The 71,113-nt window shown below is 48.1% G+C and overlaps 7 protein-coding genes across 7 annotated transcripts; 5 read left to right on the top strand and 2 right to left on the bottom strand.

The window, feature by feature from the left end:
- Nucleotides 1-3,886: 3,886 nt before the first annotated feature.
- PtA15_4A717 (uncharacterized protein) lies at nt 3,887-4,149 on the top strand (the record flags this gene model as incomplete). The annotated part of the gene is made up of 2 exons (XM_053168629.1): nt 3,887-4,036; nt 4,111-4,149. 2 exons carry the CDS (start codon nt 3,887-3,889, stop codon nt 4,147-4,149), a joined length of 189 nt encoding a protein of 62 aa, XP_053019819.1.
- A 14,428-nt stretch (nt 4,150-18,577) lies between these two features.
- PtA15_4A716 (uncharacterized protein) lies at nt 18,578-18,795 on the top strand (the record flags this gene model as incomplete). The annotated part of the gene is made up of 2 exons (XM_053168628.1): nt 18,578-18,727; nt 18,793-18,795. 2 exons carry the CDS (start codon nt 18,578-18,580, stop codon nt 18,793-18,795), a joined length of 153 nt encoding a protein of 50 aa, XP_053019818.1.
- A 9,299-nt stretch (nt 18,796-28,094) lies between these two features.
- PtA15_4A715 (uncharacterized protein) lies at nt 28,095-30,135 on the bottom strand (the record flags this gene model as incomplete). The annotated part of the gene is made up of 10 exons (XM_053168627.1): nt 28,095-28,195; nt 28,260-28,520; nt 28,609-28,859; nt 28,953-29,027; nt 29,107-29,211; nt 29,311-29,397; nt 29,472-29,592; nt 29,659-29,729; nt 29,788-29,985; nt 30,044-30,135. The coding sequence occupies 10 exons, from the start codon at nt 30,133-30,135 to the stop codon at nt 28,095-28,097; spliced, it is 1,362 nt and encodes a 453-aa protein (XP_053019817.1).
- A 449-nt stretch (nt 30,136-30,584) lies between these two features.
- Nucleotides 30,585-32,363, top strand: PtA15_4A714 (uncharacterized protein; the record flags this gene model as incomplete). The annotated part of the gene is made up of 5 exons (XM_053168626.1): nt 30,585-30,852; nt 30,913-30,947; nt 31,024-31,111; nt 31,386-31,540; nt 31,614-32,363. The coding sequence occupies 5 exons, from the start codon at nt 30,585-30,587 to the stop codon at nt 32,361-32,363; spliced, it is 1,296 nt and encodes a 431-aa protein (XP_053019816.1).
- A 354-nt stretch (nt 32,364-32,717) lies between these two features.
- PtA15_4A713 (uncharacterized protein) lies at nt 32,718-33,118 on the bottom strand (the record flags this gene model as incomplete). Its single annotated transcript, XM_053168625.1, has 2 exons — nt 32,718-32,886; nt 33,081-33,118. The coding sequence occupies 2 exons, from the start codon at nt 33,116-33,118 to the stop codon at nt 32,718-32,720; spliced, it is 207 nt and encodes a 68-aa protein (XP_053019815.1).
- Nucleotides 33,119-37,820: 4,702 nt separating this feature from the next.
- PtA15_4A712 (uncharacterized protein) lies at nt 37,821-38,063 on the top strand (the record flags this gene model as incomplete). Its single annotated transcript, XM_053168624.1, has 1 exon — nt 37,821-38,063. One exon carries the CDS (start codon nt 37,821-37,823, stop codon nt 38,061-38,063), a length of 243 nt encoding a protein of 80 aa, XP_053019814.1.
- A 23,205-nt stretch (nt 38,064-61,268) lies between these two features.
- PtA15_4A711 (uncharacterized protein) lies at nt 61,269-62,323 on the top strand (the record flags this gene model as incomplete). Its single annotated transcript, XM_053168623.1, has 3 exons — nt 61,269-61,307; nt 61,393-61,563; nt 61,637-62,323. The coding sequence occupies 3 exons, from the start codon at nt 61,269-61,271 to the stop codon at nt 62,321-62,323; spliced, it is 897 nt and encodes a 298-aa protein (XP_053019813.1).
- Nucleotides 62,324-71,113: the final 8,790 nt, after the last annotated feature.

Raw genomic sequence — 71,113 nt, 5'->3', positions numbered from 1 at the left:
TCGTAAGCAGCCGACTTTTGTCCAGGCAGTGGGCGAGCTTCGCGGTCTTGTTTGTTGGCGATGACGAGGACGGGGATGTTGGAGTGAGCAATGGAGGGATGCTGAAGGACTTTTTCGAGCTCGGCCCATCCTTCGCCGCGTTCTGATCCAGCGGGAGACTCGTTGACAGCTTTTGCTTTGCCCTTTCCCTTCGAATCACCACCCGATCCACCTTGGGCTTCATGGCTATTCCGAGCATTTCCATCTGACTTCCATCCGTTTCGGAATCGGTCCTGACTATCTAACACCCAACATATCGCATCCGCCTCTTCGTAATACTTCTCCCATATCGATCGGATATCTTTCGAGCCCCCCAAATCCCAGAATTTTAGGTACGTCGATGACAGCGTGATTCGACCTATGTTTTGGCCTATGGTAGGTGCAATTTGGGAAGGATTTAGGCCGGGTTGGGAGGGAGAAAATATCGTCTTGACTTTCTCTAACATCGTCTGATATCGTCGTGCGTGTTTTGTTTTTTAAAAATCAGATCGGAAAAAGCAAGAGGGACAGGAAAACAGATCAGTAAGAATTCTAAGCTATTTCACCGAGCAATCGACTGTTGAAACGTGACTTTTTATGGTTCACTTTTCAGAAGGAAGGAAGGAATGAAGAAAACTCTTACAACTACTGACAGTTTTTCCAGCATGATCTAGGCCAAGAATGATGACGTTGAACTCTTCTTTCCGAGTGAGATGTGCATGCAGACCAGACAGAAGACGATACATAGCTGATTATACTCGCGTCGGTATTGTGAGGTCCTCCACTTGAACTAAGAAGCTTGAAGAACGAATGCGTTGTTTCTCCGGCGAATAATCGACCCGTTCTTTCTTTCCGATGTACTGGGAGCGTCACTTGGCGAGAGTGCCAGCCACCGTTGCGGGCAGGGATGGGCCGGGCCTCACAAAATATTCCGGGCCTGACCCGAGTATCATGGGCCCGCACCGAGCGCCTCTCCAGTGTGTAAACGGGTCGGGTTCGGGCCAAAAGGCAGTGTCCAAACCCGACCCAGCAATTATTTTCGGTCTGGTCGGGCCGGGGCAGATTGGAAATTATGCTGCCCGAACCCAACCCGATGCCATTCTAGGTCAAAAAACACGGCGGGTCTTGACCTATTGAGTGCCTATGACTGCCAACTTCACTGTTGGAAACGTTGTGGTTGGGTCTGGGGCCAACCCAATTAGAAAATAGGCTTCCTGAAACTGACCCAATAATTTTGGAAGTTGGGTCATGTGATTTTCTTTCAAAAAGTGCCTGAACCCAACCCACAACCCAACAGGTCTCAGGTTGGTTTTGGGTTGGCCCACCCATTAACACCCTGAGCTTCTTGGCTAAGCCTTGGACAACAACTATGAGACACATAGGATTACCATGTCTGATACATGTGGGGACCAAGGTAAAGTCAAATTGTATGAATATTGATGACCTGTCAAATTATTCACCAGCCAGCAGCAGTGCCTCTTCATTTTTACTGAAACTTCACACCAGCAGTAGCAACTTCAAAACTTGACCCAAACAGGCTGCATATCCTTTGGCTAAGCCTTGGAAAACAACTATGAGACACAAAGGATTGCCATGTCTGATACATGTGGGGACCAAGGTAAAGTCAAATTGTATGAATATTGATGACCTGTCAAATTATTCACCAGCCAGCAGCAGTGCCTCTTCATTTTTACTGAAACTTCACACCAGCAGTAGCAACTTCAAAACTTGACCCAAACAGGCTGCATATCCTTTGGCTAAGCCTTGGAAAACAACTATGAGACACAAAGGATTGCCATGTCTGATACATGTGGGGACCAAGGTAAAGTCAAATTGTATGAATATTGATGACCTGTCAAATAATTCACTGGCCAGCAGCAGTGCCTCTTCTTTTTTTACTGAAACTTCACACCAACAGTAGCAACTTCAAAACTTGACCCAAGCGGGCTGCATATCCTTGTTGATGTAACATAGCAAATTCTGAACTTGACACAAGTGTGAATTACTACACGTATCAAAAGTGATTGCTACAACATGACAATAAAATATTTTTTGGGCTGCTTTTGCTTTTTTTACTACATAGCATGGCAATGCAATATCAATATTTCACAACAAGAAGTCCTTTTTTGAAGGCCATTACAATAAATGGTGGGTTTTTCAAACCCTTCAATTACATAATGGTGTATTTGGTCATTTGATCCATGTGAGGACCAAGGGAAAGTCAAATTGTATAAATATTGATGACCTGTCAAATTATTCACTGGCCAGCAGCAGTGCCTCTTCATTTTTACTGAAAATTCACACCAGCAGTAGCAATCCAAGTGTGGGTCTTGATGCAATTCAAATTTCTCCCACCCTTCACTTTTCAAAAAACAAGAAATAGCATCATCAGCTGATATATCTCATATATATCATTGCATCCAGCAATTTTTTTCAAATAAACAACTAGAATTTTCACTATGTTTTCCCAGTTTCTGGCCTTGTTTGTTAAGTCTTTGCTGTTTCACTTTGTTTAATTGGCATGATGATTTATCTGACTGATTGGGATTACCTATGAATTAGCTTGTTGCAAGATGCTTTGCCATGGAAACCATCAAGGGATCAAAATTGGCCACCTTCCAACCAATACTAGAAGAAGGTGACAATGGATTGGAGCAGTTATCAACCTTGAAATTTCCAATTGATAATCAAATTCTAGCTTCTGGATCCTCTTCAAAAGAAGAAAAACCATTAGATTATGATCATCTTACCAACCCCATAAGATCAATTTTGATACTCTTGTTTAGAGCGGTTGTGGTTAAATAAATTATCTAATGGGGATTATATTATTGGATCTGTTTATACAGGAGGTGGAGGCTCATCCACAGAGCAACATTTTTCAAAACCAAGTGCATGGAAGTTTGACATGTGCAAAGAGGATGATTTCAGAGAAAGATTCTGATATTACATACCCAGCTGCAGCAGAAGTCTTGGACCAGAAAAGTTTCATTTTTCAGGATAAATCAGCTCCTTCAATGGAAATGCAAGAAAAGAACAAAGAAAATGTTGTTATAAAAGAGTTCAAATCTTTAATATCAAGTCTCTCTTGCAAAAAGATTTGTGAAATTTTTATGTATTTAGGCCTTTCAGCTTTTCTTTACATGTTTGGAAGATTACTTCGTGAATTCTCACCCCCCTGAAAAGCAAAGCAATGGGGGCACATTGCTGTGATAATAAAACTGGTATTAAACAAGAATTACTTGGGATTAATCCTGCAGTTACCTCAGTATAACTAGCTTTCAATTTTATGGCTACATTCTAGATTTTGTAATCTGACCACCAATCTTAAATTTCCTTGTTTTTGAGTCCTTAAGTGATGTTTTTGGACCAATTGATGAATATGTGTTTTTCTCTCTTTCTCTGTAGCCATATTATTGAGGTATTCAATAAAGCTGGTATTCCCTTGGAATCATATAATAGAGGGATTCAAAGTTGGCCATGCACAACTTGCATGCACTTCTGCAAGTTGGTGTTCAAGCAACGGTGTAACCATTACACGCCATGTATCGTGTAATGGGCTGTAACGTATCTTAGTGTAATGCCGTTACATTGTAACGGTATCGTAACTTGCACCCGCTCCGTTACATGGCAATTTGAATTATATGTAGCGGCAGCTCGCTGCGCTACATTCATTCTCAGATCTCTGTATTGGGTGCGGCGATGCACTACCGCTTCAATGCAAGTTACAGTTGGTCATGTAATGGCTGTAGCGGTGAATTGGGTCGCGGGACCCAAGGGTACTAGGGGGCGGGAACCAATCGGGGGAACCCTTGTGCCAACGGTGAAACCATTAGTCAGGGCCGCCGCCGATCCCCCAGGAGCATCCACCATGGCTCGATCGTCCCGCGCATCGGCCTCTCCACGGCCTCCATCCTCCGCACGTCCCCCTCGGCCTCCATCCCGTCAATCAAAGCGGGTGATCACTCCAGTCAAGACGCATGGGAACTACGTCCGGCCAAATGACCAAGATTGGACCGATGTTGGCCCATCCTCCCGGTCCCAGAGAACTCCGGTCCGATCCAAACACGTTTCAAAAACAATTTCTGTTGCCAGCCTATCATCGCCGGATCCTACGACTACCCGAAATGGTGAACCTTCTGTTTCCCAGCCAAAGCAAAAGAAAAGGAAGCAACATTGCGTCAGTTACCAATCCAAACTAGACCCGGACGCATACACAATCGATCTTGCCCAGATTTCCGATCAAGAAAATGAAAAAGTAAAGAAAAAGAAAACCAGAGGTGTAGCTGCTAAAGAAACCGATGATGTCGGGTTATATTTTGAGTCTCCTACTCGAGGGCACGGTGAAGTAAGTTTTTCAATCATTCTTTTAATTATTGTTAGGTTTTATTGTTGATCATCTAAACTTCCTATCTATCAGACCGAAGGACCCAAACTACATTACAAATGCAGGTGGTGTCCAAAGATTTACAAAAGGGGGAAGGATAGCCGATCTAACTTACTCAAACATCGGGACAGCGACATGGCACAATCAGCTTGCCCTGGAAGATCAGCTGCAATTGATTTGGGGGCTAACTTACGACGCACCTTGAAGGAACAAGCGGCCGATGCCAAGAAGAACAAATCAAACAGCCTCACAAATTACATCGAAAGTGCCGCCTTCGACAACCGAACTCTCAACCAGATTATTGTCATCTGGCTCATTGGAACGTCTCAACCTTGGATGCGAATTGGCGACGCTGTCCTTGGATTCTCGTACAACTACACTCGCCGTGTTGGAGTCAAGCTCTTCTCGCGTGTTTGGGCTGCCGCCGAGGCCCATCAACTTTACATCAACCTTCAAGAGAAAGTTAGAAATAAATTAAAGGTAAGTTAGTTCCTTTATTATATTCCAGTCATATTTTAATAGCATGTACTAATTTTCTCTTGTGATTGTGGGGTGCAGTCGCTCAAGTCAAAGATCAGCCTCATCCATGACGTATGGACTACAAAGGGTAACCACCAGGCGTTCATGGGTATCTCTTTCACATACATTTCCGACAATTGGACGTTCAAAGTGTGTCACCTATCTCTCAAGCACATCGCTTGGACTCATAAGGGGAAGTATCTTGCCATCCCTTTTGCTCATATCATCACCAAGCTTCACCTTCAAGATAAGATAAGTTTCTTCGGCTCTATTTAATTCAACTTGTCTGTTTGCTAATCTTGTTTTTTCTTCATCTACATACATTATAGGCCAAACAACCGACTCTGGCTCTAATAACCGCACATTGACGACCACACTGGATCAAATTGTCCTCGAACAGACCGGCAAAGAACTCAACCTCGCCGCAAATCATATACGTTGTTTTTGTCACAAAATTGCGCTTATCTTGTCGGCTGGACTCAAGGCAATCGATCTTTCGACTGAGGGCTTAACCCCACGAAGACACGCGACTCTTGGATTTGTCCCTGCGCTGGGAACAATCGATGAACTTGGTGAGGAAGCTGCCGCAGCAGACATTCCACCAGGTGATGCCTTAGACGGTGAGCCACTCCCAGCGGGTGGTTCTGATGGTGGCGGTGACGATTGCGACTCTGATGCAGAACAGGTGCAAAGCGCGGAGCCAACTACGACCGTCTCGGAGATCTTGAAGAAAGTCGATTCTGTGATTCAAAGGATCACTAGCTCAGCCGCCAGAAGGTCTGAATTCAACCTATGGCGCAAGAAGCTTGACTGTGGTGGTCCAACACTCATCGCCGGTTACGGGATTTGCTGGAATATAAAATGGCAGAGCCGGGACCGTGCCTACCAAGGTCGAGAGGTTATCGACAAGCTCATCAAGAACGAAAAAGACAGACAAGAGCGCAAGGAGGGTCAGACCAAAAACTTTTTCCACGAGTATGAGATCACTCGCAGTGACTGGGATGTTGTAAAGCGATTAAATGATATACTTAGCGTGCGTCTTTCTTTGATTTTATATCCTTTGTTCATCCTTCATAATTCATTTCACTTATTCTCCTTTATTTCCAACACAGGAATTCTATTTTATTACTAAAAGGATGGAAGGAGATCATTCCTTGGCATCCCTAATGTTGTGCGAATACAAACACATCATCAGCTACTTGAAAAAACGACGTGTGCCGTCTGAACCCAAATTTCATAGTATGATCAAGAAGACAAAAACTTACCTTGCTGAGGCGCTGAACTGTGATCCTGTGCTCCTAGCCACAACGTTAAACCCGGCGTTCCGACTATCTCTTTTCTCGTTATGGTTTGAGTCGCACTACATATATGCCAAGGGCTTACTTCAAAGGGAATATGAACAACAAAAGATCAAAATGGAGGCAAACTCAGTTCCTACTTCACAACCATCTCCTCCGGTTTTAAGTCAACCACCACCATCCAAACATCGCTGGGATACCGATGACGTGGACCTCTTCCCTGATGCCACCAACTCCTTACCCAAAGACAAGTTGACCACATACCTCAGTGGTATCTACAAGATCCCGGTGGCCGACGCAGACGAATGCCTCAAGTGGTGGAAGGTATGTTATTCTCAGTTAAATCAAGTGATTGTAACCTTTGTTAATCTTTGGTTTTATATTTCATACAGGATCATCACCAAGAGTTCCCGATCCTGTCATCAATGGCCAAGGACTACTTGGCTTGCTCTGCAACCTCGGCAAGTGTTGAGCGCTGCTTCTTGGCTGCGGCCAACATCTGTGGACGCGATCGCAGGAGACTGGCCCCCAGGACCATCAAGAGATCTGTAAGTTCTCACCAATGGCTGCAGCAAGGATATCAGGCCGATGGCGATTTCGAGGCGGCCCAGGAGTTTATCACCAAAAGCTATGAAGAACTGGAGGAAAAGAACAATTGAAAAAAAAGTAAAAGGGTAATGATGAATTTTTGCTGCCAAAATATTGATGTATCATTTTTTACCTGCTTTGACTTCCTCCTGTGCGTTCTCGCTTCCCACTCTGCCTTACTGCCTCATGAACAGCCTCACTCCCCCATGTAAATAGCTTGCCTGCAAAAAATACACAATTGGTGCAAAAAAGCCCAATACATGCGTTACTGTATCAAAATTGCATCGGTTGACCGCTGCGCTACAACGTACTTGTAGATTATGTAGCAAAGATTTTAATACTGTGCATCGGTAGCGCATCGGCACTACGATGCGCTACAGGCTTTTTTTGAAAGTGTGTAATTGTGTCCAATTACGATACATGTAACGGCCGCTCCGCTACATGTATCGTAATGGTTACACCGTTGGTTCAAGGCTTTTATTGAACACCAAATTTCAAAACTACATTCAAGAAGGCTTAGAGGGTGTAGTACAGTGTGGCTTGCATGCAATTTTGCAACTCGGTGTTCAAGAATGAACTTGAACACCGACTTGCAAAAGTGCAAGCAAGTCGCATCTGGCCAACTTTGAAACCCCCTAATATATGAACCACACCCATTCATGAGTAATTTTTTGCTAAAGTGGAACATTTTGTTCACTGGCTATGATAATCTCAAATTTGTACCTCATCATACTATTACTAGCCATCAAATTGATGATGGCTAGTATTGTGCAAGAAAACTGTACATACATAAATTACATTAAAAGATAATTTCCAAAACACATCTATGTGAGGACCTCCAAAAATGACTGTTGAATTTCAGAGGAAGCAGTGATGCAAAGCTGAGGGTGGCTGAAGGTTCAGATATTTTGGTTATATAGGGGAGGAGCTTAAATCAATGTGGGAGGCGCCCCAGTATCAGATCTGGAATTCCAGATCACAGAATTCCAGAGCTGGCTAGATCTCTTGCTGATTCACCTGAACCAGGCTTACCAGTCTCACCTATGTATCTAGCTGTTGACACATCACCAGATGCCAATTGCTATGTATGTAATTTGATCACACCCTATATTGCTCCTCCCACCACCATGAAGTGATTACTTGTTTGAGTGTTCCCGAAGAGCCGAATTCCCATTGAGCACAATTCCAAAGCAAGCCAGCTACTGAGGAGTCCGGAGGTTTGACCAGCTGTATGCCCGCCTCCTTTGTTTTGATTTCCTCAACTTCTCCCCTGGCAACTGGTTGATGTAACAACACATGTGTTTCCATCATCAGCTCCCTAGGATTCAACATGCCTTTGGAAAGCCAACCGCCGGATGTCTCAAAAAAGAAGCTCACCATTTCTGGCAATTGGACCAGCAGTTTCCAAGAGGTGGGCCCGCGTCCTGGGCTCCTACTGCACCCCATGGTACCACCTCACACCTCTCACGTTGCATGCTTTGCGTGTCCTCTCCAGCTTCTCATCAACCTCCCCCCAGGCTTGCCTGTGAATTTCCCTTCTTTGTACCCACCCACTGCGTTGGCCACTGTTCTGAAATGATGCTGTTGTGGATGGATTATTGCTCAACAAGGGGGGATATCTCCACGATAGTGATTCAGTAGCTGACCCCAACTACTGTGATACCCCTTCCTTCTTAGATCTCAGCAAAAAAATCCAGAAATTCAGTCAAACAGTCCACCAAATCAATTGTAGATCTATCACAATCACAGTCTTCTATCACCAGCTCCATCCTATCCTTTTGAGAGCGCCATGTAGGAATTACCAAACCACCCTTGGCTCATATGATCTGAAGCACAAAAGTAAAAGTATGCACCCATAATAATTGTCAAAAGTATAAGTCTTGTGTGCTAACACAATTTTTTGTGATTCCTTCCTATTGTCTATTTTTTCTGGTCTGGTATTCAAACAGGGATAAAACTATAGATCAGACAAAAATGAATTTTAATTTCCCCTATTTTATTTACCATGAAAGATTCAGTCTTCTGCTATTACACCTGATCTCATTATTTGTTTTGCAGATACGTATGAGTGGAGCATGGGCAAATTAGAGCACATAATTAAAAATGGTTAATATCTTTCTTTTTTCACTAATTGAGGATTGATTGGGCTGACCTCTTCCAGATAGAACAAGAGATAAGCAAGAACAGTGCAATGTTTAGAACTGAGCGGTTTGTATGGTGATAGCACACTGCAAGTCAAAAACGCGAGGTAGTTATAGCAAACCTAAAGCAAGCAAAACACGCAAGATATTATGTAGCCAACAGCAGCAATGGGCCACTGCACTACACTAGCGTTATTGGACAATAACTGTTAGTGTAGCCATTTGATTGACTCCCAAATTCATGTTATTTGTTATCTCAGATACAAGTATCCATACTAACAATAACAGGAAATAACAGCAATAACAACAATAACAGGCCTTTTATTGCTACTAACAGGATACAATAACATTTATTGCTGTTATCCATCACTATTTCCTGGGCAAGTTCCTGTATTGTTAGCAACACAAAAAACAAGATAACAGAAAATGTTGTTATTGTTACACCAGGAAAAAAAAATAGTCACTTGATGGCAAGTGACATGATGAAGCTTTGGTTTCTGCTCCAGAGCTACTCCAGCGCTGCTCCAAGTCTGCTCCACCAGCACTTGTAGAGTTTGCAGGACTGCACCAGAGCACTCAATGTGGCACAGTCAGCTGATCCTAATTTTTTCCCAGGAACAGCTGATGCTCATCATAAGCTGAACAGTAGGCATTTACTGAGCCTGGGCCAAAGCTGAGCATTGGCTGAGCCTGGGCCACAGCTGAGCATTGGATATTCCAAGCCTGAATCAAATCCAAGTGTCAGCTGGACCAAGAATATTCCAAATCTGAGCATCAGCTTAGCCAACAATGGTCCAAAGCTGAGAATCATCTTGGAAAAGGCTTGTGCAGAGCTTAGGATCAGATGGGACAATATTGTTCCAAAGATTAACACCAGCTGGGCCAAAAATTTTCAAAAGCTGAGCATCGGCTGAGCCAATGCTGGTACAAAGCTGAGCATTGGCTGAGCCAAGGCTGTTCCAAAGCTGAGTATCAGATTTTTTGAGACTATTCAAAAGATTAATATCACCTGAGCCAAGGCTGTTCCACAGCTGAGCATCAGCTGAGCCAAGGCTGGTCCACAGCTGAGAATCAGCTGAGCCAAGGCTGGTCCACAGCTGAGCATCAGCTGAGCCAAGGCTGGTCCACAGCTGAGCATCAGCTGAGCCAAGGCTGGTCCACAGCTGAGCATCAGCTGAGCCAAGGCTGGTCCACAGCTGAGCATCAGCTGAGCCAAGGCTGGTCCACAGCTGAGCATCAGCTGAGCCAAGGCTGGTCCACAGCTGAGCATCAGCTGAGCCAAGGCTGGTCCACAGCTGAGCATTGTCTTAGCCAAGGTTGGTCCACAGCTGAGCATCAGCTGAGCCAAGGCTGGTCCACAGATGAGCATAAGCTGTTACAGGAGTGGTCGGACTCAGAATCTGAGCATTGGCTGGGCCGAGATTTATCCAAAGCTGAAAATCAGCTGAGCCAATACTGGTCCAAAGCTGAGCATTGGCTGGGCCAATGATAGTCCTAATCTGAGTCTAAGCTGAGCCATGACTGGAATAAAGTTGAAAATAAGCTGGGCCAGGACTGTTTCTGATCTGGGCAACAAAGCTGAGCATGAGCTGGGCACCAAAGCTGAGCATAAGCTGGGAGCTAAAGCTGAGTATCAGCTGACCAGAAATGGGGATCAGTGGTGCCCAGCAAAAACTGAGGATCTCCTGTGGAAATTCTTAAACTGGTTAGATGGTGGGTAGATGGTGGGTAGATGATGATTAGATGGTGGGTAGATGGTGGGTAGCCCGCTGGAGCTGGCATGATGTCACTTGTCATCAAGTGACTATTTTTTTTTCCTGGTGTTAGCTGGTTTTGGCTAAAATACACTGCACTAACAAATAAAGTTAGTGTATTGGCCCACCATTGCCAACAGCAAGCCAAAGCACAAGATAGGAATAGCCAACGTTGAAAGACAGGGGCGGTGATTGTAATTTTTTTCTGAATGTTCAACTGGGGAGGGCTCATGAGGAGTCTCGGGTCTTTTGGCCTGACTAAAGTTCTTGTGTTGGGATGGTGACAGGTTCAAAGGGACTTGCAAGCAAGGAATGAAGCACTGTGTGTCCAGGTTTATTGAGTTAGTGGGTGCTGCGCCATGGGTGGATGAGTAATCTGGTGGGCAACAAAGGATGTTACATAGAAGCTGATGGGATAACGGCGTGAAAACCCTTGGCTACCTCTGAGGATGAGGTTACCGTGTGGAACTTCGGAAGAGCATGTTTTGGACAGATCTTGTGGTGCAAGAGCTTCCAATCTACGTGAAGTTCTCCAGTTGAAGTTGCAAAAAGAAAGATGGGTGCCTTTACAGTAAAATCAAAGCAAGTTAGTCCAACTTGACTGTAAAACTTCTCAAGAAAATTCATGCAATCAGAAAGCTCACATCTATGACTCAGATCGCTAACGTAGACCTACACACATAGACCTACATACAGAGAGCGGTGAAATACTTGCTACTGCACAGTGATTTCTGTGGATATGTGTATGTTTACCTACCTAAAATTTGAAGTGCCTTTTTTGGGACCTGAATTGCTGACTGCATCCAGATTTTGGGTATTTGCTGACACACAAAACTATTCCTGAGCTGAAAGATCAATCACCAAGTGGGAGAACAGCTGCAGGTGACTTCGGCGCAAATCCACAAGCTTGACGGGATATCTGGAGCAACATTGCAACCAAAGGGTGGGTGCAACTGTGAGGCTGACAATAAATCATATACTGCCGGCGTACAGTCTCCTGTCCTGCCATTCCTCATTTCAATTATCTATTAGGGGGGTTCACATTGCAAAAAAAGCAATGCTGATTTTGTCTGCTCATGCACCTGTGAGTAAGGTTTATGCCTTGCAGATTGCTTCCAAATGGGAGCTGCCCAGCCAAACCTATTTGCTTTCTCACGATTTTCAAAAGCTGCATCTGCTGGTTTTGGTTGCTGATTTTCGAAATCAGCCTTACGTGAACCCCCCTATTGAGCACTAACCAATTGGCTGTTGTGCAGCATTTTTCTGAAATGAACCTAGAGAACAAAACCCGCGACCAAATGCAAAACATCGAATGCCTTGGAACCATATGCGGTAATTGTATCATGGTTGAAGGCCTGCGGGAATCAATCAAATACTCAAGTCGTACACGTGCGCCTCTTCAAAGAAGGCACAAAAATGTCAGTGTTTTTACCTGGCCAGCAGCACAAGCAGGTTATGTTGCCGAACCTCTCTCCGGTGTCGTGAGGCAGTTGCTCAGAGGACCTATCGGTACTGTGTCAAAGGAGCTGCACAGCTTTCTGAATCAAAATCCGCATGACCCAACACCCAACAACACATTAAATCCGATTTTTTTGATGGACACTACCCTTGTGGCTACTCCCGCACCGGCTCCTAATTTGAAATTTGTCATAATGCTATTCTGTCATTCTGGTCACTCCGCAGAGATCATACAAATATTTCGCAAAAGCAATCTGAATAAAAGCGGTCAAGGGCTACTGTGCCGAAAAATGTGGTGGAATACCACATTCTACGCACCTCGATGTTGAACAAGGTCGCGCGGCGGTGACAAGAATTCTTGGCTGCAAGACATCACTCTTACCACACCAAAGAGAAGCGCTAGACTTCATTCTGAAGCTAGAATCCCCGGAATCAGTCATTCTGTCCAATTTGTGGAATTCTTCGACTTGTGAGTGGCTCCGGAGATTGTTCAATGATTTGTTTCATATAGGGAAAACACAGCCTGCTAATCACAGCACTCAGGGGTTGATCTTGGCAGACTATATGGGACTTGGGAAGACTTTAACTTCCCTCGCACTGATGAGAACCTTGGAGAATGCGGCGGAAGCCTTCGCTAATCCAAACAAAAAGCTTGCAAAGGCAACATTGGTAAGGGTCAGGCTTTAGGCACGCCAAAGAAATGCCGGATGCACGCCAAAAAAGGCGTGAACTCCGGACCACTCCAAGATTTTTGGAGTGGAGGATTGCTCACTCCAAAACCAGCCCCCATTTGGAGTGCCCAACCCGGCACTCCAGGCTGGTATGGAGTGAACACCCTGCCCCGCCAAAACCAGCCCCCCCTCGATGGCCGGTCTGTGCCGGCCATCGAGGGCAGTATGTACACTCGATGACCGGCACAGGCCGGTCATTGAGGGCAGTACACTCAATGACCGGCACAGGCCGGTCATCGAGAGACACACTCCTCTTGATGACCGGCATAGACCGGTCATCAAGAGGATTCATCCCTCTTGATGGGACACACCCCTCTCAATGACCGGTTTGTACCGGTCATCAAGAGGACACACCCCTCTTGATGACCGGCATAGACCGGTCATCGAGAGGATCCATCCCTCTCGATGACCGGTTTGTACCGGTCATCAAGACATCAAGACAGATCCCTCTTGATGACTGGGATAGACCGGTCATTGAGAGGATATATCCCTCTCAATGACCGGTTTGTACTGGTCATCAAGAGAACACGGATGGATCCTCTTGATGACCGGTACAAACCGGTCATCGAGAGGGATGGATCCTCTCGATGACCGGTCTATGCCGGTCATCAAGAGGGATGTGTCCTCTTGATGACCGGTACAAACCGGTCATCGAGAGGGATATATCCTCTCAACGACCGGTCTATGCCGGTCATCAAGAGGAATGTGTCCTCTTGATGACCGGTACAAACCAGTCATCGAGAGGGGTGTGTCCCATCAAGAGGGGTGTGTCCCATCGAGAGGGATGAATCCTCTTGATGACCGGTCTATGCCGGTCATCGAGAGGAGTGTGTCTCTCGATGACCGGCCTGTGCCGGTCATCGTGTGTACTGCCCTCAATGACCGGCCTGTGCCGGTCATTGAGTGTACATACTGCCCTCGATGGCCGGCGCAGACCGGCCATCGAGGGGGGGCTGGTTTTGGCGTGGCAGGGTGTTCACTCCATACCAGCCTGGAGTGCCGGGTTGGGCACTCCCAATGGGGGCTGGTTTTGGAGTGAGCAATCCTCCACTCCAAAAATCTTGGAGTGGTCCGGAGTTCACGCCTTTTTTGGCGTGCATCCGGCATTTTTTTGGCGTGCCTAAAGCCTGACCCCATTGGTAATTTGTCCATTGTCAACACTCGGTAATTGGGAGTCAGAGATTAAGAAGCACCTCGTCTTGAATCTTGTCGCATATGTTGTGTACCACGGAGAAGCCCGAAAGAAATTGACGGGGCCAATGCTTTGGGCCCACAATATCGTTCTTGCTACTTACAACACGGTATCAATTCAGTATGAATCGGAGTCTGATGCACTGTTTGAAGGAACGTGGTTTCGCACTATTTTGGATGAGGCGCAGTGATTTAATCCGTCATAATCTTTTAGAGCATCCACCACCATCTCTGTAAACCCGCTTGGTAAGGCATATTTACCGAGTATGTAAGCAATTTTCTACCCCCGTGCCCTCTTTAGGGCTCTTTAGCTAAATAGTTGCTCGGTAAATCTTTAAGGCTCGCTAGATTTACCAACGGCTACAGAGCCTCTGTAAGACCATTCTAGCAAGCCTGCCAACTGCCCTCGCCACAAGACCCAGCACATGTACATACACAGCAGATAAATACATACATGCCAGTAGCTTTCCACCCCTCAACCGGTCATCGATCAACCAGTCATCGATCAACCGGTCATCAATGGGATGACCGGTCATCAATCAACTGGTCATGATAGGTTGACCAGTCCTCATAACGGCCAGTCATGACCGGTCATTCAATAGGTTGACCGGTCAAATATTAAGACCACCACACTGCACTTGAAAGACTGCCGTTTGAACGGCCATTGATAGTATGACCGGTCATTTGACTGGATGACCGGTCATTCATCTCATTCATCAATCGGATACTGGACGACCGGTCATTTGACTAGATAACCGTTGATCCAATTGGATGACCGGTCAGTTGACTGGATGACCAGTCAGTCAACTGGATGACTGGTCACGGTCATACAATTTGATAGCCGGTCATCCGATTAGATGGCCGGTCATTCGATTAGATGACCGGTCAATCAATTGGATGACCAGTCAGTCGACTGGATGACCGGTCATTCAATTGGATGACCGGTCAGTCAACTGGATGACCGGTCATTCAATTAGATGACCGGTCAGTCGACTGGATGACCGGTCATTCAATTGGATGACCGGTCAGACGAGTTGATGGCCGGTCATTGATGGTACAATGACCGGTCACCAATAGTATGACCAGTCGATAAGTCGACCGGCCACCTATTGTATGACTGGAGGGTGTCATCAGCGGTGTCGTGTTCCTTACCGAGGGGTGTATGTATGTACATACATAAACACAAGGGTGGAGTTGCTGCTAGTTGGTGTTGTTATCTAAATCCACGTTGCCTACCGAGCCGATACCGGCTGGCGAGGGTGGATTATTTCTTTAGCTAAGCAACCGAGCCTCGCGAGACTCGCTGGCTACCTAAAGATTTACCTAGACGGTGGTGGATGCTCTTAGTCAGTCTTTTTGGATCACTAAGGAGCGCACATTTTTGAATTGGCTTGATTCGCGACACTTCAACAAGGCAAAGCCAGGCCATTCTTGCATTAAAGAGCCGTCAAAAGCTATGCTTAACTGGAACCCCATTACAAAATCAGTTGAGGAACCTTTACACCTTGCTACATTTTCTTTGCGTGGACCCTTGGTCAAGGGAGGACATCTGGAAGACGTTCATCAAGCCTAACATCCAACGGAAATTGCCACAGGCAATTAAGCTGGTTCAACGGCTTGTTGCCACAGTTTCGTTGAGGAGATTGAAAAGTGATATTCTGCAGTTGCCACCTAAGGTAGATGAACGCATAGGACTACAACTAGAGCATCATGGCAAGATGACTATCAAAAGCAATATAATATATTTGCCGAGGAGTTTGGAGTCGACAGGGCTGGTGGAACCTGGGATTTGGCGGAGTTTTTTCAACATTTGACTATGCTGCGACTTTATTGTGATCACCCAGGATTTATCAATGCAAGCCTATTTGACATACCTCAGAGAAAAACAACATGGCAAGACAGCTCGAAAATTATAAATCTGATAACCGACCTAAAGCATCACTTGGCATCCAATCAACGTGGGAAAGTGGCGAAGGCAGTAGTTTTCTCTCAGTGAATTTCCTTCCTGAATATGTGAGTTTGAATTTTGCTTATCAATCACGCAAATTTTGGACATCAATTGACAGAGTAACCATCTCCCAGTGTGGGTGATGCGCTCCGGATGGAGCAGATTCGTTTTGAACAGCTCAATGGATTGTGCTCACTCAATCAGAGAGAAAAGTGCTTGGCAAACATGAGACATGTGCCAGAAGTTCAAGTTCTTTTAGCAACCATTGGAGCGGGTGGAGTCAGCATAGATTTGACTTGCACACAAAAGGTTTATTTGATGGTCAGTCATTTGGAAACACTATAGTTGAATGAATTTGATTGCGGTGTAGACTGAAATTCTCTGAATTAACCTCAAGGAACTGTGTTGGAATCCAAGTGTTGAGGATCAGGCAACGGATTGTTTGTATTGTCTGGGCCAAAGTTGCCCAACTCAAATAATCTGTTACTTCATAGAAGGTAGCATCAAAGAGAACATAATGGAGGTGTGACCTGCAACACTGAGTGATTTAATTCCTGGCATTCCCTGAAATTGTTTGTCTTTTTTGCAGGTCCAAGAAGGAGCTTGCACAGTGAGGAAATTGTGGTTATTTACATTTAGTAGAAAGAATTGACACCGAAACGACTTATTTTACAGGTTGACTTTTGATCAGAAGGATGAAGACAACAGGCAGGTGATACAGCTAATGATGGAGTCAATACATCAACAGCGTCGGCAAAAAGATCAAAGAGGAGGAAATGGGATGGCGGCGTTCTGAGCTTGCAAAACTTCCTGGGCTACGCTAGTTTGGGATTCAAGGAATAGGGCATCATAACAGTTACGGGGCAGCCCAAAGGGCACTGGTTGAATTTGAGAAGTGTTGATAGCGTTTTGTTGTCGTAATTCCAGTAATTTGGCCCTCTGCACGTATCTTGCACCGCGTTGCTTGCAAAGACGTTCAACAGTGGCTTTGTCTAATTTGTGAGTGAAGTTGGTGAATTCCTGGGAGTGCCACGGTAAGTGCATGCAAAAGAGCCCCCCATGAGTGTCTTCCTTGGCATCAGAAGTGCAAGCTGAATCCATGAAGATCTGGACTATGCTGGCTGGGAGTGACAAAGCCACACACTTATCAACACAATGATTGGTTAACTAAAAAGATGCGGGGTGCATGGCATACAAAAAAGTCAAATGAGCATTTGACCAGTGGATGGAAGGAGGTAATCAGGATTGAAGGCGTACCTGTTTGCTTCTTTTACTCCGTTTTTCGCGGGCAGCCTTTGCCAAACGCCAGTTGGGGTTGCAAGATATTTGAAGCAGTTTGGACTGCCGGCCGTTAACCCAACGCAGAAGAACCATATGAGAATTAGGAACGGTATCATTGGTGGGTGAGATCAAATACTTGTGCAGAAGACGGTTGGTTTTTGCAAAAGTCCAATGCTTCAAGATCATGAAGGAAAACCATTTGTTGTACGGTGAATTGGCGGGTTGTTGCCAAGCAAAACTTGCGTGATTTATGTTACCCTTGGCAAGATCTTTGACAAAAAAACGGTGGCAGATCACAGGAATACCTTTGCTTCTCCCTCCCACCTCCAGCTCGGCCAAGCTGTGTTCTGATAGGTACAAACAAAAACGGGTGAGGACAGTGTCACTGGTGTATGTGTCGTTTGACCGTGTCTGAAAACTGGTCAGTTGTTCTGGGGGAGGCAAAGGAGGAAGGTCACTCTTTGCTGCTTCAACACCAAGAGGGATTCTGGTGAAGTCGTAGATGGAGCGTGCAAAAGCCAAATTACTCAAATGAACACCGTTTGCGGTCAAATGTGAGTGGAGGTTGGTGGTATCTGTAGGCAATAAACCCTTATGGAGGGATTTGCGGCCGGTTCTGGGATTCTTCATTCCAATATGAGAATTTGGAGAGCGTGTGGAGGACAGCTTGAGGAAGAACTGGTGGGGGTGGCAAAGATGGGACTGTGTATTTGTCAGGATTGGCACCTTTGTATTTGTTTATTGCACTCACGCGGCAGAATACCCTTTGACTGTGGTGCACCTTGATGCCTGCACCCAACACCAAACAATTGTAATAAAAGTGAAGGCCAACAGGGACAATCAGACGCTTGGACGATTGGCCAAGTGGGCAAGATGTGTGCCTGTGGAATAAGACATCATCAGGAAATGTTTGTGGAGGGAATGAGCAGGGTGAACAGACAACTCCCTGGATAGCTAAGCAAGCACTTGGACAATTGTCCAAGTCCAACAAGGGGTAAGCTGTCAAGACAGAGGCAGTTTGAGTAAGTGGGATGGTCATCCACCCGGGAACCACATGGACGATTGTCCCAGATGTTTGCCTTGGGTGTCATATGGGCTATGGAATGATGACAGATGCTGGTCAGACGGAGTAAAAATTGCACAAGGAGGCTGATGCCTTGGTGCGGCTGGATGATTGGAAGCTGCTTAATTAGATACATACTTATGACTTGGGAAAGTTACATAACTACGTTTGCCAAGCCTTGTGACACTTGAAGAACTCCTTCAATGGCTGCCAATCAGCAGACACGGGTCCGCAAGTGCAGCCACTGCAGATCCAGCATCCTACATCAAGAACCCGGCAATCTAACAAACTTCAGATCTCGCAGGGAGCGCAGTAAGGAACAAGTGATTTGCAAAGATATTGCGGGGTGGCTTGTGAGTGTCTTTTTGCGTGGTTGGCTTCCAAATCAGAAGAATAAATGGCATAGCTGACCTTTTAGTGAACATGTGATATGATAAGTTTTCAAAAATGAGGGTTTGTGATTGTGAAGTATCTGGCTGTGCAAGGAAGGTTTACCCCGACAAAACTGGCGTCAAAAGGATTGGTGTGCCAGTGTCAGATGTGACTTATCAAAAGCACCAGAGGCTTATTTGACTGAATGCATTTTTCTTGCACAAGCACCGGGCTAACAAGCCTGCGCCAAGAAGGCTGCCTCCTGCAACCTCAGCCCAAAGAATAACATCTGCATCACAGGTTGGCCTAGAATCAGGTGTTGAAAATTTGAGCATCCAACGGAACATCACGGACCGCGGCAACAAGAGCAGTCTGACCAAATCCCAGAACCAGTCTCAAAGAACTCAAATAGCCGGAATTGGGTCCAGGGGCGAGCACAAAAACATGGCTGAGCAGACACACTGTAATAATGCATTAGAGGTCAAATTTCGATTCATGGACCAACACGTTCTACAGACTTTACTCCAAGCGGCACGGTTCCACTTTGAAGATTATTTGAGCGAACAGGCTTGTCAGAGATTCCTGCGTGAGGAGAAGGGGAAGCTAACTCACTTGGGGGAACGGTTTGGCTTTGAAACATCCATCATGCTCAAATGCTTACCAGCATCAATGAGTACGGTCATCAGCGCCTAGGGTTAGACTGCACCTTTCAAGATCAGGCCGCGTGCCCGAAGTGTTGGACTCTCTACAAATCCATTTTGGATTTGGACAGTTGGGCGAAACAGAACCCGGACTCCTTGACGATGTGTTGTACTGCTTGATTCTTCACCACCGCCAGGAGTCTCTCCAAGTTGCCGGATTCAGGGAAAAAAACATGTGATGAGCCGGTATTCAAAGAATTCACAGCTGCTGGGAAGGTTGCCTGGCGCCCGATTCAGACCTTTTGCCACCAGAAACTGAAAGGCTGGCTGCGAAAAAAGCTACTGGGGAACAAGTTTGAGGACCTGATTGATGCTCCGTTACGGTATTCAGTTCAGGAAGGGGTCATGAGGGATATATGGGACGGCTTGGCATGGAAGATGTTGAAGTTCCCCAGTCACAAACCACAACCGTACACAAGCGCTTCAGGGAACCTAGTGTTCAGCCTTTATGTAGATTGGTTCAATCCCCATGGGAATAAAATTGGTGGTAAGTCACTGGAGGCCGGTGCGGTAACTCTTGTTTGCCTCAACTTACCCCCAGAACACCAATATCAAGAGCAAAATATATTTCTGTTTGGAATCACTCCTGGCCAGCTGTCCGCAAATGCAATGTTCAATGTGCTCCAACCACTTGTGACCAAATTCTTGGAGTTCGCCACTGGTGTGTGGTTTCCACACACATCACATCATCCGACCGGAAGAAAAATACGCGCCATCATGCTCCCCCTCATTGCGGATCTCCCGGCCTTGCGCAAGGTGGCTGGTTTTGTGTCCCACTCTGCAACTTTGTTTTGTTCACTCTGTAAGCTCCCACGTCAGCAGATGGACATCATCCACCCACACGAATTTCCTCCCCGCAACCACGAAGATCACATGGAATGGGCAAAGAAGTGGCTAGACAGCTCTGATCTGACGCGCAGGGACGCAATAGTTAAAGAACATGGGGTCCGCTACAGCCCATTGAACAAATTGCCGTATTGGAAGCCGCTGGAATACGCAAGTATTGATGTGATTCATGCACTCATGCTTGGTGTGCTCAAGGACCATTCTCTTTTGTACTTTGGATTGGCGGCGGCAGGAAAAAAACTGGATAAAGATCTCATCAAGTTGCAGAGGATGCACAAAAGCACCAAAGGAGCGTTGTTTGAGTTATTGCTTCAAAGGAAAAGAGATACAAAGAAGTGTTCCGCCAAAGAGCCCGAGCATACAGCAAAGCGACGGTTGACAACCAAAAACATTCAAGCCTTGAAATCCTCCCATGAGCAGGGTGTGCTTCTTACCACCAAAAAGGTTCCGACATCATCCCAAGTATCTGGCAATTCTCAATGTTTGTTAGCCGTGGTTCATCAGTATGCCCTCAGAAAGTGTCTCACAAGTTCTGGAACAAGTCAGTCAAGTCAGTCAACTATAAATGCGCGCAGACAATCAGCTTGAGCATCTAGGCAATCGGACAGCGGGACTGTGCTTATGGAAAGAGATACTCAGGACAATGAGGAGAGCCTCCCACCCAGGCAATTAGATGATGAGATGCCTCACCTGCTCCCAGAGGAACTCGAGTGTGTCCGCCGGGCCATTGAACAAACCAACTTGCCATTGTGGGTGGATCGTCTGCCTCTCCAATTGTAAGAATCTCAGCACTGTCACATGTGTGACACTTCTAACCTCCCGTTCCATCTTCCTTCTATCATCCTATCTACCCCTTTCATTCAAACTCTTCCATTTTTCCTCAATCATCGAAATCACCCTTCAAGCTATCAACAACTCTCACCAACCTCAAGATCTATCACAACTCAACTCAACTTCCTCATTCTCTATCTTCTTTTCTTTCTTCTATCTTCTTCTTATCCTCTCGCTTCCATCAAGTCCTTGTCTGTCTGGTGAGATTCCCCTCAAGTCACAACAACTAACCTGATCACTAAACTGATAAACATTGTTCCAGTCTTTGTCCTACTTCTTTCCTTCTTCCAAGTCTTTCCATCAACCACTTCCTGTTCACACAACTCTGTTGCCCTCAATGTTGGTTCTATCTATTTCTTCATCTTATCTTCTCTTTCCTCTTTTTTATTCTAACATGTTTTTGTTCAAGTTTGTCGGCTTTACTTAGGCAATCAATTATCGTTCATAAATCTTTTACCAATTAGGTTCAGCAAGTGCTGGTTCGCTCAAAGCCGCAGAATGGGGGATCTTGTACTCAGTATTTTACCCCCTGGTTCTACTGCCGCTTTGGGAATTTTGTGATTCAAATCCTGATAGGCAAATCTTGTCAGACAACCTGGTCAAAATAGTTCACATAACTCATTTGCTTAGTCACCGTGTGATAACAACTTACAAGGTGACATCAATTGAGGACGCAATCCAACAGTATAGGAAGCACACACTGACCCACTGGACAAAAATCAAATCCAAACCCAATATTCACATTATGCAACATTTCCCTGACGTAATTGGACGATTCGGCCCACCAGCTGCCTTTGCGGAATGGGCGCACAAAAAGTTGAACAGACTACTCGGGAAGACAAAATCAAACAACCATACCAGTGAGCTGAATGGTCTCTTTAATTCATGTGGTGTGCAACAGTACTGACTCCTAGACCGCACAGGTGTGTTAAGTAAGACTTTGTTTTGGACATGGATTCAAAGGGCGGCATTGAAAAATCTTGGTGAAATGGGCAATGTGCAGAATGAAGAGGCCATAGACGGATCCAAGGAAATGGGCGCAACCACGCCAATCAAAGACGAGCTGTTTGACAAGTGGCTTCATCACCTCAACAAACACACATCACAGAAATGGGTCCGGGAGGCGTCAGGAGAAATCCAGAGCGAATCCACTGTCTTACACCCAATGGTAATGTTGCGGAAGAGCTTTAGGGATTTCCAAAAAAAGGAGTATATGGTGGAAAAAGCGCACCAGGGCAATTCTTACATACATTTTAGGCTTGGCACAAGCGACCTCTTTGGCAGTGTTCAGACCGTGTTCCAGTCCGCTCAAATTCCCAACTCCACCTTTTTGGAGGTCGCTGTGTTTGTTGACCTGGCCAAGATGGACAATTTCCCAAAGCCTTTCCGCAAACTATCTAGCCTCCATTATCAATTATTACGACGACCAAACCCTGCTCAAACATTGGTGTTAACCCAGGATGAGGTCATGGGACATATAGCATGTTTGACCAATCCTCCCGGGGTGTTTGGGGTTGGAACTGAAACCATTTCGATTGCGGTTGTTCATCATTTGGTCAGTGCAGTCCGCATCCCCCCCTGGATTCTATCACATGACCCCACTATTACTCACTTCATGGCCGCATCCTACAGGGCCTTACAACAAGCGGCGGGCCCGTGTAGCTGTATGCCACCAGCTTGCTTCCCCCACATCCACACCTTTCCGGCAATCTCATTATGGACGATCGTCCAACATATCCATCCCACCCCGGCGACATATGCGCCTCCCTCCTTCATATCTGTCGTATGGATCCCGCCCTGTTATGGACAATTGTCCAAGATCTCAACAGCCCACCACTTGCGCTCTCTCCCAGCCACTTCTTCCCTCCTGCCCCAAATACTGTTATCACATTCCCGTCTGTTGGGCGCAGACAGCCAGTCAGACCCGTCAGACCCGCCCCATCATACGTGCCCTGATATTATCATTGCCCCCGTTGTGAGATACACTTCTACAAAATTCATGCAAGCTGCAAGGATTCACTTCCGACACCACCATTGGTGTGTGCCCTCAAACTACTGGGCAAACCATTTTCCCACCCCCATGTCACATACTTGTGCATGCGCTGGGGACCCCCAACAGACCAAAAAGCCCTGTGTCTCACTTTGGACAATCGTCCAAGTCCAACACAGCCCCATTTCCGGGTTTCCCCCCCCAATCTCATCCCATCCGTCGTGGGTGATTGTCCAAGTTGATCCGGACTTCCAGCCATCATCCGTAACACAATAGTGTATTCAATTGCCGCTGAAAGAAATCACAAAACACCATCCAATCTTGACGGAGGCAGCCAACTTGCAAAGTACGAGAGGGACCCCCTCTGAAGGTGAAGAATTAAAGTGGTGGGGGGTCTGTAGACGTTTTTTTTGCTTGCACGGACTTTAGCTCCCCGCTTCCCCCGGGTATCTCCAAATATAAGGGGGATCGGGTTGGGTTAAGATCGTCCACTTATGATAAGATCTGACATAGAACCCAACCAACAAATAACATATCCTTCTTTCTATCGGCATGAACTTGAATGCTGCCCTCCAGGACGACAATACCGAATGGGTATTAGAGATACTATCAGCCATGGGACTAGCGGGAGATTGTAATGTATGCTTTTGTGGAACATCTGTTTAGGATCACTACTAACGTTGACCAGTTGTCCGATATTTCAGGTTTCATTGTTTCATCACCCAATCCTAAGTTTAATAACCCCCCAAATTTTTAGAGGGTTTGAAAATGTAACACAAAAGTTATAGAGTTAGCCAGATTTTTCTTATTAAGACTGCCATGCACCCCTTATATCTCATGTTTTGATGCCATCCCATTTCTAAAAATTTCAGGGCACAAATTTTATACAAAGATTCAGAATCCCTGAAACTTCTAGACTGTTTGAAGATGTAACAAAAAAGTTATACAGTTAGTAGGAATTTTGGTACTAAGCCCACCGCGCACCCCCTACATATCCCAAAAAACTCTGGAAAAGCAGAAAATGCACATGTGTAAGTGCCCCGAAATTTTTGTGGGGCTGGGATGTGTAACAAAAAAGTTATTCCCTTGGTATATACCCCAGAAAAGGGGGTATGCAAAAAATAATTAATTAATTAAGAGTTGGTTTTTTTGGAAGTTTGAATGCATGATAATTATTTTCAGGATTTTAGATGAATTTTAAGCCTATTTGCGTCGCGTAGAATTAATGAGTAGAAAAAATCTGGGTGTGAATGCGGAAAAGGGGGTATAAAAAAACCGGGTACAAATGCGGAAAAACCGGGTATTTTTAGTAACCCCCTTTTCCAAACCGCATTGAGCCGGTGTGAGTAATATTCACAGAGCCGGAATAAGTGCGCATTGTCTTGTTGATTGGTTGAAGATTTGACAAGAGACAAATATCCAAAACTGTAAACTTTGAAGCACTGGTATCAAGAACCAACCAAATCTTCTCACTGTCAATGGGCCCCACTTGAAATGTGTTTTTGTCTTCAACAAAAAACCCAGTATCTTCAGCCTCGCCAGTTGAAATGTCCGAAATAGCCTTGGCAACATCTTCATCATCTGATTCTTTGATAGAATTGAATCTTTGAGTACGAAGCTTTGACAAAGACTGAATTAATTGATCGAGCTCCTGATCATTCAACTTGATTTGAGAATTCGGAACATTAGACGAACTAGTTCGATTCTTTGTTGGTACAACATTTCGGAATTTTTTGTTGATTGCCTTGAACTTTTCTTTGTTGGGCCAAATAAACAGCTTGGATGACAAAGCGTTAATTGAAGCACTACCCGTATGCTCTGTGCGACTATGTTCAACGCCCATTTGAGTGGCTAGCAATTCAAAAGTAAATGGCTTTAAATCAAAAAGATTTTGAATGAGAGAGGTCAAATTGTTGTTGAAACAAAAACTTTTCAGGAAAAATATTCCAGCCATAGCGGTATCAATTTGCGTTTCTGCATGAGAGTTGTGCGGATTTTAAAGAGGTGTATTTCATTTGAAACTTGCTGATATGATCAGCAATTGATGCTCCGGGGACGTAGTCAAGATGAACAAGAGCATAGATTTTGTTGCCAAGTTTTATCAACGATTGTTCACCACATGCAGAAGCTAAATCTTCCATAGCTTTGGAAAAAGTATTGACAGCTTGTACAACGGGGTATAACTCGGCAGAGACACACAGCTCGAGGAGAGTATAAGCGTTTGAAGTCTTTTTGCAAAAAATTTTCTCCTTCTTGTGTGCTTTGCACCAGATCGGATCAAATACCTCTTCATCACCACGTCCAGTGACCAGATGAGTGAAAGACTTCTTCCACTCCGGCCAATTATTGCAACGGAGCTTGGTGATACAAATCTTATTGCTTCAATGATCATTGTCACTTGAGGAGGATGCATCGACTGGGTTCATTACCGGAAGGTCTGCCATCTTGTTTGTATTAATCTAGAAGTGTGTTCTTATTTTGAAATCTTTTAACTGTCAAGTAATGACTCTTGCTACCATGTAAAAATGGTAGACGAATTACTTTATTGTAACAGTTATTTAACAAAAGAATTCAATAAAAGTAATACACTTGAAAAATAGAACCACAACGGTTAGATCTTGTTAAGCTATAACTATTTAATGATAATGAAAAGAAATACCTAAAAGAAAGAACCGGTGCAAAAACAAATCTTGACCAGGAACAACAATCGGCGACAGCAAGTACACGGAGATATCACAACGTAATAGCCTGGAAGAAATATCAAGTTGATTTTCAACACTTGGTGTCTCCAGATGTTGCAGATAAGAAGCATAATCTCGGCGAGCAGGGATGTGTATGCCTCCTCGCCAAGAGGTTATCTGCACGCGCGTACATGCCCACGCACGCCCATACAGGGACGTCTAGGGACGTGCACACCCTTCGACTCGCACGCACTCAGCAAATATACGGCGTGCGACCATCGGCGGGCGTGCGGCCCCACACGCCCTTTTCGAAGGGCGTGGGCATGGGCGTGCGCATTTATCAACGCCCCTTACATTGGGGGGTACCCCGGGTACCTGCCTTCCACACCTGGGTACCTCCCCCTCAGCACCCGGGTACCCCCCCTTGCGGGTGCCGGGTGCGAGTATGGGTGTCTCAAAATGGGTGAAAATCGAGGGGGTACCCGTACCCGCAACAGGTACCCGGGTGCCATTTGCCATCTCTATCCTGTTTTGCGGATCAGGGGAAGTATTTATGTGTGTAACAGCACAAACTTCTGGCCTTTGCTGTATGTACATCTACACAGCAAGAAGCAGGCTTGTTGAACTTGCACCCAACAGTCATAGGCTCATAGCTCAGTGGCTCACTGTTAGTGCAGACCCGTGCCAGAATGAAAAATGCTGGGTGGCACTGGGGATCCTTGAGCTGGGCCAGTGAGCACTGAGCCATGAGGATATGTATGTACATAAACCACTAAAACACACTGAGCACCAAGGATACAGGTGGCACAGGATCAGAGCCACTTTGGAGCTACAACCAATGCTGTCAAATGTCACTTGTCTCCAAGGGACTTTTGTTTTTTTCCTGGTGTATAGGTGCAACAGAGAACCCCAACCACATGTACATAGGACAATATGTAAGGAAACTGTGAAAAAATTTGCAATTAAGGATCTACCATGCAGCTGAAGGATACACAGACTTCAGACACCCAGAAACACACACTCAGGAGTCAGACCACCCAGAATCACCAACCAGACTATACTCTCAGGACACCTCCTGTCACACACCAAGGATATTGACAGTTATTGCCCTCCTTCACTAAGCCTAGTTTATTTCAGAGTGCAACTCTGTATCCCTGGACTGTTTCCCCCCCTTTGCTCTTCTTCTTCAACCCTATCAACATACTTCAAACACGCCCTCTAGTCCAAAAACCAGAGCTGATCAGGTCCAGCGTCCTCCTCCCAGTCTCCTTGGTGTTTGCAGAGGCTGCTGCACTCATGGGTTTAGCACAGCTTGCATCCAGCTTCTCCAGGCTGCGGATTTCCAGGATCCTCAGATCAACTGACTTCGAGTCACGGAACAGCTCTGTTTCTCTTCTCTTTTTATCCCATTTCTTCTGTCCTTGTATCTGATTATCCTTGGAAATCCCACCGGAAGTTCCTCTTCTAATTTCTTGTGTCCTGTTGTTGCTTTAGAGACACAGGCTCACACATATGGTGTCACTAACAAGAAATGAAAAAAAAATCTATTTCCCTGATTTGCTCAGGCTGTGTGGCCAGCTTAGCACACAAGTTGCTCCTGAGGAGGGTCCCTGCAGGATAGTGCCCTCCCCCTGCACTGAAGCAATGGATTTCGGCTCCAGGGAAGTGAGTGCTTATAGCCGGCCTGGCCGACTTTGCAACAGGGGAGATTTCTTGGCATTGTGCAGAGAAAGCCTTGGTGCTAAATGGCTTCTGCAGAAATATCGTGAATAGGTATATGAGCAATACAGAGGTGCTAGAACGTATCCAGGAGTTGAACTCCCCATGCATTTGGGGCTGTGTTGAGCCAATCTGACCAGCGGTGCAGCTGGCAGAAATATCCCCCAGCCGACGGGCAGGCATCCCTCCTTTGGGAACGTTGTGCAACCTGTTGCTGGCCGGAAGGGCGTGATCTCAGGCGGCAAGCCTGGACAGTCTTGACAGCCAGGAAGGCTTCCTGCGAGCTCGCAAGGGCATTCTCGTTGGCAAAGACTAGTTGCACAGCCAGAGAGGGTGGCAGCTTCCTCTACAGGGACCCGCTGACCGAGCGGGCAAGCGTTACAAGGGGCCAAGGCGTGGGCCGAAGTCCGTGCAAATCAGGGGCTAGAGGACCTCTGGGCTGAACATTTGGGAAACACAACAGAAAGGGTGCAAAGGGCGCGATGACAGCCGGGGGTGAAGGGCCCCCTTTCTCCCGTGTGCATTCAAGAAGCCCTGCATGCAGTGCTGTCTGAAGGATCTCGATTATGTGTGGACGGATTTATGGGGGAGGAAGCGGCTGCAAGTTCTGGATGATCAGCTGGTTAGTCGGGTTGTCTTTGAGCAGATACTTGAGCAAGACGATCGCGTGTTCTCTGAGATCTGTGCGTCAATCCATGTGAGCGCCTATGCGGGGAAGCGGAGGAGGGGGAGGAGCAGGACGCACAGGGGAAGTCGACGTCGAATTGGGTGGCGTTGAGGATGAGCGGGAAGCCGTCGAGCGTCCGCACCGCGTCTTGGATCTTCACGGCCCCGTTGGAGGCCGCAGTGACGCTGGTTTTGAGCTCGATCAGGTTCGTCAGCAGCTTGATTACGCCGATCATCAGCTGGTTCATCGAGCGTCTCTTGTCGGCGCTTCCTTGGTCGTCAGGAGTTCCAGTGGAGCGGCGTAGGTGGGCCCGTTGCTCGGATAGCTCTTTCAGGATACCTGTCTTGAATAAGGACTCAGAACTCCACATTCCAATTCGGGTTTCCTCAGGACTGATGGAAAGCCCTCAAGAGAGAAGACGGCGCACGGATGGATACTTGGACGAGCGCCTCGACCTCGGTGTCAGAGACAGAGTCTTCGGCGGCAGGCGCGGCGACAGCGTGAGTGATCCAGGCGACCAGGGTCTCGCAGACCAAGACGAAGCCCTGCCACGCCTGGTCGAGGCGGGCAGCGAGCCGATGGAACTGTGCGATGAGGAACGAGGAGGGGGGAAGGACGGGCGAGGTTTCGAGGACCTTCAGGACCGCGAGCTGGGCCGGCGACAGCACTTGCGACGGCCTTCCCCGCGTGCCGTCCGGGAGACACAGACGTGCATCGGGCGGCTATCGTCAGCGGTCGTGCGCCGTGCGGGCTCGGCAAGGGCGTGCTCACGTGGCTTGCGATTCATACAGCTTCGACACATGCGTCCCCGGGTCAACTCGGACGATTTCGCGCACAAGGGTCACGCTTTTCGGCGCGCCGGAAAGGGAAACGGGCGGCATCAGACGAAGGACTGCACGTCGGGGAGCGAGGGCAGCCGGCGTACATCACGTCAAACACCTCCGCCGTCTCGTCGTCCAGCAGGCCGTCCATCCGTTCGAGCAGCATCGTCATCGCTTGCTTGCCCACGCACGAGCCCATAAGCGACTCACTCCAATTTTTTCAATCGAAACAAAGGGGGGGGAAGTTTTTTTTTTTTGAGACAGATGGGACGAGTGTCAAAAAAAAAAAAGCGCGGAAATCAACTCACATCCGGCCTGGGTCTTGGTGGACGCAGTTGAGTATGAGGACGCCGATGACCAGACACAGTCTGTTGTTGGTGGTGTACAGAAGTCTCCTAGCAACGCAGCCGGTGTGTGTGCGCCTAGAGATGAGTAATGAGTGGTGTCCGGAAAAAAGTGATAGGCGCACAGGAGGATCGATTCGCGGGGCTCGCAGTGGACGAGTAGCGGCCACGTGTGCGCAATCGAGGCCGGGTTTGAGGTGTTCAGGTTCGATAGGGCCTGGACGCTGCATAGGTTGAACGCCCTGACTGGGGAACGGCGCACAGAAAGCCCGTCAGCCCGGCTCTGTGGGTGTGTGTGTAGGCTGGACTGACAGTTCGGGTGATCGAGCCTTGCGGCGGCCGACGTGAGCCATAGGATCTTGATGATGAGGGGGATGGCAGGACTGCGCTCAAAGCATCGTCAGCATGTGTGCCTCATTCGGTGATCGAGGATGGGCGGACCGAAGAGGGGCTTGGAAGCGGTCGGCCGCCGCGGCAAGGTCCCTGGTGAGCCGGGCCCAGACGGTTGCGAGGCGGGTGGCGTGGCTGGCGGGGGCGTCCGGGTCGGCCAGGTGCTGGTCGAGCTGCTCGGGATGGCCGACGAGGAACGTCCAGCCGCGCAGGATCCATGCGGCGACCGCCGATGGCTCCGCGTCGTCCCTGCTCGACACGCGCTCAGCCGTCTCCTCGGCGGGCCAGGAATGAGGAGGGTGCGTACCTCCACGACGGCGTGTGCTTGAGGCCAGCCACCAGGCCCTCGATGTCTGCGATTGCGATCAGGGGGAAGTCGGTGTGTGTGAAGTCGCCCATGGATGCTTCGTCGTGGTTCCCGGCATGTCTTGGTCTCACTCTCGCGCCCAACTTACACCCAGCAAAAACTCAAGTGCTTCCGAGCGCCCCACTGCCCAAGCCTCGCTGCCCGGGCAACACGCGCACGCGGATGCGGATCTGGCGACGACAGATGCGCCGCTGGATCAGCTCGGTCGCGCCCGGCATCCGGTCCACTCTCGGCGAGGAAAGACGCCTGGCGAGGTAGACCACAGCGAAATGTACATGCGTAACTAATGATCAACTAATGTTCGACTAGGTTACCTCCAACACTCCCCTCACGCAATCAGCCCACTTCCGGGTCAGCGGCGTCCGGCTCGGAAGCTTCGCGAGCACGGCAAGCTCGGGAATCCTCTGGCTTGCGCTCAGCATGACTAATAATAGTCCGCTGTTTCGTCCCCATACTCTAGCCTGAAACACAAGCGCGTTTGATGACGGACAAGGGCTGCCTTTTCCCCCTTGCCAGCCTGAGGCTTCTATCTAGCGGCTACGGGGCAGGTCCGACGCGTCGCGAGGCCCCTGTCTCGGCTAACCGTCCAGTCCACGCCACGCGGCGACCTGGCTGCACCCGGCTTGCTCCATTTACAGCCCAATCTGGATCCGAAATGTTTCGCGGTCATATGGAAGCTGAAGAATGGATCAACCATCAGCCGGATAAGAAACAGTATCAAAGACCCGCGGGACAGGGGAAGAAGACTAGTGGGTAGGTGGTCCATCGACCACGGCAAACTGACTGCACCCGCCTTCGTTCTTTTACAGCTCCATCTGGATTAGAAACCACCCCGGGACCACGGGTGCGTTTCGTTATCACATGGAAGTCCAGGTTACAAGCTAACTGTTTGTACAAATCCTCGACGGAACACTAACCAGTATCGATGCCCCGCGGGCCGCCATGACGCTGCCAAACCAGACACGCCCCAGGATTCGTTCGACAGTCTTCTTGCCTTGAGCCTCGCTTGTGAGCCGAGGCCCATCGGTTCGGGGCATAAAAGGGGATCCAGTGCTGGCCCAGTGGTCCTCATCCCCCATCAACAATCGCGCTTGGCCATCCAGCAGTTCCCTCTCTTTCCATCATTCGCTTCGTGAAAAATGTTGTCCATGCGCCTCGCTGTCGTTATAGTCCTCCTGGTTAGCCCTCATCCATCTTCACATTTGTCTATATACCTCACCAATCGCTTTGTCCCGAAACTTAAGCTGATCGTTATGTTTCCTTCGTAAGCTCGGGCAGGTAGTTCATCAATCGTCTGCGGCCCCGATGAACACGCTCACGAGATCCAAAGCGCCCCGCGACTCGTTAACCGACGCGATTGCGCAGAGCAGAGAGTATGACGCAGAAATCCTACCAAACCCGACGAAGAAGAAGTCCGGATGGTCGAAAATGATAGGCGTGAGTTCTTCTATGAAGTCTAGGCCACGCTAGGACGCCGACCACTGACACTCGTTGGTGACCTTGGTTATAGTTCGGCTCGAAAAATAAATCGAAAAGCAAAGACAAGCAAGTTCTAGAAGTAACACAATATCGAGAAGAGGTCGAACATCCAGCAGCTTCCTTACCTCCTTCGAATCAGGGCTCTCCCGCACGCGAAGGAGAACGCGAGCTTTCTGCAGAGGAGGCCCAAGGGTTGGAAATGGTGCTCTACGATGGTATTGCGCCCAGTGAAAACGCCAGTCCCGCCGAGCAAGTTGCGCAAGGTCGAGACCCGAATCGCCGCCAACGAGGTGCGAAAGGTAGGGGCTCTAATCGCGGTGGCCAAGTTCCGCAAGGTGGAAGCCCCGGATACAACGACTACGGTGCAGGCACTCATGACACTCCAGTCTCTAATTACCCAGCTCTTACCTACGGTGAAAGTACTCATGACAGTCCAGGCTATGCCCCACTTTATGATGCCTACGGTCAAAACAGCTATAACACTCCAAGCTATGGTACCTCATCCCCTGACTACAGCTCAATCAGAAACTGGGGCAATCCCACGAGCGGCGGTTTTCAGGAATCGTACCCCGAACATTCATACGCGAATGACCAAGGTTACCAAAATTCGCAGAACAACTACCGGGTTGTACCGCCCCAATCCAGCCCTCTACCTGCAGATATTCAGCAAAGCATGAACCTTCTTGATCTAAATGGCCACCCAAACGGTCAAGCCAATTGGGTGAAATATTATGGCCACCAGGCTGACGCGCTATGGTTTTCACGAAACCATCAAAATTAAATACGCGATCGAAAAACTCCAGCAGCAGCCGCAGTCTCTCGCAATTGGGTAGGATCATCCTCTCGACTCGAATTCACACAGTCCAGGATAGCTCTTGGACCGATCAATCAAATATTCCCGTTCTTTTCTTCCCTCCATGCACCATTTTATCCCTTGCTTTGTTCTTGCCAAATACTTTCATTTGCGGCTACGCCGATTTCGAGCTGTATAGTCCTCTCAGAGATACTATCTCGCCTGACCCCTAATCATGTTACCTGGCTTGTTCTCATCCACTCGTTCAACTTAGAAAACAGCTAGCAATGTCCATAGTCTCCAGCTTCTCCCATACATTTTGAACTTTCTTTGTGAATAGTGTTATGCTCGGCGACCGGAATCAAATTGGTCGTCATTTTTCTGTCCTTTCCGGCCGCTTGTCAAGGTAGACATGTGACCGGTGGTCTGTGTCTGCAGCCCGATCACTGCTGGGTTGGCTCTGTGGTGATCGACGCGCAGATCGCCAGGTATTTCTGAGGGCTGGAGAGGGCTGGAGGCATCACGAGTCGACAACGCCTCTTCGCGAGGGCCCCGCTGGGTCTCTGTCACACAGAGACTCTCAGACGGGAGGTCGCACTTCAAATAAGTCACTGGCCGCTGCTACCCCCAGTAACCAGGAACACGTGCCAACTGTGGTTCGGTGGTAACGTGGTTGCTGAATGGGTAGGCAATTGATCGACTTACTTCGGCGGGGGAAAATCGAGTTCCGCGGGCTTGAGCATCCCTCTCCTCTAACTTCACGAAGTCCCGCTATTGGAGGGGGGACGCGCGTCCCGCAGGAGGACTGTTCCAGGCATCAAGTACTCTTCTTGATGACCGGGACCGTTCCGGTCATTGAGAGGTGTGTTTGCTCTGATGAGCGGGACCGTTCCGGTCATCGAGAGGTGTGTTTACTCCTCTTGATGCCTGGAACGGTCCCGGTCATAGAGAGGTGTGTTTCCTTCTCTCGATGACCGGGACCGTTCCAGTCATCGAGAGGAGTAAACACACCTCTTGATGACCGGTGATTTGCACTCCCCCTGTGTGCTGGCCGGTCATCGGGGGAGTGTGCATGTATTCCGCTCCGGGACCAGCCTGTGCCAGCCATTGGCACGGCGAAGTCATGGGGTAGCATGGGGTACTTCTGCCCCTCAAACTCTGTTTTTGAAAATCCCCGGGGAGGCGCCTCACTTTTTTTTCGTATTTTTTTAGGGGGTTAATAAACGTACCCGGTTTTTCCGCGTCTGTACCCGGTTTTTGCGCACCCCCTTTTCCGCGTACGTACCCGGTTTTTTTCTACTCATTTCTACGCAACGCAAATAGGCTTAAAATTCATCTGAAATCCTGAAAAGAATTATCATGCATTCAAAATTCCAAAAAAGCAACCTTAAATGATTTAATTAACGGACTTACTTTGTGCACTGCCAAAAACTCTTCGCGCACTGCACAGTGCGCGCAGTTTCAAACACTTTGCGCACTGCGGGTGAAATACACAACTTTTTCAAGTTTTTTTTTTTGACCAATCAATAGAACACCTTTTAATTGGCCTCTCTGAATCTTTTGGGAGTTTTTTAAAGCATTCTTCCATGTTAAAAAAAACATGAAAAACTAGAACAAATGTAGGATGTGGGGGCCTTAAAAACAAGGTTCCCATTGCCCAAAAATTCCAAAATTTTTATTGAGTAATTAAAGATATGAGAAAAGCTCTTTTGAAATTTTTTAGCTAATTTGTGCAAGGATAAGGGTCTGAAAAATGAGGATATTTTAGATGCAATTTGCTATCATGTGGTGAAATTTCCTCATTTTGCATATAACCCTTATTTTTGCACAAAGTGGCTCAAAAGTATCAAAGTAGCTTTTCTTATACATTTCATTACTCAATCAATGATTTGGAATTTTTGGGCTATGGGAACCTTGATTTTTAGGCCCCTACATCCTAACTTTGTTCTGGTTTTTTATGATTTTTTTAACATGGAAGAATGCTTCAACAAACTCCCAAAAAATTCAGAGAGACAAATTAAGAGGTGTTCTATTGATTGTTCAAAAAGAATCTTGAAAAATTTGTGTATTTCACCCGCATTGCGCAAAGTGTTTGGGACTGCGCGCACTGGGCAGTGCGCAAAGAGTTTTTTGCAGTGCGCAAAGTAAGTCCGTTAATTAATTTTTTGTGTACCCCCTTTTCCCAAGTGTGTACCAAGGGAATATATTTTTTTGTTACATGTACCAACGGTGGGCCGCTACGCTATTTCAGCACTACGTGTTAGCGTAGCGACAAAAAGCGCCTGCCAATTTTGAATAGCGTTAGCGCGCTGTTAGCGCCGCTACGCTGCGCTAATTTTTAGCGGCGCTAACAGCGCGCCGCTACAGTCGCTAAGCTGCGCTACGCTGCGCTCTTTCGCGCCCTCTGTGTGTAGCGTTAGCGCAATTGCTCGCATCTGCGCCAGGGAACACTTAAACATGCCTTTAAAGCTTCCTTTGAAATTTTTGAGAGAAAAAAATAGGTACGTGGCAGGTACGTGGTGTACTTAGTAGGAAAATGACTGCTACCTGTATAACTTTTTTGTTACACATTTAAAGAGTCCAAAAATTTCAGAAATGTTTCTTTGGTGTATATCATGTGCGCCATTGAATTTATATCAATGTGGTCAAGTCCAAACATGATATATAGGGGGGGCGGGCAGCCTCAATAGGAAAAATCTGGCTAATTGAATATTTTTTTGGATAAATTTCCCAGAATTCTAAGGACTGCAGGGGGTATATAATGATGCATATTCTCTGCGCTCTGAAACTTTTGGCAATATTAGTACCTCAGAACATCAGATATAAGGGGTGCGCAGTAAGGCAATATGACTACCACACACCCCTTATATTTCATGTTCTGAGGTAGAAATATTTCCAAAAGTTTCAGAGCTCAGAGAATATGCATCATTATATAACCCCTTCAGTCCTTGGACTTCTGTGAAATTTATCAAAAACAATATTCAATTAGCCAGATTGTTCCTATTGAGCTGCCCGCCCCCCCTATATCTTGTGTTTGGACTTTACCCCATTGCTATAAATTCAATGGCGCACAGAATATACACCATAGAAGCATTTCTGAAATTTTTAGACTCTTTAAATGTGTAAAAAAAAAGGTATACAGGTAGCAGTCATTTTCCTACTAAGCACACCACGTACCCGCCACATACTTGTTTTTTTCTCTCAAAAATTTCAAAGAAAGCTTCACATGCATGTTTAAGTGTTCACTTAATCTTTTGGAACCCTGGTACATGTAACAAAAAAGATATTCCCTTAGGACACACTTGGGAAAAGGGGGTATGCAAAAAATTAATTAAATCATTTAAAGTTGCTTTTTTGGCATTTCAGATGCATGATAATTTTTTTCAGGATTTTGGATAAATTTCAAGCCTATTTTCATCGCGTAGAAATGAGTAGAAAAAAACGGGGTACGTATGTGGAAAAGGGGGTACGCAAAAACCGGGTACAAACGCGGAAAAACCGGGTACGTTTATTGACATATCATCTCAGGTGACAGCCAGCAGGGTCAAAGCCGACGATCTTTAACACCTGATGGCGTTAATGCAGTCTTGAAATCTCATTAGACATAATTATCCATCACGGTCCCCCTAGCAGTGGCTTTTGTTTGCCTGAATCCTCTTGTAATGCAATGCTCCAGATTATGTTGTGATAGAATAAATGATAATAGCATAAACTACAAGCTGTTTATTTCAGAGTGAGCCCAGAATTTTTAGATACTGCTCATGATAATGGTTGCTGCGTTTGGGCCTACCAATGGGCTTGATCAAATTGATTTCCTCTTGATAATCAATCCATCATTGACTCCTTGCTTTGTCTGCCTGCTATTGAAATCATAAACACTGGAGGGAGTATCCCAACTGTCTGTTATCATGGACATTAATACCTATAAAGGAGCACTTGAGCCTCCTGAACCTCTTGGCCCTCTGGATTCGATGATACTAACGGTAGTCGCAAGGGTTGAGATTATGGTGTTTTGTTAGGTTGTATTAACCCGTGAGCGTCCCTTGACACCATGAAAATTATGCCCCGGCAATTCTATATGCACGTGAAAATCTAAAATGCAATGTTTTTCCTGCCGGGACATGTTAGCTTGGGCCGACTAATGGCTTTGGTTAAATTGATTTTTTCTTGATAATCAATTAATTTGCGACTCCTCGCCTTTGCCGCGGCCACATGTTAAATGGGGTTTGGAGTCCTCAACACTATTACTAATGTGAAGTCGAATCAGCAGGTACCAGTATTTGCTAGCCATAGCTGTGTCCTTGCTCTCTACAAGCGGTTTTGTAACAGCCGCCAAGAGGAGGTAAATTGGCCAGGACTGATCAAGGTGGCAACTCCATGAAGGCCCATTTGGGTCTTGTTCCCCAGGCGTAACACACCTTTCTTGTTGTGCACCTTAACAACAATATCAAGGTGATTTCTTGGCCCGTCTCAGGTTAGTAATGACAATGTTAGGGCCTAGCTGGTCGGCGGTTTTTCAATGTGTTCATTGTGGGTTTCACTGATTTTACTACAAGAAGAAGCCTCTTTCAAGACAGCCCTGAGTGCATCATTACCACTTGCCCAATAGTCCCACTTTGACTACAACTAAACACCTAGTGCAACAGCCACTTCATGGTTTCGGTCTGTCGTGTTCAATGGCTCAAAAGACTTCTCCTCACCTGCTGCTGTGCACAGCAACACCAGCTTGGGCTCAACCAAGTTGAATTCATCAAAGTTTGGTCTCAAAAAACCTCTCCAAGAAAACACTTTTCAATGGTTTCTGGGTTTCTGGATACCATGGCGTTGGTATTTGCAAGCAGTGTGAGGCTGCCTGTATGTGCTATAGCAAAGTTAACAAGGCTTAGCATTGGAGATGGCAAGGCTTGCTGGCGAACGGGTGTTTTGTCTGGGCAAGTAATGGCAAGTATAAAGTGGACTGTTTGAATGCGGAGAGTTTGTCCCTTTGTTGAGTCAATCATCCAGCAATATCATGTCCTACTGCGCTTGCATAGGCATGGTTTGCTTAGGGTCATGCTTCAAGCACTACCAAAAATGACCATGTGCACTCCAAAAAGTAGTACACAAAGTGCACTCCAAGGATCTTGGAGTGCATGGTCATGCACTCCAATTAATTTGGAGTACATAAAATTCCACTCCCAAATAGAAATATCTTGGAGTGGAGAATCATGTACTCCAAAATTCTTGGAGTGCATGACCATGCACTCCTTCTTTTGGACCCCCGGTCATATGAAGATTGGAGTGCATAAGGTGCACTACTAATAATTTGGAGTACACCCCTCACACACTCCAATCCGCATTGTGCTCCCCAACACTCAAGTCCCCCTTCCACACTCACCACCGCGCAAACCATCCAAAAACCAACCACACAACCTTCCAAACCTACGACCTTCCCCAGAACACGCCATGTCAAATCATCAGCAGACAAATGGTGTGACCTTCACACCCAAGATGTGGAATCAAATGCAACAAATGTTTGCATTCTTTCAGACATCACAACAGAACGTAATGGCCCCTCAGACCCAAAAACCAACTCCAACAAACCCTCAGACCGCCCCTCAGGCACCGCTACCAACAGGATTGGCCCCTGCACAATTGCATCAGGATCTTGTTACCCCAACCCGGAACGTTCCAGCAGAAAATCCTTGAGATCCTTCACACCCACCACCCTCACCACTCATTTCCAACTTTGTTACCCCTGCATATTTTGCATCCAAACCCAAAAGTCCCAGCAAAGATCCTTGTTTGACTACTGAATCCAATCCCGAAAAGCCCAGAAAAGGTCCTCTTTTGATCACTGATCCAAGCAGCTTCAATTATTTGAGCGGTGGTAAGATTTGATGTTTGAATTGACTCATTTGTTTTCAAAACTTTCTGAATTATTGCCTCTGGTATGTAGAACCACTTGATCCCCCTCCGGAGGCTCACTTTTTATCCGTCAACAACTTGTTCAATTTCTGTCAAACATGGGCCAGACACCATGGATATGCAGTGGCTAAAGCAAACTTGGCTCCTGGAAAAAACTTATATATTCACTGTGATCAATCTGGAACGTATTGCCGAACCAAGGTGAACGATTCAGCACAAGAAACTTGCATAAGCAAGATTGAGTGCCCTTTCAAACTCTATGGTTCAATCCCGACTAGCAGAGAAATTTTGGACAAAAAATTGACCCTTCAAATCCGTGATGCAACACATAACCATGATCCTTCACCTGGAGCGTTGTTGCACACTGCTCACAGAGCACTTCTTCCTGAACAAATTGAAGAGATCCGCAAACTTTTGAAATCAAATCTCAAGCCCGCACAAATTTTACTAAAACTGAGAACGTCTGATAACGGCACATTAGCAACCAACCAAACGATTTCAGATGCCCTGCAGAGGATCCGTCGAGACGATCTGGATGGGAGGACCCCAGTCAAGGCGTTGCTCTGTATCCTTAAGGAGACAAACTGGGTCTGCAATGTCAAGGTCAATGATCAAGGGTCAATCTTGAATCTTTTTTTTGCTCACCTGGGTTCAATCCACTTGGCTCAAATCAATCACCATGTGGCCTTGATTGATGCCACTTACAAGACAATCCAATACCAAATCCCCCTCCTGCACATTATCAGTCAATCAGCAACCAATCGATTGTTTTCAATAGGCTTCTGTTATATGGTCAACAAGGACGACAGAAACTACTTGTGGGCCATGAACACGATGAAGCGTCATATCTGGCACCCAGATTGAGTACCCAAGGTCTTTATAACCAATTGTGATGCGGCTTTACAAAAGGCTTTGCACAAAGCTTTCCCCGGCTCTCAAGCCAACCTGTGCACCTGGCACCTCAACAAAAACATCACAAACAACTGCAAAAAACACTTCAATTTGGTTGTTGTGAAAGCTGACAACAAGAAATCAAAATCAAAAAAACTTGGAGAAAAAACAAGACTGCTGGGATACATTTATGTCTCTTTGGTTTCAGGTCACCAACTCAAAGACACCTACAATATACAAAGAGCAATTTGCAGAGTTGAAGAAATCCCTCTCATCTTGTCCCGCAGTGCTTGGATACCTTGAAAAGAATATCCTACCTGCGAAAGAGCTGTTTTTTGCTGCTGGGCCTGTCAACATCCTCACATTTGAAACCTCAACACATCTCGCCTCAAATCAGCACATGCTTATCTGAAGCCGTTCATCCAAAGTTCCACTGGCGATCTCCTCACAGTATTTCAATCTTTGTCCCTTGCTGTCAACAATCAAATCAATTAAGTCCACGAAGCAATAGGCTCTGACACCATCAAGACACTTGTCAAAGTCCCAAAACTTTTCATACCTATCATCGGCAGCATCTCCACGTTTGCTGTCAAGAAATGTATGGAGCAATATGATTGTCTCAAAGATCTCGACGCAACCAAACCATGCTCTCAGACACTGACAACAGGGGTGGGAATACCTTGTGCTCATAGACTTGCCAAACTTATGGAGGAAGGACGTTTCCTATTGGAAGCAGATTTCCATCCGCAGTGGAACTTGAAGTACAATCCTGAGACAACAGTAAGTGTCGTGACCATGAACCATTACTTATATTGATGATCTCATTGAACTTATGTTTTTTTCTTATGTGTGCTAGATATTGGAGGTGAGCAAGATCAATTTGGAGGAAGAAATGAGGAAGCTGTCCTTGTGCCTTGCAAGCAAAAGGCCAGAAAAGCTTGCCAGGTTATTCAAGCAATTTCATCAAATTTTTGCAGTCACTCACACTACAAATGTTTATTATTTTGCCCCCAAAAAAAATAAATGTCAACATGAAAAAAATAAAACCAAAATTTCACTGAGGGGAACAAACTGAGCATGCTAAGCCAAAAAAATAAAATGTCCCAAACTGAGCAAAAATTGTCAGACAATGTTTTGCGATGGTTTATTTTCACGGGCCTGTCGGGCCTGGAGCAGGCTTGAGCGGGCCTGCCCCAAAAGCACATTGGGTCAGTATTAAAGGAGTTTTTCCTTGCCCTGGGAGCTTCTGGGGCTTTTGATGGGCCCAAAATCTCAACATGGGCTTTTGGTGGTCTAGAAGTATTAACCTGGGCCACTGAATAGCCCATGGGCCTTTGAATTCACAGAAAGCCCACCATGAGCCCCCACATAGCTAATGGGCTCTTGGTGGCCCATGAAGATCCCTATGGGCCAACTACTTTCATCATGGGATCCCATGGGCTTTTTGCTTCCTTTCTGGGCCACAAAAAGCCCATGGGGAGCTTTTTCGACCACCAAAAGCCCATGAGGATATCTGTTGGCCCATGGAGATCTTCATGGGCCACTAAAAGCCCATGAGGGTATCTGTTGGCCCATGGAGATCTCCACGGTCTCCCAAGAGCCCATTAGCTATGTGGGGGCTCATGGTGGGCTTTCTGGGAATTCAAAGGCCCATGGGCTATTCAGTGGCCCGGGCTGATACTTCTAGACCACCAAAAGCCCATGTTGAGATTTTGGGCCCATCAAAAGCCCCAGAAGCTCCCAGGGCAAGGCAAAACTCCTTTGATACTGACCCAATGTGCTTTTGGGGCAGGCCCGTCTCAGGCCCGCTCAAGGCCCGCTCAAGCCCACTCCAGGCCCGCCAGGCCCGCAAAAAAAAACCATCCCAAAACATTGCCTGAAAATTTTTGCTCAGTTTGGGACATTTTACTTTTTAGGCTCAGCATGCTCAGTTTGTTCCCCTGAGTGAAATTTTGGTTTCATTTTTTTCATGTTGACTTTTATTTTTTTTTGGGTTTACTTCGCGCACGGAGGGAAACTCGTTGCGCACGGGAATTTCCGTTGACTCAACGTCACGTGACGTCAGGCCCCCCTCCGTGCGCGCCACCAGCTCCCCTCAAAAAACTATCCGCACACGGGGGTGCCGTGCGGTGACAGGTGGCTGGGGTGAAGCACTCCGGCCACCCGGAGGAAACAATCCCCTCGATGACCGGCACAGACCGGTCATTGAGAGACTACATCCCTCTCGATGACCGGATTAGACCGGTCATCGGGAGGTACATCCCTCTCAATGACCAGAATAGACCGGTCATTGGGAGGTTACATCCCTCCCAATGGATGACCGGAATAGACCGGTCATCAAGAGGACACATCCCCCTCGATGACCGGTCTGTGCCGGTCATCGAGGGGACACATCCCTCTTGATGACCGGTCTATGCCTGTCATCGAGAGGGATGAGTTCTCTCGATGACCGGAATGCCGGTCATTGAGAGAGATGTGTTCTCTTGATGACCAGAATGCCGGTCATCGAGAGAGATGTATCCTCTTGGTGACTGGTCTACTCCGGTCATCGGGAGGGATGTAACCCCCTGATGACCGGTCTATTCCGGTCATCGAGAGGGATGTAGCCTCTCGATGACCGGTCTATGCCGGTCATCAAGAGGGATGTAGCCTCCCGATAACCGGTCCATGCCGGTCATCAAGAGGAATGTAGCCTCCCGATGACCGGTCTATTCCGGTCATCGAGAGGATTTTGGCCTCCCGATGACTGGTCTATTCCGGTCATCAAGAGGATTTTGGCCTCCCGATGACCGGTCTATTCCGGTCATCGAGAGGATTTTGGCCTCCCAATGACCGGTGTGTACCGGTCATCGAGAGGGATTTAGCCTCCCAATGACCGGTCTGTACCGGTCATCGAGGGGGATGTGTCCTCTCGATGACCGGTCTGTGCCGGGCATCGAGAGGGATGTACCTCCCGATGACCGGGCTATTCCGGTCATCGAGAGGGATGTACCTCCCGATGACCGGTCTATTCCGGTCATCGAGGGGGATGTAGTCTCTCGATGACCGGTCTGTGCCGGTCATTGAGATGATTGTTTCCTCCGGATGGCCGGAGTGCTTCACCCCGGCCACCTGTCACCGCACGGCACCCCCGTGTGCGGATAGTTTTTTGAGGGGAGCTGGTGGCGCGCACGGAGGGGGGCCCGACGTCACGTGACGTTGAGTCAACGGAAATTCCCGTGCGCAACGAGTTTCCCTCCGTGCGCGAAGTAAACCCGTTTTTTTTTTTGGGCAAAATAACACGGGCTTACTTCTCGCACTGCAGAAAAATCTTTGCGCACTGTGGGGGTTGTTGTCTTGACATCCAGCCCCCAGTGCGCGCTTCTGCCACGGCTCTGCGCACTGCATTTCCCCCCAAAGAATTGGCTTGCATTTCTTGAGATATTTTTTGATGAATCAATAGAATGGCTTTTTATGATCCCCCACAAAAATAATCAAGTCATTTAGGGGTCTCCTTGAGCCTAGAGAAAATTGACATGAAAAAATCATATTTTAACGCAACAAGCATTTACAAAGCCACTTTCTGCGACCCAGTAGCCAGAAAAACTTCACAGTACGATAGTGCATGTGCAATTTCACAGCCTGATAATTTTCAGAATTTTCATCAGCTTTCCTGTAGCTCAAATAGGTATTGCGTTTATCATTTTGCGTATATGTATAACTTTTTTGTTACACACACCAAAGGAACAAAATTTTGAGAGCACAGAGAAATATGCTTCAAATTAATTCCCTGAAATTCCTAGCAATAGTTTGTAATTACAAAATGAGATATAAGGGGTGCGCGGCAGGCTTAGTAGGAAAATTACTGCTAACTGTATAGCTTTTTTGTTACACACCCAAACAGTCCCAAAATTTCAGAAATGTTTTCATTGTGGATATTCTCCGCGCTATAAATTTCTTGGCAATAGTGTGTCATGATAAAATGAGATATAAGGGGTGCGCGGCGGGCTTAGTAGGAAAATGGCTGCTACATGTATAGATTTTTTGTTACTTGGGGGATCATAAAAAGCCATTCTATTTATTCATCAAAAAATATCTCAAGAAATGCAAGCCAAATTTTAGGGGGAAAATGCAGTGCGCGAAGAGCCGTGGCAGAAGCGCGCACTGGGGGCTGGACGTCAGGACAACGACCCCCACAGTGCGCGAAGAGTTTTCTGCAGTGCGCGAAGTAAGTCCAAAATAATAAATGTTTGTAGTGTCATTCAGCAGTGCCCATTCAATTTCCAATTGTCAAGAAAAACCCCAAAGGCCGTCTGCAAATGAATAAGCCAACTCAGCCCAAATTGAAATCAACATCCACAAAAAGAGACCCTTCAGCTTTTGGGGTGGTTGAAGCACAGTTGAATTCACAGATTGCAGCCACAAAGCAGCTGCCAAGGCATCCGGACAACAACCAGTGCAACAGTCCAAGCGACTCAAGAAAGAGGAACCAAAAGAAGAAGAAAAAATTCAGAAGACCTACCGCATATAGGAGATATTCTCAAGATTTCTGATCAGAAAGACTTCAACAGCCAATCTTCAGAATCAGAATGGCCATCCAACCATTCTTCCAAAATTCCTTCCAATGCAGACAAGGCAATGCGAGACTGGGAAAAAAAGGAAAAATTCAGTAGCTCATCAGGTGAGTTTTTCATACTCATTTTATATACAGTTCAAATGGATAGATAGCTCATTGTTCCTTTCTGTTAGAAAAAAAATTATGTTAACAACATTCCAACCCACCTGCGCAGTTGGGTGAGTGGCCTATATGATCCACGCGGCGATGGGCACTGTGGCTTTTGATGTGTTGCAAAAGCACTGGGCTACGACTACAACAACAACAACAACGGGATTTTCAGGGTCAGGGAGGATATGATTAACAAAATCAAAAAGAATTGGCCGACTTCCGTTCAACTTCAGGGAAGTGAACAAGAAATCAATAAGATTGTTGATGGCCTCACGGTGGACAAATCAAAAAATTTCTGTGGTCAAAAAAACTAGCGCATGGTCAAATTCTCGCAAATGCGTTGTCAGGCTCGGTGATGCCAGGAGTATGAATACTCCTCTAGCTACGCCGGCGACAGAGCACGGTGCGGTAGCGCGCGCAGCAAATGCGCGGCAGAAGTGCGAAGTAGCTCAGAAAAAACTACTTCTAATGAAACCAAAAAAGGGGTTAACGGAGGGGCCAGGGGCGCCTGGGGTGGTTTAGTGCCCTCCGCAGTTCTTACAGGGCCTGCGCACGATATGCGCAGGGGTATTTGTAGCCTGTGACGTCTGGGGCCCTTATCAAGGGGGTATTTGCGCGATGGAACACTCCCAGGAGATATAAGGGGATAAAAATCCCAATAGAAAGGAAAAAAACGCAGACTTACTTGTAAAAGGAAGTCTGCGACAAAAAAACACGATCGATCCAATAAAAACCGAAGTCAAGGCGATGTCAGGCTGGCGAACTGGTCGGTGAGACGAGTGGCGAGACTGGCGAGGCGTCGAACTGGTTATAAAAGGTATCTGAGGGGCCTTCCTTCGCCCAAAGGCCCTCAATTATATATTCGAGCTACAACCGGTAGGGTTGTAGCTCTCATTGCAAATACTTCCTCGGTTTCTCGGCTGGAGGAAGGTGTGCTTCTGACAAGAGTGACGGGAGTGAAGGGGAAATCTACCAGTCTCTTCGCTCCCGTTCATCTTTATTTGTCATGTGATCTTTTTGCTATTCCTCGGCTCGAGGAATAGCGTGGTTTTGTGTTTAATCATTGGCCGGGGGAGGAGGAGTAGTATGGTTCTGTTTCTCTCCTCCCCGGCCGAAGTATTTCTATTTCTCATGGAGACTACTCTTGGTTTAGTAGTCTCTTGAGATTGTATGGCAACCCGTTCTCTTGGCTTGAGAACAGGTTTTGAACTATTGTTCTTTCTCCTGCCGATTCTGCGGCCGAAGCTATTATCCCTACTCGTCTAAGGGATCTTGTTATTATGTATGTAATTATTTGTTGTTTTTATTCTGTGCGCGGCGCTCCGCGCCGCAGCTAAGTCTTTCCCAAGAAAGAAGTTTTACTTGTACGCGGCACTCTGCGCCGCTATTAGTACATACAATTTTTGTAATGTTACAATAGTTAGCCGGGATCTAACTTATTATAGTAGCCCGGATGACATGCGTACACTTGACCCATAGTTTTTATTTCATCTGATTCCTCTAATAGTTATCTCCCAATCTTATCCTGTCCCAAAGACTCTGCCTGGGATCCGGTTTACCTTCTTTCTGTATGAGGCGATCACTGGGTTTTACCTCAGGTGGATGCAAGAAATGGGGTCAAACCCATCCCCCCACCCATTCTGGCTAGTAGATTGACTTTTCAAGATGCCAATGGCTGGCTTGGGTCTATACAGAACGGCCTAACTTTATACCAAGCCCTTGTTTCAAAACGTTTCTGATTTTTTTCTTTTTCAACTTGTGAATTGCTCTGCACTCCAAATAGTGCATTATTGTAGTACTGTGTGTGCACTCCCAATTGTTTGGAGTGAAATTCAAGCACTCCATTTTTTTGGAGTGTTTCAAAATGCACTCCAATATTGGTTATGGTGTTGCAAGCGCATCTGGGCACATACCCAACTCCCGCTTGGCCAAGTGCCTCCGGAGGTTGGGTATGTGCCCAGCAGGCTTGATTGGGCAGCTTGCGCGGGGGGCAGAGCTTGGCACACAGCCAAGTCCCGCTTGGCCAAGATCCAGCTCTGGGCCAATGGCAACACGCCGGTCATCAGCCCTTGTCTCTGCCTCAAAAGGCAAGGAAAACGTGCCCTTCAGGAGGGGAAACGTTCTCCCTTCTCGACATCGCACATCGGACATCAACAAGGGAGCTTTGCCTTCTCAATGGTCGGTCTGTAGGCTGGTCATTGGGGAGGAAAGACTCCCTTCGCGGTGGGCGATACTTGTATCAATCATCAAGAAGGGAGTCTTCCCTTTATGATGACCGGTTTGTAGACTGACCATTGAGGAGGGAAACTTCTCTCCTTGGTGGCCGGCACAGTTTTTGGTGTGCGTGGCACCCTCGCTTGAAATGCGCAGCGGGACTTTGTACCAAACCCCGCCCACTTTGCAATATGCCAAGCGGGGGTTGGGAGTGTGCCAGGTGGGCTTGAGGATTGGCCAAGCGGGCTTTAGCGTTGGCCACGCGCCCTTGGCCTTTTTTTGGCCAAACTTTGGTGAGTGCCCAGACAGGCTTGCAACGCCATATGTCAAAAATACAAAAGTAGTGACTTTTTGTGAACTCCAAGAATCCTTGGAGTGCATGGTCATCCACTCTAAAAATTTTGGAGTGGATGATTCTCCACTCCAATATATTTCAAGTTTGGAGTGCATGGTCATCCACTCCAAAATTCTTGGAGTGGATGACCATGCACTCCAAAAATTTTGGAGTGGATGATTCTCAACTCCAATATATTTCAAGTTTGGAGTGCATGGTTCTTCACTCCAAAATTCTTGGAGTGGATGACCATGCACTCCAAGAATTCTTGGAGTGCACTACATTTTTGGAATGCATGTGGTCATTTTTGGTAGTGCGTGAAGCATGACCCTGTCAGCCCTTGGCTAGTCCAGACAGCGCCAAGGCTGACACCGCACGCACCACAGAAGAACTGTACGCGTATAATGCCTCTCCAAGCACAGAACGCGCAGAAGAGAACAAGCGCGCGCACGTGCGCAACTGAGTAGAGTGCCATCGAGTGTCATACCCGGCTGGGTAACACTCACGGGTTGTCAAGCTCAAGTGAGCGCAATCCACGCGTGGATTTAGTTGTCAAGGTTTGAGTGAGTACAATCCACGCGAATGACTTACGCGTGGATTTAGTTCAACAAGAACGTCGTGGAGACACGACACCTAAGTGCGGTGTGGTGACTTTTTTCGTGGCGCCCATGGCGCAGTGGATCCCTCAACTTTTCAGCCATCAAGACATCAGCTCATGGGCGTCAAGGTCAATTAGCGCGCGTCGCGCGCGGTGGAATCCGCAAGACGTTTCAGGATTAGGCCTTGGTTTTCTTTTGTGTTTGCTTGGTTGCTTTTCATTTTCTTTTCCTGTCTTATGTTCTTCCATTTCTAAAAAGCGCGCGTTGGAAAGGTTTTTGTTATGCGGAGGGTTGGTTTTTCTCCTGTTGCTGTTGTTTCTTGCTTCTTACTCTTCCGTGGTTGTTGCTGTTGTTGCGCGCTTGTGCGCGCGGGTGTATGATGACTTGTCCGCAGCATGTCACAGTTCCCGGAGTCTGAGTTCAGCTCGAACTCAGAAGATGGGGCGGCATGGGAATTCGTCTGAACCAAAATTTTCCTTGTCAGATCATCTCATCAACTCGAATCTAAAGTTTATTGATCCTTTGTTCACCAATATACTCGCGGAGCTTCTGAGTTTCCCCTCTCAGCCCCGCGCCGATCCTCTTCAAGATTCTTTTCCTCTAAGATCACGGTTCCCGGTCCAGTTCGCCGGCTCTTTTCCCAGATTCCCAACAAATAAACTACCGCCAACGGGAATCTACCTCCCGTCGTCTCAAAACAAAATCCCCTTCCATTTCCGCTATCGTCGATTCCCCAGACTCACACATCACCCGGATCACCGTGAAGGCAGCGCACCAGCGCAACATTCCCTTCTAGTAACTGCCGACGGCCCAGCACCGGTTGGAGTTCCACATTTGGTCCCCCGAGCCGGGATCGAACCAGCGACCTCAAGATTTACAGTCTCGTCTCTACAGGATTTCGAGACGCTTGGCTGTCAACATTTCTGCTCTTCCACTGAGCAACTATTCTTATCTTTTTTTTTGCTCTGGTTTTCTTTTCTGTTTCTTTTTTTTTAGTGTTCAGCGGCGGAGGCGCAAGGGAGCAAAAGTAAGTCCTCCCAATTGTGCACCTCCAGGGTTCTACTACGCATCGTCGAAGCATTACATTTGCCACGTGCTGTGAGCCACTTCGGACCCGATCGTCTTTTCTTTCAGATTCTCCTTCTCTTTCCCGCTGCGCAGCGAGATGGCCGACCCAATAGCCGGACAGCCTGTTAACCGAAGAGTGAAGATTAAGCCTCAAGATCGATCGCTGAAGTTTACCGGCACGAGGATTGAGGCTTTCCTTCGTGAATATGAATTAGCCGCCGACTTGGATGGCGCCTCTCAGGAGGACATGGTTCTCCAAGTGACCTCGTTTCTTGGCAGCGAAGATCTCAAGGACGCCGTGTGGGATATGGGCGGGTACACAAGCAAGTCGTGGCCTGCGCTGAAAGAGCAGATGATCGAACGTTGGGGACAGGTTGATGTAGTCCGATACACAGTCGCTGATTTGCAAGCCCTCAAGGATTCGTGGATCGCTAAGGGCGGGATCTCAACGCTGGAAGGCTATCGGCTCTTCAAGTCGACATTCGATGTCATTTTATCGTATCTGATCCGCTACAAGCACCTTTCATCTGAAGATCTGTCAGTGGACTATTTCTTTTTTGCGTTCTCACTCGGATTTCAGCAACGCATCAAGTCGTATCTCATCAAAGAGAAGAAGATGCTGAAGACTCTAGACGGACGATACCTCCTCCCGGCCCTTAAGGAACTTCGTGCGGCCGCTACTTCTGAGATGGAGGAGGAGGTAGCGTTTACCTCGGAGCAAATCAAGCCACAAGCGCCTCTCCCGTCGAAATCCGAATTTAAAGAGTCCAACGAGATCATGAAAAAGATGGAGGCCGACCGGCGCCCTAAGGATGCCCCTGTTCAGTCGCAGGCGCCGGCCACAGTGGACGATCTATCCCGCATGCTTCAGTCTTTCGAGCAGCGGCTGAAGAAGGAGCTGGCAGTTTCTTCTCCCGCCGCTGCTGCGCCATCAGGATCGCGTGGACCTCTCGTCTGCTACTATTGTCACCGCGAAGGTCACGGGACGGCGCGTTGTTTCGAGCTCAAGAAGGATAAGGAGGAGAAGCTGGTGGAGCAAAAAGGTACCAACTTCTTCCTCCCAAACGGTGCTTTAATTCCGTTCGATGCTTCACGCCCGATTCGCCATGTGGTGGCATCCTTTCAACCCCAGTCTAGTTCTGCGACTACAGAGTACCGAGCCACGTGTGGCTCCTTGGATCCCTGGTATCTCCCTGCCGTGTCATCTCAATCTTTTTCGGGTGCTTATCAATCCGACCCGGCACGCAAGAAGCACGAGGTGCCTAAACCTTACAAGGCCCCGACAGTTCCAGCTTCTGCCGCTAGGAAGACCCCGAAGAAGGTGCCCCTCCCTAATTCTGGATCAGAAGCTGAGGATATGGACGAAGAGCCCGAGCTCTTCGAACGTTCCCCGGCGAGCCAGCCTCCGCAGCCAGTGCAGGCTGAACCTGCTCCTTCGCCGGCCGCCACTAAATCGGACGGGGGCCCCTCAAGAGTGAGATTCGAGAGAGGGATCGCCAAGGATCATCCCAAGGCTGTGGAAGGTATGCTCCAGAGGATTTCCGATCTTCCGTTGACGGTCACGGTTGCAGAGCTATGCGCCGTCGCGCCGGCTATTGCGGATGGGATGAAGCGTTGGGTTTCGAAGCGCCGCGTGGAAGTCAACTCGGAGGATCTGAAGGTCCACTCCGGAACGCTTCTGGAAGAGTCCCTGCCTCAAGAGGAAGAGAACCGGCTGTACTCCTGTCCGCTGGGGTATTTACCCTGCCTGCTCGGAGAAGAAGAGGGCAATGCGGCCCCCTTAGTAGATTCAGGATCCCAGCTGAATTTGATCTCGGATGCGAAGGCATCAAAGCTTAACCTAAGCCCCCGCGTCAACTTCAACTCTGCGGTGTACGGGATTGGCAATCAGGCGTGCGAGTTGGTCGGTGTCGCCGAAGACGTTCCCATTAGGATTGGGAAGTTGATAGTGGGCACTTGCCACTTTTGGATCACGCGCGTGGACGGGCCCATCATCTTGGGAAGGCCCTTTCTCATGGATTTTGATGTTACACTCGACTTCTCTGGTCAGACGGGCGAGAAGATCCTCCTACCGGACGCCAATGGTCGAAGAATCGAGTTGACTCTTTGCTCTGTGGATTCTGGGCGTTGGGAGCGCGATTTTCCGGGCGGCGGTCGCAAGGCGATACTGACGCGTAAAGGGAAAGCTCGCGACGATCCAGTGGAAGGCCGGCATTTTTTGTAGAGCAGGTTGGCTCAGGAAGCGGCAGACTTAATTTAGAGTCTCGCAGTCTCGCCGCGGAGTCAACTTTTAATCCAGAGTCTCATGGGCGCTATTCTTCTTTTCCTTCTGTTACTCGTCAAAACAATAAAGCCAAAAAACAATTCAAAATCCTGCAAAAGTCTAAAAACAGTTCTCCTATCTCCAAATCAGTTTCATCAAGTTTTTCCGGCCCCTCATCAAGATTCTCTGATTCCTCAAGCCTTCCTTTGGCTATTTCCTCAAGTCTCTATTCTCTGGGCAGTTCCTTGGGCGATGGTTCGCGGTTATCAGCATGCGAGGAGGATAATGGTGTTACATGGAGGCCGGGAGGAGTCAAAGTAAGTTCCTCCCGATTATGCACCTCCGGGCTTGATGCCATCTCGTTGTCAAAAACTCTACCGCGCGCCACTGTCGTGAGCCTCGAAAAACCCCCGTTCTGCCCTTCAGTTTCAGACGGCCCGTCATCCCATCAAACACGGCTCTCTTCTCAAGTTGCGCATCAAGACGCGCTGGCGGCTTCGTTTCAGGAATTTCATATAAATGGCGTCGAACCGCCCCAGGATTCTGGCGCAGGCTCTTCGCCTCACAATTCCGCTGCGGTTCACCTTCGTCTCCGCAATGAGATTAAACTACCTACTAAATCACGTCTCCGCGAAGAGAATAAACTCGTCCTACCCATTGAGGTCCTCCGCAACAAGGTTAATCTAGTTCCGTCTTTCGAGACCCTCCGCAATGAGGCTAAACTTCCGAGCCTCCGCGACGAGGATAAACTAAAGACCCTCCGTAATGAGGTGAAACTATCTTCTTCGATTGCGAGTAACTGTGCGTTTGGGGAAGATTTTGGGCTTCCGCGGAGGTTGGGAGAGGTCGAAGTAAGTTCCTCCCGAGTATGCACCTCCGGGCTTGATGCTCCTACGTCGTCGCAAGCATTACATGCCACTGCTGTGAGCCGCACCCCAAATTTCGGTTTTCTGGCATCTTTAGGTGGCGCGACGGTCATCGGAAGCCTTCTCCGGAACGAGGATAAACTATTTTCTTTGAGATTGGATTGCGAGGATGGAGTGGTGGAGTTTGGTATGCCGTGGGGGTCATTGGGACTAGAAGTAAGTTCCTCCCAATGTGCACCTCCGAGGCGTGATGCTTCTAGCCCCGTCAAAGCCCTACCACGCGCCACACTCGTGAGCCACAAAAGCCCTTCTGGTTTCTCGTTTTCAGAAAAGGCTCCCTTCGAAGACGGCGCGGAGCACCGCACCTGGCAACTGCTCGAGCACGGTCTCAGTCATTGCGCTCAGTTGGCGCTTGTGGATTCCTGGACGGAGGGGTCTCTCTTGTCATTTGCGGCAAAGTACAAGCCGGTATCCCAAAAGGTCAAGCCGGTGAACCAGCCAATGCCTCAGAGCCTCAACCCTCCACTGCAAAGACCGCTCTTGTCGCGCGATCCGTACCGCAGTCTTCCCAGATCTCTCGCACGTGCCTTTATTCCGCGCGGTCGGGTCACAGAAGAGAGTCTTCAGATCGTCAACTTCGGTCCGCCCGGATGGTTATGGCCGGCGGAGCTAGACTTGATTAAGAATGTGCTGGCGGAGCGCGGTTCGGCTATCGCGTTCAACGAATCCCAGCGAGGACTTTTGAAGGAATCTTACGGTCTTCCTTACATTATTCCGGTGGTCGAGCACGAGCCTTGGCAGAAAAAGAAGATTCCGATTCCCGCAGCAAAAATGGAGGAGTTTATCAAGATTGTTCGAGAGCGGGAGCGCAACGGGCTGTACGAGCAGTCAACTTCTAGCTACACTAGCCCGGTGTTCTGTGTGCTCAAAAGCAATGGGAAATTGCGCATCGTACACGATCTCCAACCCCTCAACAAAGTCACTATCCAAGACGCTGGTGTGCCTCCAGCTACAGAAGAGTTCGTGGAGTCCTTCTCAGGCCGCGCTTGTTATGGCCTTGGCGACATTATGGGCGGCTACGACGAGCGCGCTCTTCATCCAATCTCGCGTCCTTTCACTACATTTGATACGCCATTGGGGCGATTTCAGCTCACCAGGCTCCCCCAGGGAGCCACGAACTCTGTCGCGGTCTACCAAGCACAGATGGTTTGGATTCTTCAGGACGAGATTCCGGATCATGCCGGGATCTTCATCGACGACGGGGGTATCAAGGGCCCGGTTTCTGATTACAACAACGAAGCGCTGGCGTGGCACTCTGGGATCCGACGATTCATTTGGGAGTACGCGGAAATTCTTGAGCGCGTCCTGTTTCGGATCGAAGAGTCGGGCCTTACGGTTTCCGCATCCAAGCTAGCGGCGTGCGTCCCGGCCTTGGAAATCGTGGGCCATGTGGTTTGTAAGGAGGGTCGACGTATGGCTACGACCAAAATCAATAAGATTCTCTCCTGGCCGACCCCAGTTAACGCGACTGAAGTGCGGGGCTTTCTGGGTGTGGTGGTGTACGTTAGAATTTTCATCCCTTGCCTGTCCCAGATTTGTCTGACGCGCAAGGACGCGGATTTTGTTTGGACGGAGGGCTGCGAGGAGGCGTTTGAGGAGCTCAAGGCTATCGTGGGAAAGGACATTGTTCTAGTTAAAATCAAATACGGACCCGACGCTGGAAAACTCAAGCTCGCCGTCGATTCTAGCTTTCATGCCGCGGGCGCAGTTCTCACTCAAGAAGACGCAAACGGCCTGGATCGCCCTGCCCTTTACGAGTCTCTGCTGTTTTCCGACGTAGAGTCACGGTATTCTCAGTCCAAATTGGAGTTATGCGGCGTTGCTAGGATCCTCAAGAAGCTCCAGACCATCTTATGGGGGCAGTATTTCAAGCTCCAAGTCGACGCGCAGTCCCTTATTCAAATGATTAACGCGCCAAGCCTCCCCGACGCGCCAATGACGCGCTGGGTGGCTTTCATCCAACTCTTTTCCTTCAACATCACACACCGCCCTGGAAAGTCCTTCACCATGCCGGACGGTCTCTCGCGGCGCCCTCAAGGCGATGACGACAGCGATCCCCCTTCCTCTGAGTTTGATGAGGATTCTCCAGTGATTCGTCCGCTTCAATTTTTCACCGTTTACTCGGAAACAGGCTATTCTGGGTATCAGGAGGGTTTTTGGCGCCGTATGGAGATTTTTCTTGCGACTTTGTCTCGGCCAGAAGGTTCCGATGCGGCTGAGTTTCGCGCTTTGAAGCGCAGATCTGCGGACTTCTTTTTGCAAGCGGGCCGGCTCATGAAGCGCGGCAGCCCGTTGCCGCGCATCGTCGTAACTATCCCATCAAAGCAAGATTCGATCCTATGTAAGCTTCACGAGAACTTGGGCCATCGTGGCACCGCGGAGACCTATCGACGTGTCTCTGAGCGCTTCTGGTGGCCGGCTCTCAAGCAATCTGTGGTGCGTTGGTGTCGGAGCTGCGAGGCTTGCCAGAAGAAAGACCTCAGGCGCCCTCAGGAGCTGCGGTACCCAACCGGAGAATCAACGGTTTTCGGGCGTGTTTCAATGGACGCAGTTCATCTCAAGGCTAGCGGCGCTAAATATTTAATTGTGGCTCGTGATGACTTCTCAGGGTGGGTCGAGGCTAAGATCCTGAATAATCTCACTTCGGAGGCAGTTGCAGCCTTTCTTCAAGAGAACTGGACGATGCGCTACGGACTAGCGCGCTCTTATTCGACAGACGGCGGATCCGAGTTTGGCGGCGCCTTGGCCGAGATGCTGCGTGAGCTCCCGGGCCAGCACCGCGTCTCTACACCCTACTATCCCGAAGGACAGGGCATGGTCGAGCGCGGCCACGGACCCCTCAAGTCCGCGTTGGTAAAGCTGGCCGGCGAGAGCGGGAAGAATTGTCGCAAGTACCTGCCCCTCGTGCTTTTTTCCGACCGAATCTCCACCAAGCGGACGACCGGCTACTCCCCCTATGAAATCGTTTTTGGCCAGCGCGCAGTGCTTCCCCTGGATCTTGAAATAGAATCTTATCTTGGCGTCGACTGGGACGCGGTGAAGGATACGTCTGACCTCCTTGTTGCGCGCTCCCGGCAACTAGAGCGCAGCGAGGAGACTCGTGGGATTGCTTACAAGAAGCTGATGGACGCGCGGGGCGACTCTTTGCGCTACTGGGAAGAGAAGAACGCGGCGCGGATTCGAGAATCTCTAAAGCCTGGCGATTGAGTTCTTGCCTTCAACAGGTCCTTGGAGACGCAGTGGGGGCAGTTGTTTGCCCACCGATGGAACGGCCCCTACCGCATCGTGAAACAGGTTCCTGGAGGTTCCTACGTCCTGTCGGAACTCGACGGCACGGAATTGAAACGGCGTTTTGCTGCGGATCAGGTAAAAAGGTTTTATTCTCGCGAGGACTTTCCTGACCAGAAGTAAGTTCCTCTCCTGGTATGCACTTCCCGGGTAGTTACTACCGTTATGCGTCGAAACCCTACTTCTTGCCACACTTGTGAGCGTTGCGTTGGCACCCGGTTTTCTCCTCTTTGTCTTTAGGATCCCTTTCCCCCTCTTTCTTTCCTTTTCTCTCCTTTTAGTGCGCCGATGGAAGACAAGCAGTCTAGGGACAGACTGCAAGTGTGGTGGAGATGTGGTGACTTTTTTCGTGGCGCCCATGGCGCAGTGGAACCCTCAACTTTTCAGCCATCAAGACATCAGCTCATGGGCGTCAAGGTCATTTAGCGCGCGTCGCGCGCGGTGGAATCCGCAAGACGTTTCAGGATTAGGCCTTGGTTTTCTTTTGTGTTTGCTTGGTTGCTTTTCATTTTCTTTTCCTGTCTTATGTTCTTCCATTTCTAAAAAGCGCGCGTTGGAAAGGTTTTTGTTATGCGGAGGGTTGGTTTTTCTCCTGTTGCTGTTGTTTCTTGCTTCTTACTCTTCCGTGGTTGTTGCTGTTGTTGCGCGCTTGTGCGCGCGGGTGTATGATGACTTGTCCGCAGCATGTCACAGTTCCCGGAGTCTGAGTTCAGCTCGAACTCAGAAGATGGGGCGGCATGGGAATTCGTCTGAACCAAAATTTTCCTTGTCAGATCATCTCATCAACTCGAATCTAAAGTTTATTGATCCTTTGTTCACCAATATACTCGCGGAGCTTCTGAGTTTCCCCTCTCAGCCCCGCGCCGATCCTCTTCGAGATTCTTTTCCTCTAAGATCACGGTTCCCGGTCCAGTTCGCCGGCTCTTTTCCCAGATTCCCAACAAATAAACTACCGCCAACGGGAATCTACCTCCCGTCGTCTCAAAACAAAATCCCCTTCCATTTCCGCTATCGTCGATTCCCCAGACTCACACATCACCCGGATCACCGTGAAGGCAGCGCACCAGCGCAACATTCCCTTCTAGTAACTGCCGACGGCCCAGCACCGGTCGGAGTTCCACAGCGGCCATCATCTTTGGCTATAAAAGACCTGGGGCCTCCGCCCCTTGAAAGGTCCACTAGATTATTTTTAGATTACAACGCCCGTCATCCTTGTTTGATACAAAACGACTGGGGCTTTTTATCTAGCTAGATCTCACTTCCTTTTACATCTTCAATCCCGTTCTCCTCTCGCCTTCCTCGCCTCCGCTTCCGCCGTCTCTTCCGCTACCACCACTCCCTCCGCCGTTACCCGCTCTCCATATCTTCTGTTTCTTTCCACTCGCTACCGTACCCGGTAAGCTAGAGTTTCTTTTTACGAACCTTCTCAGGTTCAGGTACGACTCAGCTCTACCAGCCCCTCCACCGGAGGCGCGGCTTTCTCCTCCCGCTCCGCGGTTGAGTTGAGCGTGTTTTCCTTTTTAGGAACTCACTACTTGTTCTGTTCCATTCAGGGCGTCGCCACTTTAGAGACGCGCCCTGACAGACCCTTTGCTTATTGGCCCCTCTCCAGCTCAGCACTTGCTGAGCACAGGGGGTTCCGCCGGCCTCTTTTTGCCTGTTGCTTGTGCACCGGCTGAGGGGTCAATCCAAGGCACTTTGGTGTTTGGGGGTTATTTATTTTGAACTTTTAGTTAGAAAATTCATTCTTTTTTTTGTGTGTTTTCAACAATTTGCAGGCCAAAACCACGCACCTAATTTCTGTGAAACTCTGTTTTTAATAAACTTGGATAACACAGCAGTCAAACGGGGCCTTAAAAATAATTGGGGGGAAATATCCTGGAAAATATTTCCTAAATTTATGGAAAATATTTCAGAAACCACTCAGAGTGGTTTCTGAGATATTCTTGAAATATCTCAGGTGCGGATGCTGTGACTTGTTCCTGGCAACATCTGTTCTGAATGGACTGGAAATATTTTGAGGCCAGATTCAATCTGGCTTTGGAATATCTTTTTGCATGCGTGGTGTAGAGACTCACTACCAACTCCTCCATCCCCCCTTGACTCCCTTTCATGGAACAAACGTCACATGAAACTACAGCTCACCCCATTGGTCACACCCCCAAACACAATATACACTCCCTCACTTGATAGCCAAGGCAGACCAGCCATCAAGAGGTACTCCCATTGATGGCCCATTTGTTCTGGTCATCAAGAGGAGTACATACTCCCCTCAATGGCTGTTTCCTCCCGGTCATTGAGAGGAATAGCATCCTCATGATGACCGGAACAAACTGGTCTGTTTGGATCACCAAGGGGACTCCCCTTGATGGCCAGTTTGTTCCAGTTATTGAGAGGAGTATATACTATCCACAATGACCGGAACACCTGGTTTGTTTGAATTATCAAGAAGAGAACTCCCCTCAATAACTGGGTGGATGCCTTTCATATGATTGACGTGGAGTGGACCAGAGGCAATGTATGCCTTTCATGACTTTTTAGAGACTCATGCGGTGTATGCCGCAGCAGTTTGGGGCACTAAAATTGGCTGCGCACTCTCAAAGATCAAACTTTAGCGCCCCAAAAATACTGCCCACGGTGGGAATGCTCTAAGCCCGGCCTTGTAATCATACAGGGACTCAATCACCGGGTGCAAAAGTGGGACATGAATATGGATCAGGTTACCCTGTCCTGCAGGTGTTACATGACATCCAGCACCTGTGAAACCAGGCACCTGCACAAAAGCTGCCTGACCTGTCACATGCACAGTGACTGTGCACTGGATTTCCCAGAGCTGTCATTCTCATGACAGCTACATGACTTGAAGTCATGCATTTCTGACAGGTCATGGCACGCGCAGTGACTTGTGACAGGACTGTGTAACCTGTAACTTAGTCATGACATATTTTTGCACGCGGTGAATGGACTCTACTCAGGTCGTGACATCTGAATTAGCCCAACAGTTGTAGCACGGCTACGGTGCAAACTCTTGGTCTCAGTGCGGCAAGGTTCCACAGAGCTTAACTAAGTCTCTCCAAGGAGGCGCAAAGCGCCTCCAAAGGAGAGGCTTACGTCTAAAGTCACACCATTGGCCCCACAGACTCAAGAATTTCTGGAAAAAAACACCTATTTTCTTTTCAAAATGTTTTTAAAAATGTACACAGCGGGGCAAGTGGGATGTCAGCAGGGCGGCCGACCGGACGCCAGCAGGGCCCTGCAGTCGTCGGACGCCCTGATGGCGCCGTTTTGCCACACGCCGCCAGGAGGCCATCCAGCCACGCCCTGCGGCCATCTCTGGTGGCGCACCTAGGGCAGCCCAGATGGGCGCCAACCCAACCGAGGCACAGGGGGGGCGAACTCAGGGTGCCAGGGCGGGATATCCCCCGGGCGTCCATGCTGAGATTTTCAGGACATCTGTTTGGGGGATGGCCTCAGGGCGCCTACGGGGATGCGAGGTAGACATGCTCTTTGACGGCATGCTCCCGCGTCTGTGGTTGCCATGAAGACATGACTTGAGGCCGCTGTGAATCTAGCAGGTGGATTGGTCCCCGGAAGGTCATCTGGGCATGATATTGACAGCAGTCATAGAAGCTGACTGGGGTAGCATCTGTGCATTGGTGTGACACAGTGGACGCGGGCACTGAGCTGCCAATTTGCATGGCTAGGGTCTCACGGGCAATGGCGCCTGACTGAAATGCTTGCATTTATATATGTAATTTTTACTTCTACAAACAGCAAGGAAGGGGAAATCTGAGATACAACAAGGTGCACGGCAGGGATATACATGGAGGGGGAGGGAAGGGGGAGCTACATAGAATAGGGATGGGATCTTCCGGAGGACTCTTAATGGGGGGAAGGTGACATACATATCTGCAATCTCGGCAGCAAGGGCACTGGGACAAGCATCACTAGTACAGGAGGATGTTGAGGAAGAGTTGGGAGAGGTTGGGATGGTACCCCACGCATGGGGGTATTCAAGCAGCTGAATATCAATGAGGGGAGTTTTCCAGGGCACAAGGAGAGCAGTCTTTATATAGCTGCGCATGCTGACTATGAACCACATTTTTTTGTGGCATGATTATTGCATATGCATATGAACTAAATCCAAGCTGGCTGGATTGCAACATGGGCCCTTCAATGGCCCACACCTGGCCAGGGCGCCAATCAGGTGTTCTAGCACCTTGGGCGACCCCAGGACGCAGTGGGGGCCTCCCATATCCAGTGGCGCCATCAGGACTGCTGCGTCAGCCAGGCAACTGGCATGGACGACCCCATGACAGCCGGTGATGGCGCCTCCCCTACCAGTGTGTCACGCAGGCATCTAACTGGGGCAGCCATCTGGTGCCCAGTTCGATGGCATCTCATTGGCGCACCAGGGGCGCCACCAATGCCCACAGTCCCGGTGGCGTCCTGTTGCATGACGGAGTGGCGCCAGTATGGCTCTGGGTCCCTGTCACGCCACCATGGCGCATGGACTGCTGGGACGCCTTCTGGACACATTGGCTTTTCCCAATCTGCCCCGCTGTGTAGTTTTTAGTTTAAAAAAGATCTGAGTAGACAGACTTGTAGACTGCAATCTCAGCTTCCATTTCACCATTTTTTTTACCCAACTAGCCCCCATGATTACTAGCCCACTCCTCCTGCCCTGAAGTGGTTCTGGAGTGGTGATCCAGCCGTTTTTGGGCTCAAAATTTGAAATTCCCTGAGCCCGCGCGGTCTCAAAGGGAGGGATTGGTCACATAAATCTGCCATGTAAAAAACATTTACAGGACGTTTCTTGCCAGGGGGGATGGATATGGGGGAGTTTGAAGTGGGCAAAAATAAGCTAAGAAGCTTGCCATTCCAATGGTGCAAAGGGCGCGGGATGAATCAAGAGGAAACAGGGAGATATTGGGAAAAATGGGGGAGCGTAGGGTCCTCCCTGCCATTTGTCTTGATCCTGTAGGGCAAGACATGCAAATTTAGCGAGGCAAGTCCCTCCTTCGGAGGTTGCTACACTCCCCCAAGGAGGGTACGCTTGTGTTAAGTTCGAGGTTCCACAATGGGTGCAAAATTGTGGGCCTTGATGGCACTTCCGGTAGGGGTGTAAACGTTGGGTTGGAAAATGGTGCCCAAACCCAACCCAATGTGAACCCTGGGTCGGTTTGGGTCAGGACAAAAGTGCAGATACGCTGCCCAAACCCGACCCAATTTAAAAGGTGTTGGGTCTGGGTTGGGTCCGGGTCGGGTCTCGGGTCAACCCGGCATTTTTTGCTCAGCAGATCCCAGGAATGAGTGCCCAGTTTAAAAGCACAAGAAAAGAAAAGAAAAGCTTTGTGTATTGCTTTAAAATAGACAAAAAAGAAAAACATGGAAATCCTTAATCTATGAGTTCATCTGTTTCCAAAGGGTCTGGGTATAGGCCTTTGTGGCTGCGGACCCAGTCTTGCCCACATATGAGAGCCTCAAGTGTTTCTGGCTTCATCCTGGTTCGGTAGTCACTGAGCACTCTCCCGCTGGTTGAGAAGGCAGATTCCGAAGCAATCGAGGTCATCGGAACCATCAGTACAGTTTTTGCCAGCTTGGAAAGGTTCGGAAATCTTCCCTGGTGGGTGCTCCACCAGGCAAGAACTGAAAACTTTTGAGATTGAGTTGCGACCGGTGGTTCTTGAAGGTACAGATCAAGCTTGGCAGTGGTTGATACAGCGTGGATGGCTGTGATGTATTTCTTGAAGCGCACGTCACACTTCGGAAGCGTGGACTCTGGATTGTGGAGCAACCTGGAGCAACAGCCTCAGGTACATAGCTTTCCTAATTGGGTCTTAGTCGGGTTCATGGGCCGACCCGAATGGAAAAAGCCCTGCCCAAACCCGACCCGGTTTTCTAATCGGGTCTCAACGGGTCGGGTCGGTTTCTCAAAGGGAGGCCAAAAGGCTGCCCAAACCCGACCCAGAACCCATCGGGTCACGGGTCTTTGCGGGTCGACCCGACCCATTTACACCCCTAGCACTTCGGGACCCCGGCCGCAACCACTCCCATTTCCTGGGAGTGATTCCTGGGTCCAATTACCTGCTCTTGACCATTTGGGGGGTCTCAAACTCCAGGGTCCAGGAGTTTTTTTTTTTTCCGGCGGATTTTTACTGCAAAGTCCGACCTAGAAGACTTCCTGGAGGTGGTCTTTGAAACCCCGTATATTTGGAAGCTGAAGACCGATTGTATGGATCAACCATCAGCCGGATAAGAGCCAGTATCAAAGACCCGCGGGACAGGGGAAGAAGGCTATGCCATCTGCGACGCGCCCCAAGGCCTGTCGCTGCCCGTTTGGTCCATCGGCCACGGCAAGCTGGCTGCACCCGGCTTCCTTCATCTGGATTAGGAACCACCACGGGTGCGTTTCGTTATCAAATGGAAGTCGAACTCACAAGCTCACTGTCTGTACAAATCCTCGGCCGAATACGAACCAGTATCGATGCCTCATGGGCCGCCCTGACGCTGCAAAACCCGACACGCCCTAGGATTCCTGAGTCGTTCGACAGTCTTCTTGCCTTGAGCCTCGCTTATGATTCGATGCCCATTACAAAAGGGGAAGGAGTGCTGGCCCAGTCAACCTCATCTCCCATCAACAATCGCACTTGGCCACTCACCAATTCCCTCTGTTTCCATCATTCGCTTCGTGAGAAATGTTGTCCATGCGCCTCGCTGTCGTTATAGTCCTCCTGGTTAGACCTTCTTCACCTTCATATATAAACCGCACCAATCGTTTTGTCCCGAAACTTAAGCTGATCATTATGTTTCCTTCGTAAGCTCGGGCAGGTAGTTCATCAATCGGCTGCGGCCCCGATGTACAGCGAACCGGTCTCGACATTCGAACGGTTCCCCAAAAAGTTAAACGACGCGATTGCATTGGCGTACAGCAGACCTTTTGACCCAGCAAACTTACCGAAGAAGAAGACCGCATGGTCGCGGATGAAGAATGTGAGTTCTTCTTTTATGTCTAGGCCACGCTAGAACGTCGACCACTGACACTCGTTGGCGACCTTGGTATTAGATGGTCGGCTTGGGCAGGAAACCGAAAAACAAAGACAAGCAAGTTGAAGAAGAAGTAACAGAAACTCGAGAAGAGGTCGAATCCTCAGCAGCTTCTTCACCTACTCCGAGTCATGGCTCCCCCGCACACGAAGGAGGACACGATTATTCTGCAGAGGACCCAGACTTGGTCCAAGCGCTGCGAGACCGTCTGAATCTAAACACGAATCGCGGCGGAGAAGTTGCGCAAGGTGGAAGCTCTTACGACGGTGGCCAAGCTGCGCATGATGGATACCCCAGTGCCGGTGGATACGCCGGCTACGGTGCAGGCACTCATAACGCTCCAGCCTATAATTCCCCACCTCGTACATACGATCAAAGCACTCATTACACTCCTGGCTATACCCCACCTTATGGCCACCATCAACCCATTCTAAGCTATAATATCCCACCCTATCGCTACAACCCAAGCAACAACTGGGACAGTTCCTCGAGCGGCGGTTATCAGGTTACACATCCCCAATATTACGCGAATGACCAAGGTTACCAAAATTCGTGGAACAACTACAAGGTTGTACAATCCGACCCCATCCATGTAGATCAAGATCTTGTGAACGCACTTGACGTTTTTGGTCCAGATACCCGCCAATACGCTGAAGCCAATAGGTGGGAACAATATGGCAACCATCCTAACCCGGGATACTATTAACCAAGCTATCCAAAGTAAATACGCGATCGAAAAACTCCAGCAGCATCAGCAGTCTTTCGGAATTGGGCAGGATCATCCTCTCGACACGAATTCACAAAGTCCAGGATAGCTCTTGGACCCACCAATCAAATAATCCCGTTCTTTTCTTCCCTACATGCACCATTCGTATCCCTTGCTTTTTTATTGCCAAATACTTTTATTTGCGGCTCCGATTTTGAGTTATGTATTCCTGCCAGAGAGACTATCTCGCCTGACCCCTAATCATGTTACCCAACTTGCTCTCATCCACTCATTCAACTCAGACAACAACTAGCAATGTGCATCAGCTTCTCCCATACATTTTGAAGTTTCTTTGTGAATACTGCTCTGCTCGGCGACCGGAATCAAATTGGTCGTCATTTTTCTGTCCTTTCCGACCGCCTGCCAAGGCAGACGTGTTATCGGCGGTCTGTGTCTGCAGCCCGATCACTGCTGGGTTCAGGTTGCAGGTGGGCTCGGGCCGGGCCTGGACATTCCAATTCAAAAAAAAAAAAAACATCATCAGCCCGGCTCGCAGAAGCCCATGCTTTTCCCGGGCCGGGCCTGGACACCCCAGCCGGCCCGGGGCGGCCCGCCTCCTTTTTACCCCATATATACAGCAGATCTATTATGCCATACAGCCCAAAAAGCACTGTGCGCGCGGGCCGCGCTGGAGGGGAGCCCGTCAATCATTCATCAAACAATCCAAATCCTGATGATTCCTGATTTCATTTCTCTGTCATCAAGGGTGGGCCACTACGCTACACTACGCTACAGGGCCACTTAGCGTTAGCGTAGCGGCAAAAAGCGCCCGCCCATTTTGAGTAGCGTTAGCGCGCTGTTAGCGCCGCTACGCTGCGCTACGTTTCAGCGGCGCTAACAGCGCGCCAATTGTTTGTTAGTGTTAGCGCGCCGCTACAGTCACTACGCTATGCTACACTGCGCTACAGCGGTTTTAGCGGAAAAAAAGGCCTTTTTTTCAGCTAAAAGCACTGTGGCGCACCGTAGCGCGCGCTCTTTTGCGCCCTGCGTGTGTAGCGTTAGCGCAATAGTGCGCATCTGCGCTAACGCTACGCTAACAGCTAAATTAGCTGCGCACCCTTTGCGCGTAGTGTTAGCGCAGAGAAGGCGCAATTCCGCTAACGCTACGCTAAAATTTAGCGGAATTCCGCTACGCTACGCCACGCTAACGCTACGGTTAGCGTAGCTGGCCCACCGTTGCTGTCATGTTTTATATACATTAAACTTAAACACCCGGTGCTGCTCCTGAGTACTATCTAAAATATCATACAAGATTTAATTGTGGTTTCTTGAATATTAGTGACCTCAAGAGAGAGAAATAAGTGCCTCCGGGCATCTAAAACTTAGATGCCCATGAGCTGGGTGACCTGCCAACCCGACTGGTAACTACATTACTCAGAGCCCATGGGCCAACCCAGGCCCGGCCCCAAGACTGACTTAGAGCCCATGGGCCGGCCCGAGCCCAGCCCAAGCCCAGCCCAAAGACTGCTTCCTGGGCCATGGGCTGGGCAGAGCTTTGGCTCATTTTGGCCCGGCCCAGCCCAGCCCGCCTTTCAGCGCAGGCCGGGCCTGGGCCCGTAAAGAACCTGACTTAAATTTCAAACAACCAAGAACCAGAACTGGGAACAAAAAATGTAAGAACAAGCAATGTGACAATGATACTGAAAGAGAAATGAAATAAACAAACCCTGTGGCTATTGTAGATGATCAAAAGAGGACAACAAGAATAGTGGACGATAGAAGAGTGTGATAGGCTGTGTGGGATTGATAAGAAGATTAGTCGTCGAGAGGATTGAGAAAATAGAAATGAAATGAAACAAACCCTCTAATTGTAGGAACAAATCTGACAATGTAAGAATGGAAAATTGAGGACTAGATCTATGACAGGAAACTGAAAAAGGAAGATGGAGTTAGCGTTGAAGATCGGAGGAGCCATGTTGACGAGAGATCAGAAATGCGGAGGTGCATTTCTCACCAAGTTGGAAGCCAGAAAGGCTGTCCAAGTTAAGGCTTCGCCGGAGCTTGAGTTCGGAGAAGTGATTCGACAATGTAGTTGAGGTACAAAGACTGCCTGATCTTAGTCAATGAATTGGTGCGGATGATCGATCGAGAAGGGAGAGAAGAACGTGTGGGGATATTGTTGAGAAGAAGATTTGAGTTAAGGATCGATGATCAGAGACGACCGTGTGGAGACGTGAGAGCCAGAAGTATCGGACAGTTTAGGTTAGGTTTGATGATACCGGTTGATTCAATGATTCACGGTGTGAGTTGCGCCGCAGAGAGCGCACGAGCGCACGAGTTTCAACAGCCTGGCCCACTTGCAACCTGATGCTGGGTTGGCTTCTTGGTGAATGGCGCGAAGATTGTCAGGTATTTCTGAGCTGGAGGCAATTGGAGTGGTTCACGAGTCAACCACGCCTTGTCGCAAGGGCACCAACGGGGTAGCCCCGCTGGGTCTCCACAGAGACTCCTAAACGGGAGTTCGCACTTCACTTCCGGCAAGCAGGGACACGTGCCAAGTATACTGTGGCTCAGTGTTGACATGTTTGCTAAATGAGAAGGCAATTGGCCAACTTACTGTGATGTCCGGTCAAGCACTCCTTGTTGTAAATCTTATTTATTTTCAGCCAGTAGTATGTAGTAGTTGGTAAAACTAAGAAAACATGTGAAAATAATAAAAAATGAGCCACACAAACAACAAGAAAGAGATGTGAGAAACACAACCAACAGAATAAAGACACTATCTATGCGGGTGAACTGAACACAAAATCAATAATACATTTGACACAAGCAAAACAACACTAGAACAAAAATAAAGCTAAAGAAATAATCATAGTTTTAGTGAGATGAAAAAAGCACAAGAAATAATAGACAACAAGATCAAACAAACACTGTGGTAGAAGGAAGTGATGCTCCGTCACATAATGACCACAGCACCATTCCTCCCGCAAGATTCCCGAGTGTATTGAGGGTTCTCCGATAAGTACTTCTGGAAACTCCGCTCAAGATAAAATCTAGGGATGGGCCCTGGTACCTGTTGGCGGGTACTAGGCACCCGTTGGCGGGTACCTGCTGACGTGTCCTAGTAACCGCCAGCGGGTGCCGGGTGCGGGTGCGGGTATCTGGTTTTGCCAAAAAAAAAGCGGCGGGTACCCACCCGGGTACCTGCCCGTTTCTGCCACTGGGCAGGGGAACCAATTGGGGACCCGTAGTTGTCGCGCAACGACCAAGTATATGCATTTTTCCTGTAACATATATGTACATATCCTGTGAAACCACACTTGGGACCGGGTCCTGGCCCCACCAACCAATATACTCAGTACCCTCCTCAGCACAAATCCAATACGGTCATGGCGCCCAAAAGCAAGAAGCGCCGCAAATCATCTCCACAAACATACAACCCCAGTAGCTCTCCTAATTCTAAAAGAGTCGCTAGAAGAAAGAAACCGACTGTGTCCAATCTCACTGAACATTCAGACCAAGAACAGCGACTGACATTGTAAGGAGTGGAATCTCCTTCACTGTTGAAGTGGCTCGAAAGGGGCACAAGGGCAAAGTTTCTATGACCAGGGACTGTATTTCAGAATGAGCGGGAGCTAGCTCAGAGAGATGTGTCAGTCTACAGGGATCTCTGTCTATACAACTGGTGAGAAGAGAGAAAGAGTGGATAAAGTGAAAGGGGTGAATGGCTTACCTAGCTCAGAGAGATGTGTCAGTCTACAGGGATCTCTGCTGAGCTAGGGAAGGAAAAGACTGAGACTAAGTACTGGTGGATTATGTAATCTAACAATGATAATTGTGACAGCTTTGTGAGACCCCAAGGAGGGGGCTTACAGACATACCGTGATAGCACGACTCCCGCAAATACTCAAGCGTCAACAACTCATCAAATTTCTGATGATCAAGAGCTCAGTTAGTACCTCGCAAGCTCCACCTTTAATCTTTATTGCTAAACAAGTGAAAAACTGACAAATTTTTTCATTTTCCAGATCAGGCACGTAAATTGCACAGCAATTCCAACAGTTCAGCTTATGTGTACTACAACCCGCCCATGCTTTCTGACCAACTCGACAAACACGGGCGCAGGATGATTGCATTCTTGTGTAAGAGGTGGGTAGTTTCTTTTCTGGAATTCTTTCCAATTACTTCCACTCATCACTTCTCATGTCGTAAACTGCAGCTGTGGCTCAAAAATCCACCGCCCTACATACAATACGTCTCCGACTAAACTCTCAAAGCATGTTGCTGGTTGCCTCAAGAAGCAACAAGCAGTGAATGATACTGTCAAACTTGCCGCACTTGGTGTATCTGGAACCGGTGATATAGATCTGCGGAAGGTAAGTCAATCCAATCGCTTCTTTTTCATCTCACTCAATAAGGACTGAATGTTCTATTGAATAGGTCCCCCAGCTCTGTGCAATCTGGTGCGCTGAAACTGCTCGCCCTTTCATAGATCTTGGCGAGGGCGCACATTGAAACATTCTGCATCCAATTGTCCTGAAAAATTTGCCTACACAAAAGACGGTGTCCCATGGCATATTCAGGCTTTATACGTCGGTACAGGAGTCTCTCATAGAATCATTCAAAGTTTGTTCTTTTTTTCTTATTTATGTTGCTGATTTTTACTAATTTTTACTTGTTGCTAGAGTCATCAAGGCGCCATGTACTTAGGCCTTGATGCCTGGCAGTCCCCTAATGGGTTTGATATCCTAGGAACGGTAATATATTGCTTGGTTCAACGAGAAAATGGGGACTTTGAATTGGAGTCAATGCCTCTTGACTTTGTTAGGTTAAAAGACAGACACACAGGTGCCTATTTGGCCGACACCGTCCGGATAATTGTTGAAAAATTTGGTTTAAAAAACAAGGTAAGCATGTCAGAGTTACTATCTTCATCTATTACTTGGATCAATTGCTTTTTTTCTTGCAGATCTGTGGTATAGTCACCGATAACGCCACAAATAATCAAACAATGGTAAATGAAATCAAGAAGTTCAAGTGGGCTCGATTCCACAGCGAGACCAAACGGGTTTGATGTTTCGCGCATATCTTGAATTTGATTTTTCAAGTCATTTTGCACCCTTTTGGAAGCCACAAGAAGAAAAACAGTGGGCAGGACAGCTTTGACAAGAGCATGGACTTGGATGAATCCAACCAAGATGATGAAGAGGACACAGAACACCAGATTGAGTTGTATGTATGTTCTTCTCTTTTTGCAGGTGAACTCTGCTGATTATTTGCTAACCATACACAGGTACAACGAAGGTACCCATTTGAACGATGAAGACTCCCATAAAGACTTATCCAATGATCCAATCAACTCTGGGTGTATTACAAATCCCATCAATGATCAAGAACTCGAACTGGAAACTGGCGACATCAATGATTTGAGCGACGAAGACAATGATGATGTATACACTTCCCAATCATGCAAGGAGAGCTTGGCAAAGGTATTCTGTTATTTCCTGTTTTCAAAATTCCAGAAAATTACTGATATGTATTGCTAGTTCCGAGCAATTTCGCGGAAGCTGAACAAGTCGCCAAACTCCAAGGCGCTCTTAGTGGAGATCTGTCAAGAGAAGGAATGTTCGACGCCACACAATGTTGAGCGGGACGTCAGGACCAGGTGGAACTCTACTCTGGTGCAACTCTCCAGTATCCAGCGATGCTCGGCGGCGATGTGAGTAGTTATTTTCCCACTCAATCCAAACATACTAACATTTTGGTATGCAGTCTTGAGTGGCAGAGGGATAAGCAACACGGCACTGATCAAGCTTATCACATCAACCAAATTGATCTCAACTTGGCACGCGACCTCTTCAACATACTAGAACCCTTCTATGAAATAACCCTTATGGCAACAATGGGAAGTTACATTATCCGTAACAAAAAGTAACGGATAACGTAACTGAATTGGTGCCGTTATTGTTGTGCTAATGGCAGCTTTGTTTTAGTTACGTTATTTTTTGTCTTTTTTTCTGTTTTATTAGACCCGTTACGTTATCCCCTGCAATCTGAGAAGGATAACGTGCAGATAAAGCGGGTTTTTTGCCAATTTTACAGTGCTTTTATGCCAGATAACGCGGTTAGCGCGTTATTGGCGTAATTTTTTGCAGCATCAAGGCGGAAAGTCCCCTCCGTTACGTTATCCAAACAAGCACAGGAATGTTTCACCAGATAACAATAACACGTTATCTGGTAACAGTGGGAAGTTACATTACGAAAATCCCGCTGGATAACGTAACATAAGTAACTTCCCATTGTTGCTTATGGTCTCAACTCGCAGCAGGGCGCAAATATCACAAGTGGTTGTCTTCATCGACCAAATCACCAGTCACTTATCAAGCATCATTTCTGATCAGCGTGATTTATACCCCGTGGCCTTGAGGAATGCTTGCCGTGCAGCCCTTTGTCTGACAACAAATACTATTCCCTTACGGATTGCTCGCCGCTGTACCGGGTTGCTATGAATAAGTTTCATTATAAATTAACCTTTGACATAAAAACTGATAAACACAACTTACTTTGTAATTCCCAAGTTCTGCACCCATCTTTTAAAGATGAATATTTCAAACTGGCGAAGTGGGAACCCAAGTGGATTTCTGAGGCCGTGCGACTTGCCAGAGATATGTGGGAAAGTCAGTACAAACCTCTAACTCAGCCACCTCCGACTAGACCCAATCCCTGCCCAAAGGTGAGTGAAACTGAAGCAACTTTCTTTTTTCATTTCAATCTTATTGTTATTCTAGCCTGCTAATATCTTGCTAATATCTGCACGCCAGCCTCAGACAGGTGTTCTTGCCCGGCTGAGTGGTGCTTCTGAAGCACGCACAGGCACTGCATTGAGCGATCCACTCACTATGTGGCTTGCCTGAGGGTTAAATTTGGATGATGAAGGGCAGCCGGTGAACCCTCTAAAGTGGTGGATTGCCCAAGGGCGTGCGGGAAATAATTATGGAGGCCTGCTCCAGATGGCAATGGATGTCCTCAGTTGTCCAGGTATGTTTTTTCTCTATCTTATATTTTTGAAACAACCATCTGACAACTTGTGTATGAAACAGCAACTACGGTGGACGTCAAGCAATCATTCAACTTCGGTCGGGATTATGTTTCGGTGAGGCGTCACCGCCTCAGTGACTCCTCTCTCACTCAAGGAATGGCAGTTTCTTTCTACGCAAAAAACGGTAAGATACGAACTGGCATGTTGCGTACATGGAAGATGGAACAGAGGAGAAAAGAGATACAAAAAGGCAAGGGAAAAGGTAAGAAGTATGAGGAGATTGTTGAGGTAAATAGCTCTTAAATTAGTTAGTAATGAATACTCAGGAGCATTTTCTTGCAAGAAAAAAAGGATAAAACAACTGGTACCCGCCGCCTGAACCCGGGTACCTGCAAACCAGTACCCGGGTACATGCTTTGACCCGCTTTAGCGGGTGCGGGTGCGGGTAGGGGTATCTAACTTGGGTTATAATTTAGGGTAGTACCCGCACCCATGGCGGGTACCCGGGTACAAATGCCCATCCCTAATAAAATCTGCAGTAAAACCAATGAGAATACCAAGAGAGTAAACCGTAAAAGCCAATAAACATATCAATAACCCGTAAAATAATCACAATAACATCCTCTGCATCCGTAACCATAAAGAAGAAGTAAAAGTCCGTAAAAAGGTAAGTAAAAATATAACTAAATCCCCCCATGATGATCCGAGATACCCCAGGATCCCCCCTTCTAATAAGTAAGTAAAGAAAACTCCTCCTCCCTCCGCCGCACAAAGAACCCCCCCCCCCCCGTGAGAAAACTCCCACTGCCTCTCATACCCACATAGAACTAAAACTACACAACAGCAATAAAACAGATCCTCCTCCCATCCCACGCACGCTGTCACCGCCGCTCCCACACTGTTCTCTGCGCTTCCGTTGTTCTCCGTAGACAGCGGCAAAAGTCCGCCACATCCATCATCCACGCCCCTGCCTAGCCTCCGGAGGCTTGGGATCCTACTCGCCGCCTCCGCCCCAGCTGCGCCCGCTTCAGCTGCCGCGGCTTCCCCCAGCTCCGCGCAGCTACTAGAAAGTCCGCGCTGGACTGCCTGGACTGCGCAGCCTGCTCCGCTCTGCACGCCGCAACTCGGCCGCATCCGACCGCGGCTCCGCGCTCAAGTAATGCGCCCCACCTCCTCAACTCTAATCCACGCCGCGCCTAGGGCATCCGTAGCCCCCTTCCTCCGCAGCACCGCACACCCGGAAACCCCGCCTGCCGCTCCGGCGCCCCGCGCCCGTATTCGTCACCACAGCGCTGAAGCTCCAATTGTAATGTGATGATTCAACTCCTCCTGAAAAAACAAATTCTTCAATCTCTTGATCTAGCTAGTTTGGTCAATACATTTGTGTGTTATTGATTGAGTTCTGCTTGAGATAGTGTTACTTCTTTACCTGACACACTAGTCCTTCTTGCAGTGGCCTTCTTTAGTCTTGAGCGGTTGGATTGTGTGATGTTCCACACTGATTCAATGATGGTTGAACCAGAGAAGGCAAGAGAAGAAAAAACTTTTCTGAGATTGGGCCCGCTTTCAAAGACACACTCCACAACTACACATAACAATGCATATTCAATATGCACAAGTCATCAGATTCATTTCTTCTGTTTGAAGGAGGCAGCCACAGATCTGGTTTGTCCCTCATTTTGGCAACTTCTGAACCTGATTCACTCTTGGAAATGACCAGCAGTGGCTGTAGGCAATCACTGGTATTGTTG

This window comes from Puccinia triticina, chromosome 4A (genome assembly GCF_026914185.1).
Source record: "Puccinia triticina chromosome 4A, complete sequence".
Classification (NCBI taxonomy): Eukaryota; Fungi; Basidiomycota; class Pucciniomycetes; order Pucciniales; family Pucciniaceae; genus Puccinia; species Puccinia triticina.
This window is presented reverse-complemented; position numbering and strand designations above follow the sequence as displayed.